General features: G+C 46.9%; 3 protein-coding genes across 3 annotated transcripts; 2 read left to right on the top strand and 1 right to left on the bottom strand.

Moving 5' to 3' along the window:
* Window positions 1-16,702: 16,702 nt before the first annotated feature.
* LOC139049276 (piggyBac transposable element-derived protein 4-like) lies at window positions 16,703-17,080 on the bottom strand. The gene has a single exon (XM_070524651.1). The coding sequence runs from the start codon at window positions 17,078-17,080 to the stop codon at window positions 16,703-16,705; it is 378 nt and encodes a 125-aa protein (XP_070380752.1).
* A 3,125-nt stretch (window positions 17,081-20,205) lies between these two features.
* LOC135920777 (uncharacterized) lies at window positions 20,206-30,283 on the top strand. Its single transcript, XM_065455033.1, has 5 exons — window positions 20,206-20,560; window positions 21,294-21,556; window positions 25,207-25,457; window positions 28,830-29,068; window positions 29,726-30,283. Exons 1-5 carry the CDS (start codon window positions 20,349-20,351, stop codon window positions 30,096-30,098), a joined length of 1,338 nt encoding a protein of 445 aa, XP_065311105.1. The 5' UTR covers window positions 20,206-20,348; the 3' UTR covers window positions 30,099-30,283.
* A 1,002-nt stretch (window positions 30,284-31,285) lies between these two features.
* LOC135921550 (uncharacterized) lies at window positions 31,286-51,996 on the top strand. The gene is made up of 3 exons (XM_065455877.1): window positions 31,286-32,669; window positions 46,203-47,537; window positions 49,376-51,996. Exons 1-3 carry the CDS (start codon window positions 31,385-31,387, stop codon window positions 50,074-50,076), a joined length of 3,321 nt encoding a protein of 1,106 aa, XP_065311949.1. The 5' UTR covers window positions 31,286-31,384; the 3' UTR covers window positions 50,077-51,996.
* The last annotated feature ends 441 nt before the right edge of the window (window positions 51,997-52,437 follow it).

Here is a 52,437-nt window from a genome sequence, read left to right as displayed (position 1 = left end):
TCACCTTCACACCTATGGAAGCAGGAGCATCATGCACTGAGTTTCTCGTGTCTTTAGGCTTATTGTAACCGCTGTCTGCCCGGAACTAAGGGGCTGGTGCGGGATGATGGGGACAAAAAGAACCAAATCGACGTGCTTTTGAGTTCGAACTAAACGATTTTGCCTTGCAAAGGAATGCACTACTTCTCTCAACTGTTTAATGGGTTCGGATCAAGCGAAGAATGAAGTTAACCGAGGTAAAAATAACGAGAGTTCACTGTACAAGAATTTCTTTCATTTGGTTTCACTGAAAGCACTATAATATCTCCTGTTAGTGCCGAGTTAACGGCTTGCAAGCTTCAAGAATTTGTGCGAGGATATTGAAGGCATAAAAATCTACTCTGTACAGTTGATAAATTTTAAGCTTACTTTTAAGTGGAATAAACCTTGTATGCTATGTGGTGGATTTTTCTCTGTTTCTTAGTGATGGGCTATGGCATTGTGAAGATTTGTAAGGTATGTAGTACGCTGCGTTCGTTGTCGCGTCAGAGCCCGCTACGGCATGCAGTACTGCTTAGGTTGCTGGCTTACCTGGCACGATTCAACGACGAGTCAGTAACTGCATAGGATCGCGTCTGTGTCCGTCGCTTTAGCGGGCTTCTTTGTTCAGCATAGAATTGAGCTTATATTGGCCGGTGTCCTTATGTATAAATTAACACGATGTTGCAAATATCGAGTTAAAAATGAATTTCACGCAAGTGCCATTTTCATTGAGATGTCTAGAAATTGACGGTCACTTCAAAAGTCTCTATAATGCAAGGCTCAAAATTTCCTAAAATTAGCAGCCCATAATAATGCTTTAGCTTGCCTACATTGTATTTCTTTTTATTATGTTGACTGCACATTCGGTAAAATTCTGCATGCTCACCCTGGCGCCCTGATAAAGTTCAATAAAAAATATGAATACTCCAGCAAGGCTAACCTGAATGTGTTTTATTTCAGGAAATTCGGCAACGTAATGATGAAACTGTGAGTCAAACAAAATTTATTCTCTAGCCTGTCATGATGCTGAAATGATTCTACAGCTTTGAACTATGCAAAGCTCTGATACGCGCGAGAAAACGCGCCACAGATTAAATGACCACACTTCAGTACTATAAAATATTTGGGTAATGTAATTACTCAAAGTAATATAGTAGTTGAGTAATTATTGCGTTAAGGGCTTTTTTCTTTAGAAAAGATTATACAAACACGACTTTTTTTGTCATCTTCCACGCTTCGATAATCTAATGTAAATTCAGAAAGTATTTTATGTTTTGAAATTCGGTTCATAACTGTAATGTGATAAAATAAGCTGACGATATAAAATGTTCACTGCTATCTATGCTGTGAAAAAAAAAGAAGGGAAAGAGAAGGAAGCGGGGAAGCCAGAGAGGTTAACTAGAGTTCGTCCATTTGGCTACTCTATGAAAGAAAACAAACACCGCATAACTTCCGCTCCACGCAAGAGAGCGTTCGGAAAATGACAAATACTCAATAAGGAGGTTGCTGCGTCATGAGCAGAAAAAAATGACAATTGCCGACAATGAGATGAAGTCACAAAGTACGTTAGGGTATTATTTCTAAAATGCCAAAGTGCAAAAAATCTAACCGCCACATTACGGCTCATGCGAGTTGCTGCGCCACATGAGGAACAAACACGCTTGTCAGTTGGTGCCACGATAATTTTTTTTTCTGACCTGCACTTTACATAACTTTAACGTGCTCCTCTGTCGGAAAGATTATTGCTCGATCTTGCAATACGTTACATTTCCGAGCTTGCGTCAGTCATATGAAGCGGTTTGTCTTCGTCATTTTTCGTAAACCCTCTAACTGGTAAAATACAAAATACTTGGTCTAGAATTTTTTATTGGTTTATATCTTCTTCATACTGCACAAATATTTACGAAATACTTACCAAATGAAAACGTTTATAGAAAAAAGAAAGCTGAGTCAGACACAGTAGGTCGCCTGCACTGTTAAGCTATTAGTTAAAGGTAACACTGTAGTCTAATATTATGGTTTGGTGCTTGCTTATGTAAGGTAGAGTGCACCGCTTTTTCGAGTGTTTCTAGTGATAAGAAAAAAACGAAATGTATTTTGTACTCGTCAAACCCAAAAACGCATTGCATTGTGAAGATTATAAATTATAAGCGCCTCTGCACCATAAAACATTGCACTCCTCTCTGCTAAATAGCGTCTCTAGACAAACTAGAGGGTTACATTCGCGCCGAAGCTAGGCCACCCGCCAAAAACATTTGGGGGCATTTTGCTGAACTATTTTGATGCGTTTTTCATACACGAAACGTAGCTACGTTATATGTTCCAGATTTGGTCACATGTCCTTTGTCGCGCACCGTGCTTTTTCGTCGGTACCAGCACTCAAGCGGAAACTTTAGCTCTTCGGTGTCGTCGAAGTGTGACTTGGCTCAGCCTAAACAAGTGAACATTACGCGTGGGAGTGGATTAGACAAAAAAATAGCGAAGTCAAATTATTGCTGGCTTCAGACTGCTTTCTCGTTTTAGGGTCCACACTTGATGACTTACATTATCGCCACATGAATTAAACTCTTAGTGGCTTGGAAAAAGTTGAATTTTTTTGCTGCGCCTGACTGGTCTCTTGATATGGCGCAAGGTAGCATTTTGTCGTTAGCTTGGAAAGGCATTATAGTTACTAGTAGTTCACAAACTGGGCTGTTTATTGAAGTTAGTACGTCAGTTTCCAGATGCATTTTTTTTATTTTGCGCTAACGATTATTCAAAATCTCCGATTCGATTTCTGAATTTCTTGTAGGCATAATATTCGTCCACTAATATCTGCCCGACAGTTATAAAGTCTGTGGAAAGAAATACATCTGCCGTACAGCACGAAAAGCCTACCCCGACCCGTAGGTGCAAGTTGAACAGTTTTGTTTAGTGCAGAGAAGCACCACCTACAGCAATTGTGAATAACCAATAGTCAATTATTTAAGCGCTTCTCTATGCGATAAAAAATTTGACTCGCCCTCCCGACCCTGCGAAAGGGGATGGCCAGCGAAGCTGTTTGAAAACCACTCAAATACCTTCGATGGGGATATGAAATCTTTTATTCGTCTGACAAGTCTTAGCATGATACCGTTCTTGAGCATTATGATATTGCACTCCTCGACGCTCATCGTATTCGCGCTGCTCTTCGGGAGTCTCGGTTTACCCATAGTGGTCTCGCAATGAACTGAATCAGTTGCTAGGCAGGCCACCCTTCTATATATTAAGTGTCGTGGCATCACTCACTGGTTCGTATGCTGCTGTTGCCTATTTCCTACCAGATCAGCTTCTAAAACCATTTTACCGGGGTAACACTTCGGGAAAAAGAAGGAAGGTGTTCGTATTGTTCACAGGCGCCTTATCTATAATGCTGTTTTGATGCTTGTATTGTGCTTTTCTTTATTGAAATGAATACTGATCCGTGTGTTGTATGCCTGATTCCAAAAAAGATATGCACTTTTCTTGTTAATTGTTTTTTTTTTGGCTGACGGGCACCAAAAATGACGCCCATCTAGAGGCTAACAGCTTCGCTGTAGGAAGAGCTTGGTTTAGCAGAGGAAAACACTTTCGTAGTGCCGAGAATATGACTACAGCTTGCGCTTAGAAGAGAACGACAAAGCCGACACGATCTTTTCCACCTCAACATCGGCTTTTGCTAATTTTTGTGATTACCACCATTACGCAGACAGCTAAATGAAGGCTAATATAAAAACCCAGACAAACCTTCGAATTTGTCTTGCTTTAGTGCATGTTTTTGTTAGGCCAACGATATGTTTTAGCTTCAAGTTAAGGGATTCAACCACCGGATAAGTTACGACTCTATTTAGCGATAGTTGAGAATTGTTTCCATAAGCTTTAATTTACAAACTGGGATATACTGCGCAATAATGACACAGGGACAAGCAGGAACACGGGACGAGCGCTGGTTCCGTGTTCCTGCTTGTCCCTGTGTCATTATTGCGCAATGTATGCCAGTTTGTATGTATCCCACCACCACGCCCAAACTCATTCCCTGCTTTAATTTACGCCATAAATAAAATTTCGCGAGTCACCATACATTTAGTTATTGGCATCCATTGCGTCTCTCCCGGCCTTCGCACTGGGCCAGCGTGTCTTCACTCGTCACTTTTTTTTTTCTTTGCATGTTTCCTTTGCCTCTGTAACGTGTTTGGGAAACTTCAGTTTAAGAATTAGTCTTTGGAATCTGCGATCGCGAAAGTTTTACACATCTACATTGTAGCAATGCAATCATCGGCTGCAGGTACCATCGTAAGTAGTAGCCTAAGTCTTCACAGCAACCCTCAATTTGTGTGCTTCTTTAGCTCTATCAAAATAAACCATTCCACTTCTTATGGCACCAAGCTCCACCGTTGTTTTAATTAAATGCGCTTTTTCCTTGAGTCCACTGCTAAACACTCCATACCGTCTATCCTTTTAATTTTGAAAAGGTTATAAAGCATGTCAAAAACAGCGCCATTCCTTGCTCTTGAGTTAGATATTGCGAAGCGGTGAAATCAATTAGATTCTCTAAGTATCTGATTGCGCGGTCTAAGCACCTGATTCAGAAAAAGAAATCTATACGTTTTCAATCATTCACTTGGTATGGAATTAGAAATTGTGATACAGAAATTGAGCAGTAGTGAACTTGTTTGTGCTTAGGTGAAATACGAACACTAGCACAACATTAAGACAGCGTTCAAAAACAAAACGAGCTACATGCCTTGACGTACCAGGTAATGCTGTCCCCAACTGCCAGGCGCACGCTTTTGTGAAAGTGGGAATTGCTGCGCTAATGCGTATTGTAATACATTTCAGTGAGGAATACCTGCGTTAGTCTTGCGATTACTTTTAAGCGTACCACGTCGCAGTTTAAGTGCAATAACTTCGAAATTTCGGCAACTATTTCAAGTAATGTCAGCCTCGTCCAGTACTCCACATAACCAGGCTGACTTGTGCTATGTGCTTCGCGCGATCCTAAAAAGAGTGTCTGCACGCGCAATAAGATCAATAGATTTGAACAGTCCTTTAGACTCTTTGTTGTTCGCTGAAATTATTTGCTCCTACAGTTGTGGACCCCAAAGTATGCGCCGCCATATTTATGCTCCGTGGTGTCAGCGCTAAAAGCCGGCACACAAGATGATGGTGCCACCTAGCGCCGTGTCGACTTCGTCGTGTGTCCCGTCTCACAGCGACGGTATTGCATCTTGTCAAACGCGAACGCAATGCATGAATAGCCACGGCCATATAGTTTTGTTCAGGGCAAAAAATCAACAAAAAGCGCAGTAGTTGAATTCATCTCACAGAACTCGAAAAGACATGCACATTCTTGAATTATTCAAAGGAATAAACTAAATTTATTGCAAGAACTGCTGCCAGGGTTGGATTTGCCAAACTGCACTTAGGAAAAAATGTGGGCAACGATCGGTACAACTACCAGCACAGCCACCTCATCCAGGACATCTTATGTGCGCAGTAAATATTGTCGTGCTTCTCTGCCACTCTATTGCTTGCTGTGCCCTCCTAAATATTAGTATAGACGCCGCCACTATGAGAATCTACTTTGCACACTAAACACCTCACCAATTTTGAATAGTGAAGGTTTCAGATAGGCTGTGGGTTAGCGCTTCCCGCTTCCTACAGCTAATTTATAGGGCAGGTATGATGGCGGCATTAAGCAAAACTTTGTCTTCCGTCTCACGGTTAAAGAGAGAGAGATATCGAGAAACAAAGACGCAAATGTAGGGAAGTTAACGAAGGTGGTGCCCGGTTGGCTACCATACACTTGGCGAGGTTTAAAGAGGAAGAATAGCTAGGAAGGAGAGAGAACAAAATAACAAAGCTTCAGTCATTCACAAAGTCAGTTCTAGAGTAATTCCTACTGTCGTAAGCGCTCCTGCAGTCCAGTAACCTTCAAGAAGTGCAGAAGGGCTTTTGTGGCCTTTCGCATGCAAGAATCCATAGGCCATAGACCCACGAACTTTTCTTCCCAGTGCACGTTATTACCTAATATGCTGAGTTTAGCCTGTAGAGTACGTCGTTGAATGTCAAAGGGCGAGCAGTGACACAAAAGCTGCCCCATAGTCTCATCACACCCGCACGAATTGCACGCAGCGCTATTGGTCATTTCTATTAGGAATGAATTCGGAAATGTAAATTCGACATTCAGCCACACGCGACAAAGTAAAGTTGCTTCGACATAAGAGACTCCAGGTGGCAGGTGAAATCGCACATTGGGATTGAGAAAGTGCAGGCGTCTGTTGGTGAAACCCGGTGAATTCTATCGAAGGGTGACGTGGTGAGCAAGTGAGTGAATTTGCCACGCAGCATCCATTCTTGAGAGAGGTATAGGCACCCGCTGGCGTTTTTGATGAGCTGAGCAAGCAGCTTCATCTGCACTGTCGTTTCCGACAATTCCGCAGTGGCTCGGCAAGCATTCATGCCATTGAAATGATTGTGTAACATGTTGGATAGCGGCAGGGGTGAACTAAAAGAAAGACGGACCGGCTCTTCAAAATCCGTTTTTAGCTTTTAACTTTGGTAGTAGTAAAAGACGCCAAAATTTTTCTTCGCTTCCATGCTAGTAGTTTCCAGCGCAGGTAATTCATTCTATACCACTTTTTTTTCTAGGCTTCACTGATTGCGTGCGCGACTCGCTTCTCTATGCGCCGGTAACCTCGCGTATAGCATCAAGAGTACAAAATAGCTACATAATCGCTTTCACTTATGTGATCATAAGGCTGCTTATTTGGTCGGTTGTTAGTGGCGTCCGGAGCTAAGCGGAGGTGACTGCGAAACAGCTGGAAGCGCAACCGATAAAACGTGCTTGGCCATTTATAGCTTGTTTTTTTTTTTGCTCGAAACCTTCCACTAATCACAAACTCCATAACTTTAGCTCTCCATAGCTCTGCTCCATAAATCCCGCTGTTTCATGATTCGCGGTTACCATAGCCAACTGTAATGTCATAGTGAGGAAAATTACGCTAGAATATTGTTTTATGCAAGTTTCATTAGCGTTCTGTCTCACTTAACGATTATGCTTTTCCATGAAAGCCTCGTGGTGATCCTCTGCGGCGTCTTGCACACGTAAACGCGCGCATACATGCACTTCTCGTTGGCTTGAGTTGTTACGTAGCCTTCGAAAGATGCACCCGAGGAATCTTCACTAGAAGGCTACAGTACTAGGCGTGCATATTTAGTTGAGTGAAAATACTCTCTTGGGGTGCACATTAAAAAAAAGAAAACACTACGTCTTACGTACCCTGTGCGTTTAATTTTGCTGTTACTGACGGCGATAGCACGGGGCATTTTTAAAGAAGGTGTTTCTTTCTTCACGCATTATCAGCGCGTGTGGCGTAAAGTCGTCATGTGCGAAGGTTGTGGTAAACACCGTTGCTGCTAAAGGAATTCATGTTTGCATTCACTGCGCTTGCCAGTGGGGTCGAAATATTATAGCCATCGTAATGTGAAAAGGCAAATTGTCATCCGCCACAACGGTGCGCGGCGCTACACAAGAAACCTATGCAGGCCTTTAAAAAAATAATCTAGTTTTTTTCTGAGAAACATGAGCATGTTTGCCGTGTATCTTAATGCTACAGTCTGGTATATGACAATTTTTCCCTTTCATGAACTTTTCTGCGTTTAAGTAGTTAGACAAACCAGTGTAGGAGATATGCAATAGAGTAGGAGAAGCATCTTTTAACCGAATGGCAATGGGCATCCTTTTCAAGATGGAATGTCGCTGCAATGCACGAATATGTAGTATTTTCATTGCGAGTAAGCAAAGTGTTCTTTTATTTATTCCAGTACGGCAAAAATTATGTTCGAACTCGACGTGGAAGATGGCGTCACAGTATTTCACCTAAGGAGATACGGAGCCGGTGCTGTATACCTTTACGAAATTTTTGGCGGTTGGAAACGCTAAATGCACTTCCGCTATGATACGTATCAGCCAGTGGGATAAAACAAACTGTAATATATACAATGAAAACTATGACCGGCTATGTAAGAATGCTAAACTGTGACCATGTTTTTAATTCTGAGGGAGATATATTGTGTTTTTGTGCATCCCTAATGGTAAACGTTGAAAAGCATTTTGGGAAGGGTGTATGCGCATTTAATTGTTACTGTGACGGTGACTTCAACAGGCGTCCACATTTTCTTTTGCTTCATTTATTGTACTACCCCACTGCCAAAAGAAGGAGGAGGAGGAATAAACTTTTATTGTAGAACCAGCACTTTATGATGGCCGGGCCTACGCCTCCCACGAAGGGACGTCGAGGGCTTGCCTCGCCGCCGCCTCGCGGGCGTGCTGGGTCGCCCAGGTTTGGTCGTCGAGGGCGGAGCTCCGCAGAGCCTCATGCAACCTCGACGAGAGAGTCGTGGTGTTAGTCTGTGCGTACTGTGCTGGGCACTCCCATAGCATATGAGAAAGCGTAGCCGGGTGAATTCCACAGCACCGGCAGTTGGGGGTAGTGTAGACGTCCGGAAATATAAGGTGGAGGCGGGCGGGTGAAGGGTACGTGTTTGTTTGTAGTAGACGCAGGGTGGTAGCCTGCCAAAAGAAAAGGAGATTTGTTTTATTATAATGTGAGTGCGATGAAGACTAAAAGATACTCAGTAGTACATGTCAAGTGACCAAAGTTCAAGTCAAGGAGGTTCATTGAAAAGTGGCGCAGACATTGTGGCCCAAGATTACATTGGTTAAGGAAGGGGGCGCTGGATAGCCTTAAAGAAAACTGGTCGAAAAACACCAAGAACGCTAATCGCATGGAAATATTAGACTTCTCCAGAGGGTTGCTAGCATGTTGTTTGCTTGAATGGCACAGAAGGCACTGCTTCCTTTTTGAAAACAGTCTGTATTAGCTGGAGTGCGTTATGCTGTGTGTCTCAGATAAAACAGGCCAAGCTGGTAATGCTAAAAACAGAAAGCACTACGGGACGCGTTGATCCGACAATAAGTATGTTGTTAGCAGTCTCCTGTGCCCGCTGGAGAGTTCTTATAATTATTAACTAATTAGATGAAAAAATGGCGCAATTTATTTTTTTTTGTGTAATTGCGTAAAAGTGAATATCAAAGTGCATATTACATTGAAAAGACATTACAATCAAGCGTTTCCAGCCCGCTACATCTTCCCAGTCAGGTTTTCTAAATCTCAGTGTTCTGGCGCAAGATACGAAAAAAAAAATATCGGATGAAGGTGAAGGTGGGCCGGAGCGTTTCATGCACGACAGTAGCGCTCAGAAAAGTGACATTAAAGCACAAACGCTACTCTGTGGCTAACTAGGTGGCCGAGAGTAAGCGACAAGGTGATAAGGTAGCTAGCTGTGCACTGCAACTGCGGCAGCGCTAAGCGGCGCTGAACAATGCAACTAGAGCGAATTAAAAAAATGGATGACGCTTAAGCTTCACCTTCAAGAGCGGAACGCGAGGGCATTCAAAGATCCCTGACTGCTTCTCACGCTTCCTGGCAACTGCAGCTTATGTAACCGTAATGCTTACCAGGAAACGCTATGCACGAAGGCGAACTTTTGGTTGGAAACGCGGCCTCTTACGTGGGCTTATCCTGGAGGTTGTGCACAGCCGCGCGAAACAATGAAATTCATCGCTTTCAGGCTTGTGCTATTGTTCCGCACTTTTCATATTTTTCTCGGAGAAGACTTAACAGAAAAAGCATGGGCTGTCCGTGTTTTCTTTCACGACATTTCTTTGTAGGCTGTCATTCTCGAAATCTGGAGAGCCTTCGTGAACAATGTAAGAGACGGTATGAGCACCTTCAGTGATAGATTGGCGGGAAAATATAACCCGTATATACCGCAAGTCATACAGCAGGGCATATATATATATGTTATAAAGGAGGTTTATTGGGGTTCGTAGCGACCGCCGGTTCTACGATGCACCGAGCACAGCCCCCTAGCTCGAGCCTCTGCTGAGCGCTTGATGCTGCCGATGCTGCTGACTGCGCGCACGTTCCTCATCTTCCTTGCAATGGCCCCGCGGAAATAAAGGAGCCATCCTGGCGACTTAGTTTTCTGGAAGGATGGTATAATTGTGATACGGCTTGAGACGCTGAACGTGAACGATTGAGATCCAGCACAGCAGAGGTTAGGGAATAGGCACTTGACACCATCACCAGAGTACACCAAGCACGCGAAATCGCCCCCGCTCGCCTCCTGGCCTCCCAAGAGAACCAATGGCGTTTATACGATCGATACACAGAGACGTGTGCTCTTCCCTAAGTTCTGTGGTACTGCTGTGGTCCTCAACCCATCACGTTGGGCTATCGGAAAAATTTCTTCCTCGTTACACAGGCCCATACTGAGTGCTGCATGCCGAGACTCCAGTTACATGCGATATCGCCCCAGTCAATACCACTGCCTCATCTGCCTACTGACGTTGTGCCTACTGACGCTGTGCATGTCGCGCTCCTCAAACGGCCTGACTCGCCTGTTAACATCGATGTTTAGACGCACCGGGATGGTGCTTTTGTGGCCGAGGTTACGTCTATAGACATACTGCGCGTTTCTTTGGGACGATGCGTGCGGGCTCGCTGACGAAGGAGACGAACTGCTCCTTGTGGTCGAGATGCCGGCTGAAGTGGCGAGCGCTGCTGTTGTTTCTTTAATATATTTGAATATATCTTGTTAATATCCTTCAGTGTAATTAATCCGTAGTTCGCATAACATTATGATAACTGAAATATCCACGAGCAGGCGCAAGTGAACTGCTAAAAAGGCGCAGTTGTTAAAAAAACACCATTTGTTATTGTTGTGTCTCGTAGCTTTCTTTAAGCAAGTTGGCTCGCGTTATCTTGGACACACACTATATAAAATAATGATGTAGTGTACCTTGAAATACTGTGTTTCAAAATGAATGGTATTGAATCCTGACGTTGTGAATTCAATGTGGCCTTGAAATGTTGCAGATACCAATAAAATTCCGTTCGACTTTCCAAATAAGTTGAATGTGCTGTATGCCAATGGTTACTGCATTGTGTTGCAGTTTCCTGGAGCAAATAAGGGTAAGAACAGTTTTCGTTAGACCTATTTTTACCATCCACACTTCAAGTATTCAGTTTTCAATACTCTGCACGAGCTTTTCTCTTATAACGTGGTGTGCGCAGGCACTTTCAGCATATGTTCTTTTTCTATGATGAGTAAATGCATGCAACGTAGTGGCTCTGACACCTGGACGTTTGTTTTGGAATATCTATACGTAAGTGCACTTGGATGCTGTAACTGGACAAATTATTTCGCTTTCAGCTTGTAATGCGCAAACACTTCGTGAAGTCAAGCTTCTTGCTTCTATCGTACTCAGAGATTTGAATTGTGACGCCTCTGTGAGAAAGTGACATATGTTGCGGTTTTTTTCGGGCTTCTTACATGAATTGATGTGCAGCTTTCATGCTTGTCTGATGTTTCGCTTCAATGGCGACGCGATAAGAAACGGGATATTTCTCATCACCTCCATATCAAATATTTTCAAGTTCTCTATGACTTCCAGTGCCTAAGTCTAACGTATTCGATACAATAATACCCGATTTGACTTTTCTATATGGACGTTATTTAGTATCAGCAGGGGTGTTGTGTGTTAACAATAAAGTTCTTCAAGTCTTGTTCGATAACATTTTATTGATCATGGTCAGGTGATGTGTGTCAGTGCTATCCCAAAAATGCTGAAATGTTCACCAAGCCATTGGTGGATAATCAGCAGCATATTACACTCCTGTAACACGAAAGCCAGCTGTACACGTGTTATTGCATTAGGTTATCCGATCGGAGGGGTCAGACTTCTTGCAAGACATAACGAGCTGCAGTGTGAAGTAAACCTAATGCAATGTAGGTCGATCTCCTCAGCGACACAAGCTAGCACCTAATGCACTACCTAAGAACGTGTGGCTTGTGCAAAAATTAGAAATAATTCCTAATATTTGATACCAAGTATTTTGCTAGAAATCAAGTTGTAAATTGCAAGGTCGGCAAAGTCAACTATGCCTCTTTTTTATTGCAGACGATGGAATGTGCACACTTTGGGGGCCAGAGAACGCAAGCAGAGTAGACGAGAAAGTCTGCTTTGACATTTTCGACAGAGATTGCCGAGGCGAAAGTACTCCGTCATATTTTATTCATCGTGAACGCTGCGACCTACATGACCAGTTGGCTCATGCGCACGGCAAGAAACCTGGGAGTAAATAAACAAGGCACCCTAAATATGCGTTTTTTTTATTGTCCGATTTCTGGCTCTGAAGCTCACACGGAAAGAAATAAACCTTAGCCGCGAGCCAGCCTTTGTATTTCAAGCAGTTCTCCTTTGTAGTTGTGCACCTATCCTAAATTTTTAATTGCGCGTAGGTCGTATGTATGAGCGTTATGGGACAACACATTTTCATAGTTAAATGCACACATTCTCTCGTCTTATTTACTTGTGGTATTTTCAAGAACTTCTATGCTGAGGTTCTTGAATGCACACGAAACTTGTAATTGAACAGGAAAAAAACGCGCACATTTTATTTAAGTGTGTCACATCATTGTTATATTCTTGCCGAAGAAATTATTCCGTAAAAGACATGGTTGTATGTTATCATTCGCTATCCGCATGTGGTAATGCCATCTTGCACAGCAGACTTTTGGTTTGCGTGGAGCGATACGCTTATATAGTAATGCAGCACATGTTACATAACAACCATGTTTTGTAAGAATCCACCAGCCCGACGAGTAATTAGGTACAATTTAATATTTACTTGGAAACGCTTTTCAATTTTAATTCCTTAAGAAATGCGATGCGACAAAATGTTGCGACAAAATGTTTTTGCAACAGACTGTTGAGATTCACTTTAGTAAAGGCTAAAGAAAATGAAAACAAAAGCATGGGCGCTCACGAGAGGTTCATTACATTACTTCACATTTTCATTCGAATGCCTTCTCACTTCCTGTTACTTGTTTTTTCCCACCAAGGGTCATGGGTTTGATTAGCTCAATTAACTCTACCCTTGTAAATTGCACCTAAATTAACTTTGTCCTAATTCACATCAAATGTCGCGCGTTCTGCTCCTACCAAAGGCCGAGGGCGTGCCTCCCAGCGATTGTCGTTGGTTCGAGTGCCCTAATTACCTGTATCGTGATTAATGGTTCATTAAATACGTCACATTAATTAACGCCACTGGCTGTGCGTTGGGCTCCCACCAAAAGTCGAGGGCGCGACTTCAACCCATAAACCACCCAATGTTTTAGCCTTTATAAATATCCATCTTGCTATATTCGAAAGATTTATCTGCGCAGTAGCAACAGAAATCTCGTTGCAAATAGCATGACACAGGAAATCTACATGAAGCAGCTCTCAGCAATGATACAGCAAGGTCACTGTGGTAGCTTAATAGACCAGCTCTGAAGTACGAGCCGCCATCCTGACAACGAAGAGTTACGTGGTCACAATATTTACCCCAATACATTCGAGTGAAAAATAATATCTGCTTCGTGGAAGGTATTCCCCATTTTTAAGTCATCAGTTGCTCCTTGCAAGACCAATAAACTTATTAACAAGTCTTTCATTCTTAAACAAGTTTCTCCATTATATAGTAATGAGGTAAACCTGAGCCCGTTAACCGAGACTAAGACTACCGGTTACTTTGGCCTGAAGGGCTTTCTGCCAATTTGCCTCAACCTTGATTAGTCCAAAGGCCAAAACGAAACAAACGAGCAGCGCAGGCCACCATCGCCACCACGTCAGTCGTGGTCATGGTGTGAGCGATCCAGTAACACCACAAGGCCAGCTCAATGGTCATTTTGTATGTTCACTCTCGATAGTCCGCGTGTTGGTTTCGCCTTCAAATGTGCTGATGCAGACATCTAATGATCTTGCCGGATGTTCAGCACGCTAACGATCACACGGGTGGTAATGGCTGTCAATTGGAATTTGTCGACAGCTGAAGAGGCAGACGGGAAAGGGTCAGTCTCGCTGCCAAATAACTGTTGCCTGACTTTGTCTGTGGGTATTGCGCTTAAGCGACGCAAGACTGGATAGTTGGTGCGAGGTCGGAAATGGGGAAGAGGTGGAAGGGTCTCGAAGGCATTTCAGAAAACTCATAGAGGCTCATGCGCAGCCTTGTGCCACGACTGCCTCGTTCCCCAGAATAGCCATGTGGTCAAGTGCACAGCGGATATTTGTGTTGCGCTAAATGAAGTGTTTGAAGTGAAATGAAGTGAAATGTTGCTTCATTGCGTGTACGATTGTGCGCAGTTAAGTGGACATTTCGAAGTGTTGAATTGTATTTGTTTCTTCAGGTGGCGCTTTCCTCCGTGAGAGAAGCGGAGACACAATGCTTCATTGGACCTCTATCCCATGCTGCATTTCTCTTCTTTCGGCCACCGTCTTTTACGTGCTTCCACCTCAGCCCCGTATTATGAATAAGCGGCAGCATGTGGATTCAGCGACTCATTTTAACGAGTGCTCGAGAGGCTAGACACACAATTGAGAAGGTGGAGTATTCGATGCGTCAGCAATGGCGGAGTGCCTGAGCTATAATCTTCTACTCGCAATAAGTGGGTCCATACCACGAGCACTCAGCGGGCACTGTAATTATTTTTCGTTAATAAATTCCTAAAGGAACTCTTTATTCAGCCGACGGAATCTACCGGTAATGTCAGACATCAAAACAAATAGGCAAACTAAGCCCATTACAGCTGTAAAATTCATCAGGTTGCGGTCAGGTAGGCCGTTGTCAGAATGAGGGAGAAACGGAGAGAATAAATCACAAAGCTTTAAGGTTATTCAAACTACTGTTGAAGTCGATCAAATACAAAGTTCCTGCGCCAGATGGGGTGAGATTGGGGCAGAACACCGCGCGGTACTCCATCGTGTCAGTCCTCGTATGAGGGGAATACGAAGAGCAACGACTCATATTTTTCATGCGAAAGCGTCAAATGGCCCTTTGAGGGGAAAAGCCAGCGTCTTTAGCATCGAAACGGCACCTAAATTCCCATACGCTGCGGCGTTACGTCACCAGCTTGCCTCGACGGATCATATCGGGCGAAACGGGACAGCTGCTGCTGCGTTAACCCGCCAGGTGTAGCCCGAGGAGAGAGGGAGGTCATCGCCTCGGCTTGCCTCTCTCTCACCCTCGGTGGGCTTAGCTGCCGCGCACGCCTGTCAGCCTTGGTGGCCCCTGCTGCTTCGTCAACCAGGACCTTGGTGGCTTGCGGAGTTGGTACCGCAGGCTGCTGCTGCTCGCTGGCTTGGGCAGCACGTACCGTTATGGCGTCTCAAACATCTACATCGTTGGCGGCCGCCGCCTCGGCAGTAGCCAAGCGTCCCCGTCCACGCCAGCACAGCGCAGACGAAGTAAGGGAGCGGAATAACGTCGAAAAGACATAGTGATTTAACCCTTTGAGGGTCGATTTTTTTCGCCATATGCGATTACCCAGAGTCGATTTTTTATTGCACATTTACATTTTTCAGGGGGACTTATTTCGAAAAAAATTTACCGTAATTTTTCTAGGGTGACCGTAAAGTCAGAAAAAAAGTTTTTGCGTTGGCATATATTTATTCATGAAAAACAATGTCCACACAAGAAAGATACACAAGAAGAATGCGCACACGAAAATTTTTCGCAAGTCTCAAGTGTTCCTCTTGCACTAATATTTCATGGTTATATTGCGCTTAGTTTTACACTGACGATATTAAGTAAAGGACAGGACGTTAACGGACGCAGCGCAATCTACCAACTGTTTAATAGTGTTAAAAAACGCGCTTATATACCAGCGATATGGCGCGGGGGGGGGGGACATAAAAAGATATGACAACGTGACGACATGCGATCATAGTTCGGGCCAGGCATACATCGTTCACTTGCACCCGTTCACCCTGGCTAACTCGACCTCAGCTTCGATAAGCGCGATGGACGGAGTGCTTACGTACATGTATTTTTCTTTAGCTATCGCAAGCGCCTCCCATATTTCTCGCTCCTTTTTTTTTAATATTTCTTCACTCATATTTCTTCAGCGCGCGGTAGTCCTTGAAGCATGGCTCCGCACAGAGCGGTTTGTTGCACTCAGCGCACATATACCTTGTGTCCTTGCGACGTTTTTGCTGCCGGGTGGTGTTGGCGCAGACGTGGCACCTCCTCTGGGTACTGCTTCCTTGAGCAGCCGTGGGAGGCAACTTATGAATAAAGTGTCGCGCTGTCAACCTCAGAGGATTTTCTCGAGTTGGCCTTCCTCGTTTGCTTTTCTCAGTGTGATGTTCTTCAATGAGTTGGCTCACTGTTAGCCGTTTGAATTCTGCATATTTTGTTGTCGACCCGGTGTTCTCACGAAAAACAATGAACGCGTTGATCAGCGACATGTCTAGAAAGCGAAAAAAAAACATTTCTTATTCCACATCATTGCCTTCCTAATCCTTTCGGAAAAGTTCAGCTACATGTCAACTTTGCCTAGCTGTCCCATTTTTTGTTGTATTATAACACGCATTTCGTCTTCTTCTTCCTTTCACCTGTCCTCCAGTCCAGCGTCTCCATTTCAGCAATCTCCGCTCCATGCATTGTTGACAGCATGTGCACATCTCTTCTATATCATGCCACTTCAAGGCCAGCATGGTGTTCGTGTGAAAGCTATCAATTTGTCCTTGCTGAAGTTTCTTCGCGAACTTTGGAAGCCCCCTCCTATTCGCTCACACCATGCCACAAGCACTCGTGAGCCTGCTGTGGAGAGACTTGAACAGGGCTGGGCTGGTATACCAATTATCAATTAACAGGGAATGTCCCCTCCCGAGAAAGTCTCCGAGCAGCTCCACCACAACAGACCCTGTGAATCCCAGCTCTTTCAATATGGTCACAGCTGTAGTAGCTCCTGTGTACACGATAAACCGCAAGATGTAGCCTGTGTTGACGTCACAGAGCCCAAACAGCTTGACACCAAACCGATGCCTCTTACAAGGAACATACTGTCGAAAAGCAAGGCGTCCTCTCCAAGGCATCAGAGACTTGTCAGTGCACAAGTCTTGAAAAGGAACAAAAAGTGCGGCAAATCCTTCTTGCATTGCTTCCATCGCCGGTCTGATTGCTCTTAGGCGGTCTTTTTTATCTGTGATTGAACTGAAGGGCAGCACTCGCGTCAGTAGGCAAAATCGGTTGGCGGAAAAGACTGACCTGAAGAACGGAGTTTCCGACATCGTATCTTTAGACCAGTATTCCCTGAGAGTATTTTTCCTCGCCAGGCCCATCAATAGCACAACCGCTAGAAAGCAGTAAAGTTCTGAGAAGTCGGTCTCCTGCCACTCCCTGAGTCGCGACTTTCGGGGCAGACTACGCTCGTGAGCGTTCTGTTTTGCGTGCTTGTTTGTTTTTGGTTACGAACTGCGAAATCACACTTTCGTCAAAAAAAAAAAGATTGAAGTAGTCGACCTCTTATGCGTCTGGGGGTAGCATAGAGCTGGACACTTGTCCAGAATGTGTGGCGTCAAATGTAAACAAGGAGGGAGAAAAGTCACCTTTGACCCAGTCAGCATCGTCATGCTACGAACGCTTTTGCGATGTTGCTCCTTCGTCAGATTCTGAGTCGGAACTGGTGAGTAACTCCTCGTCTGATGGGCTCAGGTCCAATGAATGTGACTCCGACCCGGTACTAGGGCAGTAGTCCGCATCGGAGAAATTGGCGCTCGACTCACTTGCTGCACAGCAGCCAGCGCGCACGTCCACAGCGTAATCGAACTGTGAGGTGAGCAAGCTCAAGAAAACTGTGCGGTTATGCACTCGCCAAAAACGTGAAACGTCATGACGAACTTCCGCTCATCCTTCAATCTTATCGTCAACCACAGGCACTTAGTTTTCCGAGTCTCCAAAAAAGGAAACGCATGCACGGCGGCATCCTTCATATGCGGACCCCTGTGAGGAACAAACGAGTAAGTAACAGGCAGTCAGCCTTTGAGTGATAAGAACAAGATTGCCATCAGTTTTGCGAGCGAAAGAAACCGAAACCGCGCGCTGAACGAAACCAAAACTAACCTCCGTGCGCCCGCGAGGGCGCCAATGCGCGAGCGGTAGCAGACGCGACGGAGCAAAAAAAGAAAAAACTATACAACGAAAACCAAAAGAGAGTGACGTGGGAAAAAAAAATTGCATGTATTCCCACATAGCGGCAGCACATGCCAGGTAAGAAAAAGTTAGGAAATTGGCGCTCGTTGCAAACTTATATACAGCGCCGTAAATATACAGCATCGACCATTTTCGGGCCTGTTCGCGGCGCTGTATAATTACGGCATCGACCCTCAAAGGGTTAAAGAAAGGAAAGACGCTTGATTTTGTAACCAGTGAGAGAGCACGGAAACGCAAAAATGAGTGAAGAGGCCGAGGCACGTCCCGGCAATGCCCTCTCCCCTCACGCATTTCTTGGCGCGCAAATGCGGTAGCAGGTGCTCCGCTTCGAGCGCTCATCACGCGCCGCATCGAGCCATAGCAGAATATGTAGTACATGCGTACTGCCCGCGTGTTGGATTTAGGTGAGCTTAAAGCACTCGACCACGCAGCGCGGCGCGAATGTAGCAACTCTAAAAAAACCGCACCAATTTAATTGCAATGCTCGATAACATACCCTGCAGCAAAACTCGACAACATTACTTGCAGAACAAAACTCGAAGGGCAGTAATGTCCTTCGTGTTAGACATTAATACTGTCGCATTCACAACTCATAACAAGTGCTTATTTGTCGTTGGATTTTTAACTGCGCTATCTTCCAGATCGGCACACATTCTTAGAAAGCTGTTTTTTTTTAAAATTGGCCCACATTTTCACGTACGATCATGCGTTAGCTATATTTAAATAATTTTCTAGGTTTTACGTGACAGAACTAAGCTCTGATTATGAGGCATGACACTGTGTAGAAAGAGCGTCTGTGGCTTAATAGTTACAGTATCGCGCTTCCGTGCTAGACGTCTTCTGTTCTAAATAGGCTGTCAGAAAATGTTATTTGATTTTCTTTTTAAATTAGCAATTTCGTACAAAGGGCAAACCGCTGACAGCGACAGCAAGGTTCAGTGCTGTCCTGCTCCTCCGACGGTGTTCACACTGTACGCGGGTGAAACATATTGTAGTGATGCATCACTTGCGCGACTCCTCCTGGACAGATGCAACGGCGCCTTCTCAGCTACGATACGCCTGACGACGCTGGCGTGATGAAGAACGCCGCGAGTGGCGTTTCGCGCGTCTTACATTAGAGAGCTTTAGTTTAGGGAACGCAAGCGACTTGCGTACGTAAGAATTAGGGGCGACGGTATTGCGCATGCGCAGACCCAGACATAACGGTCTGCGCATGCGCAGTACCGTGGCCCCTAGTTCTTGCGTACGCAAGCCGCTTGCGTCCCCTAAACTAAATCTTTCTATTGACGGTGCACGAAGTGGAACCATCGGCATCAAAAACGCGCCGAGCGTCTCCACACACTGGCTTGCATGCGGTAAATTCTTGACGATGTGCTATTCAACTTCTTAGGGCATGCGTGTGTGGCGTGAAGTACACAAACAATATGCCTGTGAGCTGCAATCGTTAGAGTAGCGAGCTTCAGTGCTGGATACACCATGACTGAATCATGCCAACGGACAATTATAGTTACGTTTACTTGATTACATAAAGACATGTATCATAAGAAGCCAATAAACACAGACACCAAGGACAGCACAGGGTAAATTGCTTATACTTTGTAGCTGAAATAAAAATAAATAAATTAATGAAAATCAAAGTGGACGAAAGAAAACTGGCCGCAGGTGGAACACGAACCAACGTCTTCGCATTACGCGTGCGATGCTCTTACCAATTGAGCTACCACGGCGCCGTTTTCCCATCCACTCTCTGGAGTTTTTGTGTTAATCTACTACAACTGACCCAGGGAGCGTTAGCCAGCGCTGGTCACTCACAAGCCTTAGCGGCGGATGTGGAACATCCTTTCTGCCGTAGGCGTCATGAGTACATGATCTATTTGGGTCCCGGCAGCTGATCAATAAACCCACGCATGCTACCTGAAGGCATCAATGCTTCCGGATTCGAGACCCTCGACATGCGGTGAACGAGAAGAAAGGGAACGGAGGGGTCCGAGCCATATTATTCGTATCCTAAGAACCTAACCAACAAAGCGACGTAGTGGGTAAGTGCGACGGTATGAGGAGCAAGCCAACACGCTGACCTCGTGCAGCACCCACGGAGGAGGACAAAGAAGAGGGAAAACAGCCATATTTGCTAGCGTCACCTTGGACCGTGCTGCTCCGCCAGCGGACCAATCAGCCTGCAAACTAACCTCAAGCCACGAAACACCACCAGGAGGGAACGGCATGAATCATCTGAAGAAAGGCACGAGTTGGCGCAGGGACGCCGAGACGTCGTTCACGTCCTCGGAAACGTCACTGTCCGAAGACACCGAGCAGATCCTGTCCTCGTGGAAACGGCTCGTGCAGCGCCACGATCTACCTGAACGCCGAGACGCTGCATTTGCGAGGCATCGCCAGGCGGAGTACGGTGCCGCTCCGCTCGCTGCGTCCCCCAGGTAAGCAATACAGTTATGCCGCTGCGCCGAAAGTGTGCAACGCGTGAAAACGTCGGCGTACGAGCTTCAGCGATGTAAGTCGTTATGTTTATTTCAAGGAATGACTTTTCTTGCGGAACATAGTTGGCCAAAGTAATGCAATTTTACGTTGAAAGTACCGCAAGGGGCCCTTCGTGACTAAGACATCTAAACCATGAGATGGATACATAAAAGCAATCGTACTTTTTTCTTAACAAAACAAATGCGATAAACGCGGCAGTTTAATAATGAAAGAATTGGTGCTAGAACAGGATTAAATGTTACCTTGGGTGGGGCATTTAGGGCATGACTCTATCCCCTGGAGACGCTCCGTCCACACATGTTGACATTAACTTCAAGCGGCTTCCTTATAACAAGTGCTATGAAATAAATGTTTAGAAGGCACTGGGAAACGCCCCAAGGGTTTGTGAAATGGATAGATAATCGCATATTCGTGCAACCCATGGAAATATTTTTGAAAGGACAGGAGAAATCGGACTTTGCGTTCCTCTGCGGAGCGATAAGTAAGCTTCTATTTTTTACGGAGATGTCACTCGTAACATGCTTTACAGAGCGAAATTTTAACATTAGTTTATGGCCACATTGGTTCGCGAATGCAAATTATTCTTAGTCGTGTAAGGCCTTACACGACTAAGAATAATTTGCAGGTATCTAGAATCTTGAAGGTGACAGCTCTCGGTTCTTCCTCTTGCAGAGAAGCCGCGCTTCGCCGCCCGTCGTCGTTCCCATACGGGACATGGCCAATCCCGGTGAATCACTCCTCTTCGTCGGAGTGCAACGAGGATGACACCGACGCGTCCGAGGTGTCCCTCACTACGAGCCTTTGCTACGCTGCGCTCGTGGTCGCCACGGCACTGCTAGCGCTATCCACAGCGGTAGTTCTGGTCCGGCTGGTGCCTGGCACCAGCGAAAGCGCATCGTCCCGCAACGCAGCTCAAGGATCTCGAGCCCACAACGGTGCAGTACTTGATTGTGTCAACCGACTTCGTGGCACCGTTTCTTTCTTCTCAATTATGTGGTGCTACAAGGGTCTCTGTAGTCCCGAGAGTAGCGTTGGCGCAGTGGCCTGCAGCTTGAATAGTTCGATCAGTCGAGATATCCAGCGCACGGCAAACGACAAACAAAACGGTCACATATATTGTTACGTAGGACGCAGTCAGGGCAATCCGCTGCCTGTGAACGAGAAGCGAGGGCTCGTTCGCCGAAAAAAAGGTGCTGCTTTATCATACACATTTTACAGCATCGTAGCAAGGACGCTGCCGTAGTTCAACAAGCCTGCCGGTCATTGGGCGCCTTAGGGCATCTTTGTCCCGGTAGCAGATGACATGCAGAGTAAATGCTGAAAAAGACCGTTTTCGCTTCCCGGTGACATACTATGCGTCAGCGCCACAATGCTTCGACTGAAAGCGCCAAATGAACATTAGTAAAACACTTGCTTGGGCTAGTTGGTTCATGCTTGAATTAGTAAAAGCAAGCCGCAGAAGACCAGGCCTCAAGAAGAAGAACACAAATGACAGGACCGGCGCCGGTCCTGTTGTTTGTGTTCTTCTTCTTGAGTCCTGGTTTTCTGCACCTTGCCTTTACTAATCCGAACATTAGTGCTGGCTAATATTTACACAGGGTCCTACTCAGCCTGATGGCGGTCTGCCCACGTCGTTAGCCAAGTCTGTGCGCGAACATCTTCGGATGAAGCAACACCAGATTGCGAGCGTTTCTTTATGTTCTCATTTCTTGTTATACAGCATATAGCTTCACCACGTGATTACTAAGAAGTTCCTTGTGATAGTAAACAAATTCTTCCGTCTTACGGGCCAAAACCACGGTCTCGTTTTGACTCAGCCCCGTCGTGGGTGACTGACCACCGACTGTTCCTTGACGTGCACCCTAAACTAGGTGCACGAGCGTTCTCGCATTTCCCACCAACTAAAATGCGTGCGCGACTGGTGGTATCGAAGCCGTGACCTCGAGCTCACAAGCGCAGTGCCTTGCCACTAAACTACCGTGGCAGATATGTGATCAGCAGACTGCTGATATTTTTTTAGTGCCATGAAATGGTACGTCATTTTTCCTTCCTCTCTGAACAATCGGTTCTTCTAAACGGGCAGGAAATTGATAATTTTAGGACCATGCATAAGCAGTGAAAACAGTCAAAGCTACATATTCACGAACATCTGCCCACTTAATTGAGTTTATTTCGTATCAGCTTATAGGTCACTGAAGCAGTCATTCGTATACAGAAAATGCCTCGAATTCATTCGAATGTTACTCCTAAATTGATGCCTTGGTGTCTTCATAAAACTGCATGAGGGTGAGGACATATTTTTATACAGCTTATGCTTTACGTGTTCTGGATAAAACTGGCAGTTAAATACCACATTTTTATTTCTTATACTCGCCGCAATATAAGAAACCTTGTTCACCTGTTCAATGAGATATTCTCGGCTTATCAACGTCACTGCAAGTACGCTCCACTGCGATAACGTGCGCATGCTAGCCCTGACTATAGTTGTCATCTGTTGTATAACGCGCCTTACCAGACATATAATGTTTATTGAGATGCACCGTACGGCGGTATCAAAATTGAGGGAAACGACACTGAATCATTCCTAGCTCATTAGCACTCGTAGACGGTCATAATCAGAGCTAACCATGACCTTTTGTGTACATATACAAAGTCAATGGCTTTCTGTGGCTCTTACGGTTGTTCCTTGGTTTGTCCACAGTCGGACTTGACGAGGAAAATGTTCGTTCGTTTGTTCGTCCTTTAATTCGTTCGTTTGTTTGCTGTTCTTTCTTTTCGGGGGGAGGGGGTATTTGTTTGTTCGATCACGCGTCCGCTCATTTCTTCGTTCGTTCACCCGTTCGGGCTGTTGGCTTATGGCAATTATAGGCAACGGTCTCTGCACGATTTTTCTTTAACTGTGTGGCTAACCTTTTTAAGAACTTGTTCATCTATGATTGACCACACGCCAACATGTGCTTGTCATCGTTGGCGCTCAGGGTATGTCAGTGTCAGTTGATACCTTTTGTTGCGATAGCAGTTATGCGGGCGCTAGAGGTGCGTCCACACTGTGGCCGCCGGCGTGCTGTCCTGGTAACGACGGCGCATGCGTGGCTCACGCGCCGAGGGTGAGGAGGAGCCACAGCATTGTTCTGCATTCCACCTTTGGCATAAGCCTTCGCGGTGAGCGGCTGTTGGCATACCACGCCATGGTGCGTACACTAACGTGAACGGAACAAATATAGAGTCGATATAAATCTAATCAATTCATTTGGAGCTTACAAACGCCGCCAGTTTTACAGGCGTTGCCGTCATGTACCGACGTTTGTAACACTGCTGCATGTGTCGATCATTGCGCCAGCGCTGTGACATGCCTGGTTCTTCCAAGGCGCTTTTCATGCTGCCTCCCCGTATTGTTAGAGCAACGCTTGAGGAGGTCCAACGGCGCCCAAAACCTTGCTATCGCTTTCAATGGTTCGCCTTCGACTGAAATGTTTTGGCAGATCGTGTGATAGTTAGAGCAGATAACTGTTGATCGAGCATAATAACAGAAGTAGTGCTAAAGGAGGGGAAACGCATCAGAGCAAGGCATCAGAGCATGGGGTGTTAGGAACAGGAGCACGAGATTGGCAGGTTCTTGGAAAAGTCAGCAGCAAAAGTGCGGCTCTAATTCAAGATCACCGTAAGGGGTTTTCTTCCTGCAGTAAAAATAAAGAGCCAAATAAAAATGGGGACAGGCTTGGGCTGTAGACCGCATTCACCTGCACGGAGCGTTTATAGCTATGTGCTTGTAATTGATTATATTTGGAGCAGCTTAGTGCAGAATATGCAGAAGGTAAAGAAAGCGATGCATAGCCGGGCAAGAGAACAAAAGCTTAGGATCACCATCAGCCTCTAGAGTCGGTGAAGGAGTACGTTTACCTAGGTCAATTACTCACAGGAAATCCTGGTCATGAGAAGAAAATTCATAGAAGAATAAAAATGGGTTGGTTCGCATACGGCAGACATTGTTAGCTCCTGACTGGAAGCTTGTCATTATCATTGAAAAGGAAGGTGTACAATCAATGCATTTTACCGGTGCTGGCATATAGGGCAGAGACTTGGAGACTGGCACTGAAGCTTGAGAACAAGTTAAGGACCGCGCAAAGAGCGATGGAACGAAGAATGCTAGGCATAGTGTTAAAGAGACAGGAAGAGAGCGGTTTGTATCAGAGAGCAAACAGGTATAGCCCATATTCTAATTGACATCAAGAGGAAAAAATGGAGCTGGGGAAGTCATATAATGCGCAGGTTAGACAACCATTGGACCATTAGGGTAACAGAATGGATACCAAGACAAGGGAAGCGCAGTAGAGTTCGGCAGAAGACTAGGTAGTGCGACGAAATTAGGAAATTTGCGGGTGCTAGTTGGAATCGGTTGGCGCAGAAAGGGGTAATTGGAGATCGCAGGGAGAGGCATTCGTCCTGCAGTGGACATAAAATAGGATGATGATGATGACTATTGTTGCGGAGACTAAACAAAATGGATATTTCCATCAAGAAGGCTTCCGTTAAATATTCCGGCGCCTTGTAAAGCAGCTACAAGCAATCACAAATATTTTTGCAGCTGTCCCGAGCTCTGCAATGGCGCCACCACCGGCAGCGAAGACCACAGTCCATGCCACTGCGCCCAACCCACGGGGCGAAGGCTTGCTGCACGCCGTGGGCTCCATCACAGAAGAGGAAAAAGAACAAGTTTCCAACACCAGCAGATCCAAGGGCGAAGGAAGTTCGGGAAATAATACCATGCAGCATCCTCGAGGGCTTCCGGAAAACCTTAGGACAACAGTGCCTCCAGGTGGAGAAAACTCCGATGACGTGAGTAATGCGTCCTGGTACAGGGTGTTTCACGTAACTTGAAACAAGGATTTTTTTTTCAAATGTGATTAGCCGCAGCTGAATGAAACCATAAGGTTTGCTGTCATGTGGCGCTCCTTAGAGGAAATCTTATATTCCGCTTAAGCAAGTAATTACTAAAATGAATGGTGCAAAATTTTAAATATAAACTTTAGGGACAAGTGCGCCTCGTTGCTTTGTAGAGAGGGTACACAAACAACCGATCGATTTTTCGGTGGTAAAGTACTTCTTTCGTGGTGATTTCTTTTGACGTTTAAGGAAAGCCCGCGAAATATACAATAAGGCCACCTGATCGCACTCATGCGCTATCGTATTGCAACGCTCTTTCATCCTTAGCTTTGCTCGTCCGCTCGGTTACTCCGAGGTACGCCGATTCTCAGCGCTCGGTCGGGCATCTAACCTCCGCGTTCAGAAATGCAACTTAACTTGAAGCTGATGCTGGACTTGATATAAATGACGCCTGGTGCGAACGTGCTGAAGACGGTCAATGCGTTTCTTCGGTGCGTTGACGACAGGCGTCGTTTAAATCAAGCTAAGCATGGGCTTCAAATTAAGATGCATTTCTGAATACGGAGGTAAGAGCTGCGCTCTGAAATTAAGGCTGTGACAGGAAAGTAGGGCTGGGCTATCTGCACCGCTAACATGGCGTCCGTTCAACAGCAACTCTTTTCTGCATTCTCACAAAAAGCTAATCTGACACATATTTTTGGAGAAAAATCGTATTGAGAAGGCAGTGACATAGCTAAGAATCATTTTGGTATGCAGCATGCCGTGCAAACTGCAAAATCCCGCGAAAGTTTCATGGTGTAGGAATGCTTGCCGATCTGCTGCAATCCAATCTGTACGTTTTACTGCGGTGACCTGTTTGCTTTCAAACAGTATTCATCATCACGGAGCCTATGAAAACTTAAACCCCTTGTGCCTTTCGGCTGAACTCTTTGCAACGTAGCCCCACGTGCAGCGTGGTAAATGTACAAATAACTACGAAAACCCCAAGGTAACGAGGTACTGAGGTGGCCAGTGGATTCGCCATAGGCGACAACGCCACTACATTTTCGTAACGTGTCAGGGTGAGGAACATCTATACCAGTGTATTTTAACGTTATCACTTTGTTTAGGTGTAGATGTTTTTTTCTTATCTTACTTTCAATTTTGAACTGCCCAGATTTTTGAAAGTTGATGTTATTTTCACAATTCTCAGTGTGGTCACTATTATCATTGTAAACTTCGAGTGTATACAACGTATCGTCAAACACATTGCCAGAAAACGCAATATTGAAATAAAGCAAGTTGCACCCCCAAAGCGATTATTGAAAGTTTAAGTATTCGCGTTGAACGCGAAGCCACTAAACCGAAATTAGTTTATTCTGACCGTCAACGCAGAAATTTTGCTTGAACCAAAATCGAAAAGCTCGCGCCCCAGTCCGGGGTCGCCGCTTTCGGCATCAGCTTGAACACTGCTTGTTGTCTAGCATAGCCTTTTTATTTTAAACAGCATTTGCTAGCTAAGGAATGCGCTCAACCTGTCCATTTTTTCCCAAGATTTTAAAGCGAAGCCTTCTTTGCCTCCTCCCTCTACTTTTCCACTGCACCTGCTGCTGCCTGACGTCTTGCACGCCTTGTCGAGGGGTCGTTCAGAGCATGTATATACATGGCAGAAGATAAAATGCGACGCGAGAAGCTCTCTTGGACTTTTCCATCGCGTTGCATGCGCACAATGCCCTCTGGAGGTCCCTGGGCGTCATTGAAGCTTCTTGGCTTCTGTACACGTCTCCCTGAGTTTTCTGTGTACTACGCAAACAAACAGCAGTGGTGCAGGCAAGGTAACGCTTCACATCAACTTGCCACTCTCGAATTGGACTAAACGTTGAAGAAATTAAACATTCACCGTAGGTATCACCACTCATTGTCGTCATTCAAAGCAAACAGCACTAGAAGCTTCACTTACAGCGATTCCTACAGTGTATGGTGTTCGCATAATCTTTGGAGCATAGCTCTTAGGGGCCCATTTTTATTAAACACTACGCAATTACGAGAAGCAATGTTTGTAGTTTCATCGGCTGTAAAAATTGCAGTGATCGTTCGCCTACTAATTTAACTTGTCCAACGCGGTGTCGTTCGCGCACGACCAAACATGAACAGATCTGCTTCGATGACCGCCAACACTAGCTGTCGCAAGGCTGGCGCAATGAAGAGCGGCAGCAGCGGCGAGCGAATTCCCCTTCGTGTTGTCCCTCACCTTAACTCGAATCAGGCGCGCGATATCTCAGCGCACACGAAACAATCAGCCGTCTCGGCTCACCTTGCCTTGTACCCTCCGCAGACTACCTCCAAGAAAGGTCTGCGCTGCCGCGTTCAGCAGCGCCTTGAGCAGTCATCGCGGCCGGATTTGTGTGGAGACGCGCGTTAACCTACCTCCCCCCTCCCCCCCCCCCCCCCGCCCCGCCAAGGCACGCTCACTCCGCCCCCTCCTCATCTTCTTATATAACATGACATGGTGGCGCATGTCATCCTCATCCCTTGCGCGCAAGACGCCGCTCATCAAAGCAGCATCCTTCTCGGTTAACTCTCGCACGCGTTCCATCGCACCTACGGCACATGGCGGACGGCCTTGATGTTATCGCACTTCTTGCGGTACCTCAAGGCGACGCCGACGCCCACATCCACGACGGCGACGGTGGCGGGATTTCCACTGAGTGTCCCTATAACTGCTACCACAGTAAAAAAAAATATATTGTCGTTTGCAGAATTGAACCGGCGCTTACTGGCCTTCAAGACAGGCGTTCTTATCAGCACACCCTATGAATGCTTTGTCCTGCAATAAACCATTGCGAACTAGGAAACTGGCTGAACGCGTGCCGTCCACCACTGAGGAGGTTTCCTGAGCTGTGCAAAAAAAAAAAAAAAAAATGCGCCCCATGAAAGTGCTTCGTGTGTGACACCAATCGCGCCACCGTACACCTATTCAAGATGCCTTACCAACAAGCCCACGTAGCAAGCCTCGTGACACCAGAGATAAGATTACCAAAAAGAACTTTGCGCTCGCTCTGTCTATAAGTACAGTGTGCCGTATAAGCAAACTTGACGCTCGCTACTATGCCGTACGATGGAGAACCAATGCTGATGCCTTTGCGCCAACACTCTGAGGCCGAGAAAGGCCGAGAACGCCTCAGTCTGTCGGTGAGGAGTGCACCATAAAAAAAGTACACAACCAAATGCATTGTATCTACTGCACGCTATAACTTGGCGTTTTCAGACGTCACAGTGCTGACAAAGGTTGTCCGAATAATGCCTTATGCGACGGTTCCGTGTTTGCTTGCCTATTCTTCGTAGAGCTACCACCACCTGTGTGACATTGTGTTCTACACGCACTGTCCGAGGACCGCTCGCGAGTTCTACTTCAACGGGGCGACAAACTCCTGCGCGAGAGCGACCACGTCGTACGGTACGGAGGTGTGCAACCGCAGCCCCAACAGGTTTGCCTCCAGGGCGAGCTGCGAGAAAAGCTGCGTGCACGTCAGCCACCCCTCGGGCAGGTGCCTAGACAGGCCTGTCTTTTCTCAATGCAGGAGGTACGGCAATGTGATCGTGGAAAAAGAACGAGGATAGTAGCAGTCGTTCTTGGCAGTAAGCGCGACCAACTAAAAGATGCGCGTCTCTAATTACCGCGCATATTTACCGCTTTCTAATGTTCCCGAAGTGCCACGTGAATTGTAGTATGGGCCTAGACTGACTCATGCGTGTCTCGTCTTGAGCTATTCGCTATTGCAAGCAACAGCTCAGCACGTATAGCGTGAAACCAATGTGGTGTGTAATACACTTCGTGCAAGAACGGCTGTACTAATAGAGCGTTTCACGTTTCCTGCACTTTTCGTCAGTTTGTATACTCAGATGAACACATCGTAGCTAATGTTGTCAAATAGCTGGCAGTGGCTGTAAGCTGCGGCAGCTTCTTGTTTCTGAACACGGAGCCATGTGCTCCGTTTGTGGCCACAGCGGCGGCTTCTCAACGATCTCTAACGCAACTACATTCGTGCGCATCGCTTAACGTGCACGTTATATAAACCAGGTTCACCTTAACTGTCATCCGATGCCCCCCTCACTCTCCCGCTACGGCTTCCGGCCTAACTTCTGTGTCGCTCTGAGACGCTAAACGCCATCAGTAAATTCATAGAATCAATTATTCCGTCAGCCATTCAAATCACATCGCTGTTCTCGCGTCAACGCAGCGCTGACCTCAAGAGGAGCACGTGGTTCTTCGAGGGCGAAACGTGCCAACCGTGGGACTTCCCTTCAGGGAGGTGTCCAATGGCTGACGGTGACCTCTTCGGCAGTCGACAGGCGTGCATAAAGAAGTGCGTTAACAACCAGACGTACCTGCCCCTGTGCCGAACGCCGCCGTCAGGAACCTGCAGCCCCCGCCACCTAAAGTTCCCGTACTTCGCGGCCAAGCTACCCGGCTCGCCCAAGATGCGATGTCTCAAGACAGCGGCTCTGGGCCTACAGAAACGACTCTGTCTGACCGGGACTAACCGGTTTTCTTCACTCGGATCCTGTAAGAGGACCTGTGGTCATGACGTAGGTGGGAGGCGTCGAAATTGACTCCGGCTGACCTGCCGTCGTCCTATGAGAGCGCCACCGTGTTGTGTCTGTCATCTCCATAGCAATCTTTTGATCTGTTTTCTTCCTAATGTAACCTTACGATAAGAGTGGCTCGGTGTTTTCTTCTTTTCGACATGAGTGGTTCGCGCAATTTCCAACTTGTTTAAAGGTATATTACTGCGGAACTGTATATGTCTACCGTCCCATACATTTTTCAATGTCCGTGCCTCAAAGCTCCCGCGCCCTCTATGAGGAGGCAAACCAAACCAGAAAGGCATGTGCTGACATCTGGCGTAGTAAGAGGAAAACTAAGAAACCACCCAATGCATAATTTCATAAAATAATTACTAGAAGGAAGTGTGGCGCTGGTGTCTAAGGGAGCTGCATTCGGGGCGGTTCAGCCATGATGGCAATTATGGGAAGTACATGGATTTTCATAAACTTCGTCCTTGTGGCTTTAAATCTCTTAAACTTTGTAAATTTGTCGTTTTCAATAAAGTGCTGCGCAAAAAGTAATTAAATATAGATTAATGAAGCCATCCGTCGGCAGGATTCCAGCACAGGACCTCTTGCACAAAAGCCCGACATTGAAAATATTACGCCACGGACGCTTTTTTTTCTTTATTCCCTGTTTTGTTATGCAACATCAAACAATAACTAAATGTCCGGAAAAGAAAATAAAATAAAAGAGCAAGTTCTCTGAGTTTAAATCAAGAAAAAGAAATCGGCATGGGCAGGGTATGTAATGAGGAGGGAAGATAACCGATGGTGATTAAGGGTTACGGACTGGCTTCCAAGAGAAGGCAAGCGTAGCAGGGGGCGGCAGAAAGTTGGGTGGGCGGATGAGATTAAGAAGTTTGCAGGGACGGCATGGCCACAATTAGTACATGACCGGGGCTGTTGGAGAAGTATGGGAGAGGCCTTTGCCCTGCAGTGGGCGTAACCAGGCTGATGATGATGATGATATTACAGTAATTGATAAACAACATGCACTGTTCAATTCACGGTAGAAAGTAAACATACATCTAAGAACTAATTTTTAGCTTTAATACTCCTATAGTTATTAAATTTTACTTCTACTATTTTCACTCTCATCATTATAACACCATCCTCTTCGTCAATCGCCCTTATGCGTATTTGTCACTGTGTGCAATAATTATTATCAGTGTCTTGGTGTCCCTTCTGCGTGCTTGCTTACGCAGCATAGAAGAAGAAGAAACTGAAGAAGAGACGCTGGTTTGCGGTTTGTGGATACGGACAAAGCCTTTCGCATCAGAAGGACTACGATGATGCGCGAAAAGAGGAAGCACCAGCCCAAGGCCAAAGGCAAGAGGCACCGAAGAGGAACCATGACGTCCCTCGCCTCATCGCAAAGTTCGGCGATAGATGCCAACGATGACGTGGAGCCGTCGTCTTCTGCAGCTGTTTCGAAGGAGCACAACTTAGGAGGAAGCCGTCCCCTCTCCGACCACAGCGCGTCCTCCGTCATGACGCTTCTGCCGCACAGCTTGCGCAGATCCCGTTCCAAGAGACGCTCGAAGCGCAGGGGCAGGCTTTCCTCTGGAGCAGCCTTCAAATCCCTAGCAGACGCAGGAGGCGTCGCTCGCTTACCAAAGCGGAAATACAAGGACTCCGTTGGCCTCAATGCCTCGTCTTCAAGCCCACTCTCTTCGGAGGAGAGGCGTTCGACTCTGGAAGAGAACGAAGTTCCCGTGAGCAGGCTTAGTACATCCTCTCTGTCAGAAGCGCCAGAAACCGGGCGCGACGAAGGACCAGAAAGCGAAACCCAGAAGAAAAAGGTCGACGCCGCTGAAGACGAGAGGATCCAATCGGAGCTTCGCCGACGTCACTCCAACCACGGAACGTTTGTGGTCGTCAGAGACGCAATGTCGGTTCCCGCGCACGAGAGCTCGACCTCTGCAGGATCAGTCAGCGAACGCGAGAGCCCGCAACCTGCTTCGACGCAAAACATTCCCAAGCGTGAAGACCTGCGCCCAGAGAGGTACCAATCGCACAACCTGGGTCATGCTACGCGGCCAGGCTTAGATCTAGAACACAAAGGACAGCGCGAAGCCGTTGCCTCCAATGTCGGCGAGCTATGCATCGATACGTTCGAGAAGCCTTTCTTAGCGGAGCTGGAGGCGCCTTTTCCGGAAACCACGTCGTCCGGCCCCTCCAGGCTAAGGTCTCTGGGAGAATCCTGGATCTCACAAGTGCACCGAGATATGACAGGTGCCTCGTCCCCGCAAAAAAACATGGTGCTGTCGGTGCTGACACGAGAGATGGCAAGAGATGCTTCGGAATACGCCAGGACCAAGGAAACGGCATCTGCGGTCAGCGCCAAGGGGCGCCGACGCTCAATCCCACTGACTGAGATCGTCTGGGCCTTAGATGATGAAAAGCAGCCAAGGGAAGCCATCGATGTTTTCGCTTTGGTGCCATCTTCCAGCTGGTCGAAGAAGCTAGGAGCACAAACTTTGGATTCTAATGCACCTGCTGATGGCGAAAAGTTCTCCAGCATCGATGATGTCCCGCATGCTCCAGGAACTGTGTGGACGCTCCGTTCCGAGAGTAAGCCGAACGTTCTAACCTTTGTTGCAAACATATTCTTTAAGGCTATCACGAAGGCCCCTTAGTTTGTTTCTCTTTTGTTCATTATTATTTTCTTTTCGTTGCTTACTTTGTGAGAATTACTTGTTTGTGACGGAGAACCACGCTTTGCTTTTTCATCCAACAGTATATTTCCTCCATGCCTTGGCTTTGGCAATTACTAAACGGGAACATAGAGCGCTCAATGTCTCTTTGTTGCCAAAACATCGTAGGATATTCTAGCAACGCAATCGATGACCACGAACACAGGAAAACGAAAACAGCACCATGCGTGTTCCGCCTTGCGTCCGTCTTCCAGCTTGTGTTATACTAGAACACCTCACGGTGCAACGCAAAACAAGGCTTCACTTGCTAGTAAATAGCTGTAAATCATGGGAAATCACAAAAAGCCCGCAAGGTGGAGAAACGCTCATAAAAGGAGAAAAACTTGTCGTAGACTCAAATGTTAGAGTGAATCTACAAAGGAAGCTGATGCAGGTTTCTCAGAAAGAATGGTTAGCAGCTGGCCGAAAATTTGTCCTGGTCCGGCATTCTAGCTTGGTGTCAATGCCTTGCCCGGTGGTTGATCTACCATTGGAGCTAACCAGAAGGCTAGCGGAACGCAAAGCGATGGCGAAATAATCGACAACGCAGAGCACTGGGATACCGAATACGGCAAATAATTTCCGCGTAAGCCCAGATAACTTATTCATTTGGCTTATTTTCTGTCATTTTTTATCGTTTATAAAGTTTCCTCCACATTGTGAGCTTCCGCACAACTGATTTGCCGTAGTGAATTTCCCAGCTAGGGCTTCCAGTTGTCGAATAATTGACCCTCGCTCTGCGACCTGGTAGCCTACCGGTCAGCTCAAACGGTAGACTAACCGCACCCGATAAGGCCTTGGTCCCGGGCTGGAATCTCGGAATAGCTAGGATGGTGTTTCTTGTACTACGAAGCATTCTTTCTGAGAAACCCGTATTTGTTCACTTTGTAGCTTCGTGCTACAATCGGGGGGATGACAATTTGCCTTTTCTACAAATTTTGCATAACTGCTTTGTCTTCAAAGGCTGTATGCTTTTTTCCCCCTTCCCTAAAGTCGAAGTTATTTGAGAGGCGCTGATGGCATTGCTTTACATGGCAAATAGCCAAACGGCGCCATTCCAACGCCAACACGCCGTATTTGCGGCCTACTCATCAGTCACGCCTATGCGCGTGATTTGACGCTCGGGTAGATTTATATAAATTCTACTATAGCTTCTCAATACATTGAAGCTTTAATAATAATGCTAATGTGATTTATAACATATCCATAGTGTAGCGGAAATTGCAGAAGAGAGCACAGGAAGTGAAAAAGCACAAAGAGACACAACACCACCAATTCACCAGTTTCAGTGTGCACTTCGCGCGGTAGCCCAATAGCATCATCGTCATAGGTTAGCCTAAAGTTTACGTTCCGGCTTACTGTCGATTGGCAAGCCACTTCCTGGAGCGCCCCATTAATATCACTGACCCCGCTGCCTGCCAGGACCAGCCGGCACGAGTAGGGCAAGTACCCCTTGCACGCCACTGGTCGACTCGCATTCACAGCCTCAAAGACTGGCCCCTCTTTGTTCGGTCAAGGGACTTCCTTTCTTTAGCCTCTTACAGATGGCGCTGCCACCGTGGCATATCGCACATCGGGTGGAGAAGCTAGCGACGCAAACTCAAACGCTGCTTTTCACCGTCAAATAAGGATATGTGAGAAGATGGTGAAACACCATTAAAATAAATGGCGGTAACGACTATGCATGCGTAGCCTAGGAATATGGCGCAGAAACCTGAGATAATATTTTGTTAAGACATGGCGGTACGCAGCTAAAGGTAAATAAGGACGTAGCTACGCTGTCCGGTGACTCAGACTTTTTGAATATAGGAGAAAGCTTAACGAATCAGTGGAGGAGAGAAGTAGGATACGGTTCGAATATTGATAGCACAAAGTTAGAAAAGAATCCTAATGAAGAGATGGTAATTTTTAAGGCACTAATCCTCAGTTATCAGTCACCACACTGCTTTATACGGGCTGCACGCAACATGCATCCACGTGAACTTCAAAAGAGCGTAAGGTTTTTATATAATTGCACTCGTCCCTCCTCTCTAATGTTTTCTGCGAGGTGGCGCTCGTTGTCTAAGACGTTTTTCGAGCTGTATAGTCTCTTTGATCGTTGTAGCGCCCTCTAGCGATTTGTCGTCTTCGCTGCCGGTAGGCGCCGATCGTAAATTTTCTGCCTGCACGAATCAGTCCTGTGAAAATCCGCAAGGTGGATTTCCGCAGAACTGATTTATCAGATTTGCGGTCCCCGTCCTTTGGCTCGGCCAATTATTCTTCCTTTTCCCGCCTCCTGATTGGCTGAGATGTTACAGCGACCGTCCCTGCAAGACGTTGGTTCCGGGTTGGATCTTAGAATCATGACCTATTTTTTTTTCAACTGCGAAGCTTTCTGAGAACGATAAACTCACATTAGTCATTGAGGAAAGTTAGCGAGCCAAGCCCGTTTTCATCGTCAGCGTTTTAAAGCGAAAAGCAACAAACACAAACAAGAAATCCTGGAAGTCTTAAGTTATCCAATGAGAGGAGCGCACGCATCAGCCCCGACTCAGCATCCCCGACAACCAAATGAAGATGTCTAGTCGGCAGGTACCACTCTGATGACGTATCGACTCCCTTTATTTGGCTTTTTGAGAAAGAAGTGTCTAAAGCTGCGTCGGATCTTGCGCGTGAACAATCCAGTTTCTGGCCTTAAATATACGGCCGAATGGTGAATCCATAAGCATAAACGCTTTTCGGCTATCGCTTTCCACGAAGCTTCGCACTACGCTCGGAATACAGTAGTTAAAATACGTACAGACCTCCTTATCATACACGTATACCTTCGCGTCATCACATGTGCGAGCTAGGTACCTGCACAAACAAGGAGGAGGAGCGCATGCATTTCGACAGCGATCAGTGCCAGCATGGTGGACGGCTCGCTATTGTAACGAAACAATTGCTTAGAAGTGGCTCTAGGAGTTAAGTATATGTTATTAGATAGCAGAATGTAAGCGCAGAAGAATGGGCTTTCGAAACTCCAAAATCTACGAGAGAGAGAGAGAGAAGAAACTTTATTAATGAATGGCCGGCAGTTTCGTTGTGGGGGCCTCAGGTGGCGGCTCGAAGTCCTTGGACTCGGGCGGCATCTTTGGCTTGCTGGACGGCCCAGAGCTGGTCTGCCAACTCTGAACTTTTGAGCGCCGCCTCCCAGCGGCGGCGACGCCGATGGAGAAGGTTCCCGGCGGCCCCCGCAGCCGGCGCAGCGTCGGGAAGAAGCGAGCTCGAGGCTTCCCGTACTGTGGTAACGGCCGCGATTACGGACGCGTCGTGAACGGATGTGGTCCCATAACCGTGGTTGCCGGCACATTCCCGGAGCATGTATCGCAGCGTTGCTCGCTGTCCGCAACCTTTACAGGCATCTGTTGGATATAAACCTGGGTAGCAGTGATGTAGGACCGCGGGGCTAGGGTAGGTGTGTGTCTGGAGCAAGCGTTGAGTTACGGCCTCATTCCTGTTTTACTTGTCGAGTAGTCGCGGGAATGTGCGTCTCTGGAGTCTGTAGTGTTGGGTGATGTCTCTGAACGTGGTCAGGCGATCGCCCCACGCCCATTGTGATTCTTGTTGCCGCATTTCTGTTGTAGTGTCCCGATCAGGCAGATCCGATGCCCCGCTCTCGGGGGCGGGGGCGGCGACCACATAATCTGCGGCGGCTCGGCGTGTGAGACCTCGAGCAGTGGCGTGGGCCGCCTCGTTGCCCGCGAGCGAGACATCGGTGTGTGCCGGGGTCCAGAGGAGGAAGACTGTAGAATTTTGTGTTTGCGAGGGCAATGACGAGTCGCCGTCGTCACAAATTAGGAGTATGCGGACCGCTTCCCGCCAGACGCGACCGCGCGCCAAGCCGCGGATTGCCGCCTGCGAGTCGCTGATCACGATCACAGCGCTAGGTACCGTGGCCAGTGCTAGGGCTATTGCGGCTTCTTCGGCTGCCTCCGTGTGTCCCGTGGTCCCTGTAGCGCTCGCGAGGCACTTACCCGTGCGGTCTACAACAGCGATCGCGTGTGCGCTTCTCCCTCGTCCATATCGCGCAGCGTCTACCTACACCGCCTCGCTGCTGTTGCCAAACTTCTTCTGAAGGTCTCTTTCTCGTTTGTTGTGCCTCGCGGCGTGGTGCGTCGGGTGCATGTTTTTGGGAAGCGGCGGGATGACCAGGCGGTCGCGGACCGAGGCCTGAACCGCCATCTTTTCTTCATGGTGAGTGTGGTACGCGATGCCGTGTGACTCGAGGATGCATCAACCTGTCTTTGAATTATATAATCGTTCGTATTGTGCAATGTCGTGCGTCTCGATTAACTCATCAAGTGAGTTGTGAAGCCCGAGCTCCAGAAACTTGTCGGTGCTCGCGTTGAGTGGAACGCCGACCGCCCTCTTAAAAGCCTTTCGTATCATGCATTCGACCTTGTTTTTTTCGCACCCTATCCACTTAAGGTAAGGGGCAACATGCGTTATGCGGCTTATCGCGTACGCCTGCACGAGACGGATCGCGCAGTCTTCGCGCATACCATTGCGCCTATTCGTAATGCGACGCAAGAGTCAGATCGTGTCATCTACCGAACGACGAAGTCTGCACCGTCTCTCCGTTATGCCCATTTGCCTGCAGGTGTAACCCCAGGGTTCTGATTTTGTCTACGTGCGGTACGGAAGTACCATATGCCAATATAATACGTATTTTGGAGTATTCCCGTTCTTCGTCGCGCAGGGTTTTACGACCTCTCCTTGTGGGTTTGTAGATTAACAGTTCGGACTTGGTAGCCGAGCACTCGAGGCCCGTTCCACGCAAGTAATTCTGAACCGCATCTACTCCTGCCTGTAGCGTTCGCTCGACGTGACCGTCACATCCTCCCCCGTGAACCCAGAGGGTGACGTCATCCGCGTATAGACTGTGATGCAATCCTTCTACTTCTGTTAATTTCTCGGGTAGACCGAGTAGAACTAAATTAAAGAGTAATGGTGATATGACGGATCCTTGCGGCGCGCCGGACGGACCTTTCTCAAATTCCGGCGATTCCTCGTCGCCAACGATGATGCATGCACGCCTGCACACGAGGAAATCTCTAACGTAATTATACTTTCTTTGGCCTAGTCCTAATGTTCTAATTGGTTTTAAGATTGCTTCTTGTTTAACGTTGTCAAAGGCCTTTTTAATATCTAGGCCGAGGATTGCCTTAGTAGAGCTGGTGTTGTTGTCTACGATCTGGTGTTTATGCTGAAGCAATACGTCCTGTGAGGAGAGGTTGCGGCGAAATCCTAGCATGGTGTGCGGGATCGCGTCACGGTCTTCGAGAAAGTCGGTCATGCGGGTGAGAACTGCGTGTTCCATGACTTTGCCGACGCAAGACGTAAGCGAAATCGGTCTAAGATTATCGAGCGTAACTTGCTTGCCGGGTTTTGGAATCATGATAACGCGGGCCGGTTTCCACGCTTCGGGAAAGGAGCCCCCTCGCCAGCACTCGTTGACGTAGGTCGCGAGGCGCGAGATGGACTCGTCGTCTAGGTTACGGAGGGTCTTGTTGGTAACCCGGTCCGGGCCGGGCGCCGATCGGCTGTTTAGTTCGAACAGGACTATCCGAATTTCTGCTTCACTAAATTCCGCGTCCAATTTCTCGTTTGCGGCGCCGTCGTATTCGGCATGTTGGATGCGTTCAGCCTTCTTAAAGTAACGATTCACGTATTGCGTCGAAGAAGTTATCACCTTTGTAATCGCTTACTAGTCTACGAGACTTGTGGCCTTGAGCGGCCCTAGTCTCCCCCGGATCTAATAGGTGTCGAAAGAGGCGCCAAGCGCTCGCCCCGGCCATCTGCCTCTCGAGACCGTTGCACGTGTCTTCCCACTGTGCCCTGGATACCTGGATTGCGTGTTCTTCAATCTCTCTGTCTAATTGTACTATGCGTTTGCGCAAAGCCTTATTATGTCTTTGACATTTCCGTCTCTTTAGAAGTGCTCGCTTTGCTTCCCACATGTGTAGCAGCCTGCTGTCAATTATTTCGAGGTTCGCCTCGGGCGGAACTTCGCTCGTTGCCGCATCTACATCCCTTCTGAGCGTCTAGGTCCACTCGTCTATGTCCGTAATCGGCTCGTCGCCTCGACCCACTTCTCGTTTCTTGCGGAACGTGTCCCACTTCACAAGTTTGAGTTTACGGCCTTTGCTTACAGGGTTAGTCCCACGACCGCTCGGGCCCGTGCCTATCGTCATCTCGATCAGCGCGAGGTCACTCCCCAAATCTTCCTACGTATTTTGCCAGTGCGCTGTTGTTACATTCGAAACGAACGCAAGGTCTAGTAACGTATCGGCACTCACGCTGTTCCCTCTGCGTGTAGGATCGGCGGGATTTGCGATCAGTGCAAGCCTTTGGTCTTGCGAGTCTTCCCAAAGGTGTTTGCCCTTGGGTGTTTCTCGGGTGTAGCCCCAGGCTCCGCGGGGCGCGTTAAAGTCGCCCGCAACAAGTAGAGGCTCGCCGCCGGAAACCGCGCACGCGCCCCGCAGCAGGTCCCCAAAATTACAGCAGTGAATGCCGTAACAGCTTCGAGAGAGTAACTAATATGGCTGACGGAAAAGCAGTTCACTGCGCTTCAGTGGTAGCGTTTATGTAACGTCTCTGCTTTACACACTGCGATGTGTGGTTCGATTCTTGTCGCAGCATATTTGGTTCAGCGGTTAAGCTTGTTTTGTCTTTTTATTTTATTTAGTTTTTAATTTCTAGCCAGTGTCTCTGGCGTGGTGAGAACAGTTCCGCCACTCGCTCTGATAATGGCAAGTGACAGCAAGCAACGTGGTTTCACGGCTGCTCCACAGCCGGATCTAATGCACCTTCAAGTGTAAGGTATACCCACAGTAGCAATCGTATCATTGATGACGCAAGCGCTGACAAAACGGGCGACTTGCGATAACTACTGTACTTGTAACATTAACCACGGACTACGATGTGTGCAGCTCTGTTCAGCACGGATTTTCTTAATTTCGACATTTCTAAAACAAGTTCTTGTGGGCTGTACGTACGTTCTACACTAACTTTTTTTTTCTATCACGTATTGAACACATTCGACCACTGCAGTTTTCGTTAGAAAAGCGAACCCTCAGCCACCTCGGCACTGATCCCAATCGAATTGAGGTTTTGTGCGTCTTTTCTCGATCAGTTTTTCACAAAATCGCATCTATTAGCCCCGAGAATTAGGAGTGGCGCCCTCTCGCGAGTGACGTCACGGCCAGGACGCCGCTCGCTCCGGCTCGCTCGGCTGCCGCGCGCGCTCGTTCCCTTCGTGTATGCTTGGGGTATGGGTGGCTCGAGCCGTACGTGTTGAAGAATACGTCGGCTTCTTTCAGCTGCCATACCTTAACCACAGTTTCTTCTTCAAAAGCGTGTGAGTCGAGAAACTTTGCGGCTTGGATATCGCAAGCTAAGTAGCGTTAAAGGGGTCTACTAGGTTTTGCAATGCATATATGCACCGTGTCTATCAGTAAATTTTGACTAAAAAAGGAATATCTGCAAATTCAACGCGCGAAGTTGTGTATGATGCTTCGCTAAACATTTAACATTCCTTTAGTATTTAGCTTTGAGAGGCATTGCATTTTACGTGGATGAAAAATTTGGTAATTGGCGTCAACATGTTATCTGATTTTAGAAAGACACTGCCCAGCGAAGCTCTCATCATGATTCCTATTACTCTGGTGTGTTGTTCTATTCAAATATCGCCATTCATTAATGCGTAAAAAATAGTTAGGCGCGCATTTCTTATGAAAACGTTTGCTGCTACTTTCATCCGCCTCTGAAACAGGCCTCCAAAAAACGAATTGCTCATGGCTGCTAACACGACGGCGCGTCATGTAGAGTATTTACATAGTTTATTCACACACACCATAGTAGCAATTACCTGAGAGAAAAGTTTCGTTGTTAAGATCGAGAGCCACACAATTGAAAGTTATGAAATGTTTCATAGTGGCCCTCAGTAGCCTTTATCGACAATATGGCACACCCCTGATCACGTAACGGTAGCAATCGACTGTCCGTATGGCGAGGCACGCTATGTTCGCGAAACCCATCAGTTCACTACAGCTTCGAATTAAAACCATACAGCATGTTTTTTACAGCGCCAACTGGAATGGCTAAAGTATTCTCGAGCTACTACACCGCAGCTTAGATTTCCTGTATACAAAAGGAAAATTCAAGCACCTTCTGTCTCACCATGTCTCGATCCAGCGTTATTCAATCATACAAACGGATAACTATTCGCTTCGTCGGTACATAAAAGAGAACCTTTGCAGGCAAATTAAGTTTCCTCCAATCCAATCGCAAACATTCATAAAGAAAGCACCACATGCCTTGCATATGCTTTCACTTGATTTCTGACCCTCCACCGGGGGAATTTCGATATCTTCAATATGTCCCATACTACTAATCATTGACGCTTCGACTTCTTTCTGGCTGCAGCTATGCGGTCCAGCAGCCATACTTCACTAAAAAAATTGGGCCGAGCAGGCTGTGTCAGTTCGCCAAACAGATTCGTCATGTATATTCCTCAAGCAGCAAGCACCAGTAAATTTCTCAAGTGAGTTTGATTTGATGTATTAATTTCCATTTACACACACACGTGTACAGAGGAGTGGTAAGTGGAGGTGGATGAGGGAAAAAAGTCGCACAGACGCGGCTTGAGGTAACCTCACCCCCTTAGGTACAATATGGCTGCATGGGGTAACACATCAAGCGCCATATAAATTACAGTTATATAGTGGCCATAAAACATTGCAGTTATACAATATATGAAAGAACAGTGAAATATTTCCACAATAACAATGCAAAACACACTGCGGCATTGAAATAAATAAATGATATACACTTGGTAATATAGACAAAAAAAGAGGAACATAACTTACATTATTATTAATTAACAAACGCGCCCTAAAGAGGTGAGTTGAACGTGTAACACGGAAAACGAAATATATATTGGTACATTCCTATTTGTACTCTGTAAATAGCTGTAAGCCTTCATTAACTTTACTTCAAATTTCCGCCGCTTAAAAAAAATAAACACGTGAAGAACCGCCTAATGTTGACAGGCAGTTAAAGAAGCAAGTGAGGCGTGTAGAATCTAAGCTCCAGTATTAGTTAAGTCCCGGTGCTACTGCCGAGCGTTTCTGTGAGGAAATGCAAAAATTCGATATTATACCATGAACTACTCGTCGTGAGCAAACCTATTTTAGCGGAATAAAATCAACGTAACTGCTGTAGAAGTCATATATAGCCAGCTTTGTGACATACTTGTTGCACCGCGGCAGGTATGGTATCATAACTGGATTCCTATAGGCTATGCTTTTGCGATTGTCTATCCGCGTATGAAAAACCCGCAATGGGCTGGTCTGCGTCGCTTCGGCTGGCACTGTAGCGTTGCCTTCGAGAGCTGCATTGTTGTCTAAGAAATTAGCTCTTTGAGTAAATGTTCGCAAAGGAAGACCTCGTAAAAACATATTTGAGACGACCACCATAAGTATATAAGCAGAGAGAACGAGGGCGAACAAACGAAAACACCGCAGAAAGCGCCCGGACAACGCCCGAACTGTAGCAGACGACAGGCGCGAGTCCGTGCCCTGACGTCACGCGAGTGGCGTTCGCAGCGCCGCTCGCGTTCGTTCTCGGGGCTAATAGAGCACTCTCTACTTGATGTAGACGAATCAGCACGAAATTACAGGTGTGTATATTCTACTCACCCAGCTGAAAGGTTTTTAAACATACGCATAACGACGACGTCTTATACGACGCACCTCACTCGCACTACCAATGTTTAAATTTTTTTATTAGTGGTTTGCCTAGGGACGTGATTTTAGCAGTCTCCCGAAGAAGCTTGAAGAAGAAACTGTTTTTTTTTTTTAGTCACAAAGCACGACCGCGGTTACTCTCGCTGATTCAGGAACCGCAACTGAGGGCCGCTTGGAGGGGCGATCAGCGGAGTTAACTATGCACGGAGTTCCACTTCCCTTCTCTTGAGAATTAACGATTTCGTTAATTGGTGGATTGCAGCTTCGGTATTTCAACGTATTCGTAATTGTGAAACGCTGCAACACGAACACATTTCCACCACTCACATAGTGGATCGGTATCGAAGCGAATTCCACCATTGCTCTATCGGCGGTGAGCCCTCGTTGTTATGACGTGGAGTCTAGGGACACCGAATGGAATGCGTTTTTTTTTTCTTTTTTCTTGCTGTGAAAGCGCGCATAAACGCTATGGAAGCAGGTGCGGAAGCAACGTTACAGCAAGCTACACCAACGATGAGCACACCGATAAGCGCGGGCTGCTCCCTCAAGAGGCGCGCTGCACCATAACACGCACAAAATGGGCGCTGGCTCGATGGACACATGTATTTCATTGCTCAGCAAATACACTGTTCGGCGCGTGCTAAGATCAAACGCGGTAAAACCAACGAGAAACGTCGGACGTATTTCCATCAAAACAAATCTCGAATTCGTCTAACGTACGCGTGGAGAAATTTGGAGAAAGACGTCCGACGTACACACAATTGAGCCACACAATTTTGAGAAATCCGCGGTACGAGTTTCCTTTGCACCATCGTGTCTGAATGACAACCTCTCTAGTGCTGAGACAGCTGACGAAAGCAATTTCGGCTTCTCTGCGCGTAATGCCAGGAGACATAGCGTGAAACTAAGGCACCGAAGCATGACGCGCGACACGCATTTGGATTACCTCGAAGAAAGCCGTCAGGAGAAGCGATTAAAGCCAGGCGACCACAAAGGGTCGAAACAGGTCGATCTGGCCAGCGAACATTCCCTGCGGACAAGCACCGGTATAATGGAACAGCCGCTTCCTTGAACGGTGCGCAAGAGAATCAGAGTTCAATCTCAGAGCCTGATACGATTCGGTTCATTTCACGACACCGGAAAGGTATCGCCACTGGTGTGTTTGGGTGCATGAATTTGCGCGTAATTGTTAGAGACAGTGGACTGCATCGTGTGCTAGACACAAATCCAAACGTTAGCGCCGTCTTTCAGCACCACCGGGAAGCTGTGTTCGGCGCAAGATTGGCGTGAAAACAATAGCAAGTGGATGTGTTCTTCGGTAGCTTTCTTGTTTTTTTCTCTCTCTCTTTCCGAAAGGAGCATTCTGCAAGACAGCTTTGATATCTACGATTTTAGGGCAAGCTTGAAATATCACAAGTATAGCTGGAAATTATATCGTCGGTCAATCACTACGACAATCTTAGGTTACTTCAGATAGTACGAACCATTATATACCACATTTAATTCTTTACGTCTCCCCATGTTTCGTCGCGTATCTGTGGATCTTGTGACCCAATGCGTCAGTATTGTGATTGGAATCCGGCAATCAACAGGGATGTCATTTTGAACTGCGCATAAACATCCGCCGTGGTGGCTTAGCCGCTATGGTGATGCGGTGTAAGCACGGGGTCGCAGGATCGTATCCCCGTAGTGGCGGCCACGTTTTGATGTGGGCTAAACGCAAAAACGCCAGTTCACTGTGCATTGGGACCCGTTAAAACTACCCCCGGTGGTCATGATTAATCCGGGCTCCCCCACTACGGCGTGACTCATAATCAAATCTGCGTTTTGGCACGTAAAACCAGAGAATTCAATTCAACTGCGCGTGCATGATCAAATTTTACAAAGTTTTTATTTGGTTTACGTGAACTATAGCAATTATATGGCATTTTCTTTTTATCATTGCTCCTTTTATGGACTCGGTTGTGAACACAATTATCATTTCAGAGAAAAGGAGTAGCCTCGGTAACTAATAGGCTGCAGCCTCTCATTAAGTACGCTGAATAAAACGCCCTAGTAAACCACCTCCCCTTAATTTTTTCGAGCGATCTTCCCAAACAATCTTTTCTCCATTCGTAGAGGATGTCTCTAACCTACATTTCATTCTATGTAATTCGCTATAGCCGAGCAGGATTCTTCTGTGCGCTCCATACACACTCCCAGGTTCACACAACAATACACAAAATGAATTTCACTACTGTAGCATATTTCTGGTACATCTGGGTATATTCTAATAATAGGCACAGTTTAAAATCCAAGTATTGCACAGCGTAGGTGACGCATGTGTGGACACAACTTTGGACCGCTATATACACTAATACTCTAACATTATCGATCTAGGCGCTTACAGCGGTCTTCAACCGACCCCTCGGTAAGCCGTCTAGCTCATTTACATCAGCGTAGCAGCTTAGAATCCGGCAAAGGAGGTGAAGCAGCATCCAGTCACAGCCACCCTACGCGATGGTCACAGCGACTCGGACAGTGAAGCTTCTTGACTGTGACCAAATCGTTGTTTTCTGTGCGAGACAAGAAGTGACGTCAAATTCACAACACTGCGAGAATGTGAAATACCCTCTGCCAGTGATGAGACATTCTTCGGGCAGTTGAACATCTCTATATGTAGTGGCCATCATGAGCAAAAATCCTGAAAAGCTAGCGGTCGACATTGCCTGGCAAGATCGCATGCCAGAATCAACAGTGAGGCTTTCTGTCTACGAGGCCATCAGGCGCCATTCGTAGACAATAAATTTTATGTCTCCCACAGGGCTTGTGGGATCCAAGGCTGGCAAGCTGAGAACTCATGTGGCCGAACAATCATCAACTTAGTAACGTAGTTCCCGCCATTTAAACTTGCTTCGTTGGAATGTATTGAGGGCGTCGCTAAGAAAGACCAAACGGCCATAGAATGCCAAAACTCCTCTGAGACGCTATTCTAGAAGCACTCGTCAACACCCACTAGCAGTATATGGTCCAAACATACAGCCGTTATAAAATTCGCATTCAGACATTTATTGCGACTGAAGGTGGTCTTAATTAATGGTTTATCAAACACTGGCGAAAGAAACAATTTGAAAATTTTGAACAATATAGTTGATTTTTTCTGAAACATTGTTGTAACTTTTCTAATCATTACCTCCTTAAGTACCTGGCGCGCCATGTATGCACATCTTGCATATGGCGGCCGTTACGTAGCAGGTAGAATCCTTGCCTTCAACCCATGGTTCGGGAGCAGGCACGCTTGCTCTGATACCCTTTTTTTTACGCTACGTGGTGTCCATTCTGCATGAAAGTGTGGTGAACTAACACGACCAATGCGTTGCCCAATTTCAAAAATTGGCGTATTTATACCGTTCCAAAACTTGTAACGGCTGTTCTTGCTAAAACAAAACACGGCAGGCACAAAGATGCGCATGTACGCCTTCCTTCATTTTCTGCCGATCACGCGTTTTATAACGTTTCCAGTGCAGACATTAGTTATCAGATTCATGAAGCAGTTTATCAAGCAGCTTTTACGACATTTTTACTCAAGAAATTGCTGTGGGTGTCTTAAGCGTTGGTGCAAACGAATTTCTCTTTTCCATTTCTTTTTTTTTTGCTTTTAGATCGCCTATCCATAGGACCATCAAGGTTTCCACAGAAGCCCCCAGAAAACAAGACGCAGATGCATCTCCCCTTGTCGGCGCTGTGCATACCATTTCTGATCCTCATGTCTGTCCTCATAGCCCTGATCTTTTCGAGAAGGCCCACCCGATCGCCGGTACCACCAAAGACCGGTCTGTTTCAGGAGTTGGTCAAGTTCTGCGGCGCAAGTAAAGCTTGCAGTCGTGCTGTGGACGCCATCGCAGACACAGCAGACCTTGCGACAGACCCTTGCGTCGACTTCTACCAGTTCGCATGTGGCCGGTGGCGCGCATGGAACCAGGAAAGACCTGGCTACCACCGCGAAGGCGAAGAAAACTACACCCTAAGTATTCGCAAAGCGCTACTGAGCCTCCTTGGCGATTCCGACGAGGGGCGGAATGGTGACGTTCACAGCGGAGAGGCCATGAACATGGCGGCATTCTATGACAGTTGTCGCAAATTCCGCGGAGAAGCCGCTCGAGTTGCAACTGTGACCGACGTCATCACCACGATGGGCTTCAACGGATCATCCGACGGAGAGGACACCGCCCCGATGGAAACCTTTCAAGACCTGCTGGACTTCATCGTCACCAACAGCCTGAGCAGCGGCTTAGCGTCGGTCATATCGGTAACCTTAAGGCGGCACATGATCTGTCTGGACGCGGGGCAAACGCTTCGTTCGACGTTGGGAGAAGATCACGTCTTGGAATTTCTGAACGCGACCTTCGGAGATGACGGTCTCATGGCCAATGAAAGTGACGTCGACGTTCTGTACCATCTCGACGGCCAAATTCACAGCCGACGGTCGCTATTTAACCTGTCAGTGCCTTTCGACAGGACTCCCCTTAGCGACGTGGAACTGCCATTCCAGGGAGTCAGCTGGGCAGACGCTCTGAACAGGGCTTCACCTGAAAGCCTTGTGCGGTACTCACCACAAAGTCCCGTAGAGTCTCGCGGGATGGCGTACATTCAAGAGGCCGTGATTCTTCTATCCCGCATCACGCTGGAAAGAGCTCGCCTCTACGCGTCGGCCGTTTTGTTGGCGCAGGTGATTAAGTACGTCTACCTTATTCGCGGCAAGGTTCGGTCTGAAAGTCCGACTGGCGCCATCGACACGTGCCTTGAAATCACTGGCGGACACTTTAAGCACCTGCTGCCCTATTGGATTAGTGCAACGTTAGTGCCAACCGAAGCTGCCGAGTCCTTCGTGGAGATGGTGAAGCGCATCCAAGACACTACCCTGAGAACGTGCGCCACTTTTACGAAAATAGGCATCGACTGCAGGAACTTTGCTAAACTCAACGTATCGTTTGTTGGTGAGTGTTTGGCTGAGGTGACACGGGCGAGTGCGCCGCCTTGTTTTGCTGCTTCAATGTGCGTAATTTGCTTTTGTCGCAAGTTTCTTGCAAATCTTCTAACGTCTTAGTCGACGTGGGCGAGGCCAGGTGAATAAATAAATCCGTATTCTCAAACGCCAAATGACCACAACAACACGCGATGCATTCCTAATGTGCGTGCGTGTGTGTGTGTGTGTGTGTGTGTGTGTGCGTGTGCGTGTATGTGCGTGTGTGTGTGTGTGTGTGTGTGTGTGGTGTGTGTGTGGTGTGTGCGTGCGTGTGCGTGTGTGCGTGCGTGTGCGTGTGTGCGTACGTGTGTGTGCACTTCCCAATGACCACGACGTAAATCCCAATGCGAACCATTGCATCTAGTTATTAGCACAAACAAAGCAATCATGCATTTCGTTTACTGGTCATCGCATAACGCGAAATGAATGCACAAGCGCCGCTCCTCTTCAAGCTGAAAATAAGCCAGAGATGGCTTCTACACATGGAATGGTGTACCTGTAAATTACCGCTTAACACAAATATTATTGGCATACCCAGGAGTTTTCGACATTGGTCCTGCGGCAATCTGTATAACTTCACCGCAGTGCCAGTCTTAACTCGGTGGGCAGCACTTTTAAAGATGATATGAAGAAGTCTGTCTGAGTTTCAACCAGTTTAAGTTAGGAACGTCGCGAGGGTATGCCCTTCTAAGAATATGTGTATTTACGGCACTTCGTAACGTTTCTACGGCATTAGAGCAGTGTTTTATTGCTGACGAATATTCTGCTATAACGCAACAACGACGTTACAACTAAGTGTCGCAAATCACGCAAGCATATAAAAGATCTTACCCTCTGGACGTTGCACACTGAAAGTTGTTGAAATTCCAATGGTCTTCTGAAATATCATTTTTAAAATGCTGCCCGTTGAGTTGCGCTCGTGCACTGTGGTGAAGTTCAAAAGACAGCTGAAAAGGCAATGTGCAAAACTCCTGGACATGTGTTCGGTGTACAGCACACACTAAAAACAACCAATTGCCAGATCGCGCCCTTATGGCGGGCATCTGTGTATGTTAGGACCATATCAAGCAACGGCTCAATGCCAAAGGGAAATGGTCTCAGGTCGACGTATAAGACAGGAAATAAGAACACGCTCGAGCACCCTCCCCTACCCCATCCCCCGTTTAGACACAATAGGTTTCAACGAGAACATTCACCTCAGAAATGGCCACGCCAAAAATGCTCTCGGATATGTACTTTCTGCATATTACTCAGTTGTCATTTGGAAGCCGTGCAGATCAAGGGCACACAACCGCACTGAAAAATGTTCAGAAAATGCATAAGTGTACTTTCGTGCCTCGCGTAATGCAAGAAAGGGTGCCCCTGTACTGTAGCCCAACACTGTCGTACCGGTCCCTACTCTCGCTTTGGGGAAGTTTTCACGGAGCCTCGTTCCTGTATCGCTATAACGAAGGTATTTTCAAAGGCTTTACTATATCGGAGTTTGACACGTTAGTACCCTCCGCTATGTCCAGGACCACCGCTGCAGCATATAACACACAGGCCACCTTCACTGGATATGATGTTGCGGCTCTGTCGCGACCTAGACACCTGGCCTTGTGTAACCCCATTGCTGGGTAGCGCTATTGAGAAATAATCCTCGGGCCGCTTATTCAGTACTTTGTATGCAACGTCACGTAGTCAAAACTTACTTCGTGCCCTCCACTTCGGCGTATCTAATAGTTTATAAGCGCTGAAGCCGACTACTACTAGAAGAGCATCCTCCCAGCAAACGAGACATAATATCGAGTAATATCTTGCGCGTTTCAGGCACGGCCGAGAGCTTCGCCGCACTTCAAAAGCAACCGCGCAATTTTTCGTCGGCGAGCCCCTACGGCGAACACTTCCTGACGAACGTGGTCAGGGCGAGTCGAGACCACGTGGGCATCGACTACGAGGACGGCGCCGTCGAACGCCAACTCCTCGGCCGGCTCGTCTTTCCCGACGACGGCGGTGCAAGTTTATTCGTCGCCGTGCCAGCAAACTTTCTCGTGCCGGACGCCTTCGCTGGCGACGACTCGCTGCAGTTCCTGGACTACGCAACCGTCGGCGTGCGACTGCTGCTCGACTGGATCGAGGCCCACTTCGCCGAAACCGCAGCCGTGGAACACGTGTCCACCCTTAATGTTACAGTGCCTTGCGTTAGCGATGCCGCACATGCAGTTTTCGGCAGGAGCGTCGGAGAAGAAGAGGCGCGCCATCTGGTCTTCACCGACTGGGCCCTGGATGTCGTGCTAACGGCAACCGAATGGGACTTGCGGAGTGTCCCCAACACCGGCAACGCTTCGTCGACAACCGCGCAATCGCCGTTGGATAAGAAAGAGAGTCGTCAGCTCTTTTACCTTCGCTTCTGTCACACGCTGTGCGGTGAACAAAGCTCCCTGGCGAGCGCTTGCCGTTACATAGCCTCATACAGCAAGGAATTTGCTGCCGCGTTTAGCTGTCGTGAGCCAGCGCCCTTGCAGTGTTAGTGTAAAGTGAACCTTTCTTAATTTTTACGGTCATATGCATTCTCGATGTTATTGCTTGCGAGTTTCTCAACGCCGGTTCTTTCGTTTGTGTAATGGCTAAAATCTATAATGGCTACATTGAGATTGCATATGTGAGAACATGCGGCTATGATTTATCTATGTTGTGTTTCTAATGTACGTCCCACAAATTTCCAAATGGCTTAGTGTTCACATCTGTAAGCACATGCGGCTACGAGCTCTGTCATAGCAGCAGGCACAAATTATCTTTCGTTTGCCGTCGTATTTTGTCGGTACAAGTCACAGATAGTGTCATTAATGACGTGTGCGGCTGCGTGTTTGACGCAACCCATGAACTATTGCCCTTTTTGTGTTGTGTGAGAACATGAATACACGACACTGAGCTCAAATTCCAAGAGCCTAAGTACAGGCCTGTCCCAGGAAGGCAATAATCGTTGAAAGTTTGAATGCTTATACCGTAATATATATTCGTGAAAGCACAAAAGGTTAACAGTGTGGTATCGTTCAAGACACCAATAAATAGACCAATCTTCAAAATAGCCCATACAGCCATAGTTTTGGTATTTTACTGCACTCCTCAAACCGCATATCAGCTGTCAAATTTGTCTCGACGCGGCAATATAAGTATTCCGTAACAGTGATCACTGCACATTATTGTCGTAGTTGTTATCTGTCATATTTACCCCTAGGCCAGATGCTCGGTTGACACTTCCACTACAATTTTAATCGAACGCTGTGTATCACTAACCTTTCATAGTTTTTTCGGCGTCCGGCAAGAGAAAAAAATCATAGTGTGGGGCTATCTTGGTGATTGTGCAGAAAGAGTCCAAGCTCAATGGCACATACCCCTGTGGGCTCGGAAAACAGCTGGCTCCGTTGCCGCTCATCATTCCAGCCTAGAATTCACTCTTCTTCTGTCGCCGTAATTGGGATGTGGCGTCTACGGGGTATGGGCCAGTGATTAAGGGGGTGTGAGCCATTTAACAGCTGCGTTATCGACGGGGCGGACACGTATAGTTCGCACACGCGAAGAACAACATGCGTACGAGGAGCACCGGAGGGAACAGCAACGAGAATGTGAACGGCGCCGGCGCGAAACGACCACAGACGAAGAAAGTTCCCGCGATGCTGAACGAAAACGACAATCGCGAGCCCGGGCACCCCCGAATGAGCTACGACGCCAGACTCCCAACGCAATACGGTGGCACAGTTATCGGATGGACCGAGGGAACGACCTCAAAGGTGCGGATGCCAAGTTCCAAAGAGACTTTCTGTATAAACATTTCGGATTTAGTTGCAAAGTGTCCGACCGTCTGTGGTTCGAGAACGACCTGACGAGGATCGGAAATGTACGAGACGTGACTAATCCGGACCGTGTGCTACAGGTACGGTGGCGTGCATTCCCACTCATTCCCGGCGGCGTGGCCGACTTCAAGGTGTGTGGGACGAGCAACTAATCTCACGAAATGCAAAGTGTGAAGATGGAATGGCAGCGAAAGGACTTTGATTTTCGTTTGAGAGCTTTGACTGCCGTCAGCTTTCGCTGCCATCCCATCTTCACAGAGTGGAATGTTTGTCATTTTTTCTATATTTTTAGAACATACTTTTCAAAGCACATAGCATTCACACTTAGAGCACTAAGCATAAAGTAGTTGCTGAGATACAGCTCCCATAATTCATAGCTTGCAACAGCAGTAGTAATTCTATAATATAAATATACCGTACTAGAAGACAAAGTTGGGCGAGTTGGTGGTGATTCATGTTTAGGAAATTACCAGCGCAATACAGACAAGAACGAAAGAAAAGAAGAACACGACCGCGCCTGTATCGTGTTGTTTTCTTTCGTCCTTGCCTGTGTTGAGCTGTTAATTTCCGAAACATGAAAATATACACCGCTTTGCATTGAACCTTGCTCACGAAAATGCGACACCACGGATTTAAAGTAATGTTGCTAAACGCGTCAACAATCACGCGTTATTTCGCACCTCCTCACGTAACTTTAATGTCACAAATGTAAATAAAGAAACAATGGATTCTATTACGTTTATTTAGAACCGAAGACAATGTTAATGATGCGTTTTAGCCCTGCTGTAGTTTTATTCTTACATTATGGAATGAAGAGGAACATTTAGCTCTCAGCCAGCTCCGATCACCCTTTCAAATACATGAACACAGAAATGCTTTTATGAGACAAGTACTGAAAGGGTCGGAATGAAATTAGCTGCATTATTGAGAGAACGTTCGTTCTTGAAACCCTACAGGGATGGGCATTTCGAATCAGCACTTGAGTTTTTTTATGAACACGGCCAAAATTCGGCAAAGAAAAAAAATAAGCGCGAAGTT

The sequence above is a fragment of the Dermacentor albipictus genome, chromosome 8 (genome assembly GCF_038994185.2).
Source record: "Dermacentor albipictus isolate Rhodes 1998 colony chromosome 8, USDA_Dalb.pri_finalv2, whole genome shotgun sequence".
In the NCBI taxonomy this organism is placed as follows: Eukaryota; Metazoa; Arthropoda; class Arachnida; order Ixodida; family Ixodidae; genus Dermacentor; species Dermacentor albipictus.
The sequence above is the reverse complement of the archived record's forward strand: the minus strand, read 5'-3'. Positions and strand labels throughout refer to the sequence as shown.

What these genes read in the sequence shown, in the direction of transcription:
- LOC135921550 (XM_065455877.1), top strand. Translation starts at nt 31,385, where the DNA reads ATGATGCGCGAAAAGAGGAAGCACCAGCCCAAGGCCAAAGGCAAGAGG. An exon ending in GTGGACGCTCCGTTCCGAGA is followed by an intron (nt 32,670 to 46,202) that starts GTAAGCCGAACG and finishes TTTTGCTTTTAG; the next exon opens with ATCGCCTATCCATAGGACCA. An exon ending in ACTCAACGTATCGTTTGTTG is followed by an intron (nt 47,538 to 49,375) that starts GTGAGTGTTTGG and finishes TGCGCGTTTCAG; the next exon opens with GCACGGCCGAGAGCTTCGCC.
- LOC139049276 (XM_070524651.1), bottom strand. Translation starts at nt 17,080, where the DNA reads ATGGAAGCAATGCAAGAAGGATTTGCCGCACTTTTTGTTCCTTTTCAA.
- LOC135920777 (XM_065455033.1), top strand. Translation starts at nt 20,349, where the DNA reads ATGAATCATCTGAAGAAAGGCACGAGTTGGCGCAGGGACGCCGAGACG. An exon ending in CCGCTCGCTGCGTCCCCCAG is followed by an intron (nt 20,561 to 21,293) that starts GTAAGCAATACA and finishes TTCCTCTTGCAG; the next exon opens with AGAAGCCGCGCTTCGCCGCC. An exon ending in AGGATCTCGAGCCCACAACG is followed by an intron (nt 21,557 to 25,206) that starts GTGCAGTACTTG and finishes ATATTTTTGCAG; the next exon opens with CTGTCCCGAGCTCTGCAATG.